General features: G+C 40.7%; 1 protein-coding gene across 2 annotated transcripts; it reads left to right on the forward strand.

Moving 5' to 3' along the window:
• The first annotated feature begins 253 nt into the window (after positions 1–253).
• Positions 254–18841, forward strand: SARAF (store-operated calcium entry associated regulatory factor). Of its 2 annotated transcripts, none has more exons than XM_047090912.1 (6): positions 254–474; positions 10025–10203; positions 12389–12806; positions 14673–14802; positions 15495–15589; positions 18052–18841. In XM_047090912.1, exons 1-6 carry the CDS (start codon positions 372–374, stop codon positions 18075–18077), a joined length of 951 nt encoding a protein of 316 aa, XP_046946868.1. In that variant the 5' UTR covers positions 254–371; the 3' UTR covers positions 18078–18841. The 2 variants fall into 2 exon arrangements, with proteins under 2 accessions (XP_046946868.1, XP_046946867.1); XM_047090911.1 differs by having other exon boundaries at positions 257–474; positions 15435–15589.
• Positions 18842–72089: the final 53248 nt, after the last annotated feature.

Consider the following 72089-nt stretch of genomic DNA (forward strand, 5'->3'; position numbering starts at 1 on the left):
ACCACTGCACTTTCGCGCGGAACCATTCTGAGCCGCAGATCAAACGCAACAGGGAGGGGCCCAAATTTCGGTTCCGCCCACAATATCCGGCGCCCCGCCCAGACCCCGCCCCCCGGATGGTCCGTCCTACCCTTGGCCCCGCCCCCAGCCACTTTAAGCTTTAGGGGCGGGGCCCGCGGCGTCCACTCGTGTTCCAACGCGCGACGCAGTGGCAGTGACGTAACACTTGCGCACGGACCTTCGCTGCGGCTCTGCAGACCTTCTCTTCGCCGCCGTCCGAGGTGCTGGGTGTTGTCGCGTAGCGGCAAGTTCCGCAATCAGGGTTCCGGCCCGCGAGCGCCTGGCAGCCGTCCGCTTTTTTCACCGGAGCCATGGCCGCAGCCGGCGGGCCAGAAGCTACTGGACGCTCTCTCCTTCTCAGCCTCCTCTTGCTTCTGCTGATCACTGGCCCTGCCCTCGCCTGGAACGACCCTGGTGAGTGCTGTCCTCACCCGCCCCTTTCTGTTGACTTCACCTAGCGTTCAGAGGCCCAGCGGGCGACCATTTCCGTTCGCCGCCGTTTGGGCCATTCTATTCTAATTTCTCATTTCCATCTTCTTTCCTAGTCGTCTGCGTCCTACCTGGCCTCTTTGCTTTTCCCAGAAGTCCTGTGGGACTGATGGGGACAGTTGGGGAGTGGGCGGGGCGGAACGACTCTATATTTAAAGATCTCCTTTCTCCCTTTCCTGGACTCCCAGAATTTGTCTACCTTCTCCTTCCTCGGACAACAGCCCTCATCTCTAAGACTTAACTGGAAAGCTCGATACTCACTTGCTCATTTTGCTTTGTTGTTACGACTGCCTGATGTAATCTTCGCTGCCTGTTGTCATGGCTGCCTGTTGCTGTGGCTGACAGTTGCTACAGCACCGGCAGTCTGTGAGTCACACTTAGTGGACAGGGATGTAAACCTTGCAGGTAGGTTAGCAGAATCACAGACATGTGAGCGGAACTCATGCTTCTTAATCTGACCACTACAGTGAAGTTTATTTTGTTACGTCAGCTTTTCCCATTGTTTTTCACCGAACACTAGAATTTAAAAAACATTATTTTTTGTGTCATGGTATATGATAAATACTTTCTGAGAAAGGACATTTTTTTAAAAATTACTATGTTATTAGAATTTTCTGAAGAATTTTTGTGGGATAAGTAATATTCCGGGTAATTTATACATAAACATACAGATTTCCATTTAATGATGCATGCTGTTAAATTGTAATTATGTAAGAAATAATTTTTAAACAGCTGAAACATCATTTTTGGTTTGGGGAATGAAGATGTTACAGCATTAAAAGTTTCAATATTGCATTTGTGACTTAGGCGATAGGAAATGCCTATGTTTCTTAAGCAACAGATTTATTTTTGTAATTTCCTATTTGATTCCTAAATGCTACAATGAGAGAGAAGGTGCTTGACTTTGAGTGTGGATGTTTGAATGTGGATGTTTTATTAGTAATAAAAGCCATGTTAGGTTTAAATGTCCATGTAATTTCCTTATGTATTTCTGGAAAGTTGTATATAAAGATCACACTTTGGTCAGAATTATAATTTAAAAACTGGATTGAAACATTAGTTGAACTTCAGTTCTTAAGTAAAAAAAAGTTTACAGATGAAGAATCCGGGGAATTAAAAAAAAAAAAAAAGGGACCAAATTTAAATTAATGGTGAACTGCTTCTTGGAAATCTTAGTCTACCTATTCTATACACTATTGTTCTGGAACAAAAAGCACCAAAATATTTTGGAGAGTAAACACAATTGATATTTATAAATTCTATTTTACCTTAAGTTTACTTTGAGGAATTGTTTTATGAAAGTATTTTATTGGGTTAAGTTTTATCAAGCCCTTTAGTAAAGCAATAATCACTCCCTCATTTTGTGTGTGTGTGTGTGTATATCTATATCTATATCTATATCTATATCTCTATCTCTATCTCTATCTCTATCTCTATCTCTATCTCTATCTCTATCTCTATCTCTATCTCTATATCTATATCTATATATTTGGCTTTGGATGCACTTAACTTTGTCTTTAGCTAACATAGAGCAGTAATTTGTCTGGAAAAAATTGTACACCCATTCTAAAGAGATTACCTAAGACTTTTCAAAATTCTTTATGGAATTATTTTATATTTAAGTCCCTTTTCTAGGCATTGGGAATATAGCAGTTAATAAAACTGAGTGTTTTTTTTTTTTTTATTTTTTTTTTTTCAACGTTTATTTATTTTTGGGACAGAGAGAGACAGAGCATGAACGGGGGAGGGGCAGAGAGAGAGGGAGACACAGAATCGGAAACAGGCTCCAGGCTCTGAGCTGTCAGCCCAGAGCCCGACGCGGGGCTCGAACTCACGGACCGCGAGATCGTGACCTGGCTGAAGTCGGACGCTTAACCGACTGCGCCACCCAGGCGCCCCAAAACTGAGTGTCTTGACCCCAAGGAGTTTACATGTATTGAGGAGAAATAGACAGTAAACAGACTGGTAAGTAGCTTGTCATATGGTGAAAAGTGGTATGGACAATGATAACACAGGGTAAGGAAGATAGGGTGTGCAGGTAGAAGTGGAATTTTTAAAATATGCATTGGTCAGGGAAGAAGCCACTGTTAAGGTGACATTTGATCAGAAACCTGAAGGGAGTGGAGGCATAAATGACCTGCTGTGAATTGTATTTTAAAGGCTCATTCTGTTCACTCTGTGGAGAACAGACTGTAGGAGGTCCGGGGAAGCTGGGAGGCCAGTGAAGAGGCTGCTGGTACAGTGAGTTCCAAGAGTAGTGATGGTTTGGCCAGAGGAGAGGCAGTGGAGTTGGTGAGACTGGTTGGATTCTCACCTATTTAGAAGGTGGAGCTGAGATGATATTCTGATGGGTTAGATGTAGGGGTGAGAGAAGGCAAGGTTTTTGCCTGAGTGGCTAGGAGTGTGGAGTTACTATTTCCTGAGATGTGGAAGATTGTGAGAGAAGCATGTTTGGGGGACTTTGGTTTTGTTCATCTTAAATTTGAGACCTGTAAGTGGATTTTGATGTGAGTCTGGACTTCAGGGAACTCCCTGTGACCGTTGACTGATACAACTAATGGAGGATGGGTATTAGCTTTTTGTACTTGGACCTTGTCCCAGTTCGGTGTGGTATAAGAAAATACCATGACTGGGTTGCTTAAACAACAAGCATTTATTTCTTGTTTTCTGGAGGCTGGGAAGTCGAAGATCAGGGTGCCAGCATGTTTGGTGTTTGGTTTCTTGGTTTGCAGATGGCTGTTTTGTTGTTATGGCAGAGAAAGAGAGGGCTGTGGTCTTTTTCTCTTCTTATAAGGGTCTAATCCTATCATGAGGGACTTCATCCTCAAGCCCTCATCTGAAACTAATCACTTCCCAAAGGCCCTGCCTTCAATATTGTGACATTGGGATTAGGGCTTCAACATAGGAATTTTTAGGGCCACAAAACCTAGTGAGCTTTAGGATGTCTAGGGAGGAAAGATGCTTTAGGGTTATGGTAATGATACCCCATGTGTATATAGCTCCTTAAACATCTCAAAAATATTTATTGTACCAGATCATCTGTTATGTGTCAGGTACTCTGCCGGATAATGATAGTAAATCATATCTAAGCTTCGCCGTCTATTTTAAGGTTGATAAATCTAAGATTCATGACCAATTTTAAAGTTGATATTCTTAATTTTACAAGTGAGGAAATTTCTGTACAGATAAATTAAGTGACTTGGCCAAAGTCATATAGCAAGTTGGTGATGGGAATTTAGTTTGGTGTTCTTTGCTTATCTCAACCCTGCTACAATAATTTCAAGTTATTGTTATTCCTGTTATTTATTTTATTTTATTTTTTTCTGTTAGTTTATCTTGTGACTTTTTAAAATTTAAAAAATTTTTTTATTTTGGAGACAGCACATGTGCCAGTAGGGGAGAAGGGCAGAGGGAAAGAGAGAGAATCTCAAGCAGGCTCCATGCTCAGCAAAGAGCCTGACACAGGGCTTGATCCCACTACCCTGGGATCATGACCTGGGTGGAAATCAAGAGACTGATGCTCAACCGATTGGGTCACCCAGGTGCCCCACCGTATGACTTTTTAAACCATTCAATAATTTCATTGTTATAGTTTTAATGTATGAGGTAATAGTTTGGGGTTAATATAGCACATAGGATATTTTATTTTAATATAATTCTTGGAAATTTTAGGTCTTTAGTCCATATGGAATTAAGTTTTTATACAGCTGTAGGTGGAGTTTCTTCTAGCTGCATAGTTATGTTGGTGTCATTTATTAAGGAAGGCCCCCCCTTTTTTTTTTTTTACTAAATTAAAAAGCCCACTTTATCTTATATTGAATTCCCATGTATATCTAGATTTATTTCTAAAAAAAATTTTTTTAATGTTTATTCATTTTTGAGGGAGACAGAGCGCGAGTGGAGGAGGGGCAGAGAGAGGCTGAGACACAGATCCAAAGCAGGCTCCAGGCTCTGAGCTGTCAGCATAGAGCCCAATGCGGGGCTCTAACTCACCAACCATGAGATCATGACCTGAGCTGAAGTCGGGCACTTAACCGACTGAGTCACCCAGGCACCCCTGTCTGGATTAATTTCTAGACTTTCTTTTGTTTTGTAGTTCCCTTGCCTGTTTCTGTTCCAATTCCATACTATCTTTTTTTTTTTTTGAGAGAGAGAGAGAGCGAGCACACATGCACGTGGTGGAGGGGCAGAAGGGGAGAGAGAGAATCTTAAGCAGGCTCCACACCTAGTGTGGAGCCTCAGGCAAAGCTCGATAGCACCACCCTGAAGAGTCTGAAGACTGAGCCACCCAGGTACCCCTTCATACTATCTTTTAAAAAAAAAATTTTTTTTTTTAATGTTTATTTATTTTTGAGAGAGATAGAGAGAGAGGGACAGAGCACAAGCAGGGGAGGGGCAGAGAGAGAGACACAGAAACTGAAGCAGGCTCCAGGCTCTGAGCTGTCAGCACAGAGCCTGACGCAGGGCCCGAACTCATGAACTGTGACATCATGACCTAAGCTGAAGTTGGACGCTTAACCGACTGAGCCACCCAGACGCCCCCATACTATCTTTTATTGTATTATTATTTTTAATAATATTATAAATTTAATATAAGTATATTAAATTAATACATAATTTAATATAAATATATTAAATATAATATAGATATAATATATATTTATTAAATAACATAATATAAATAATATAATATTAAATAATAGAAATATATAAATTTAATATAAATATATTAAATATAATATAATATATTAAATCAATATTTTTGATATTTATTAAATTAGTATTATTTAATATTAACATTAACATTAAAGTAATATTATTTATTAATATTTATATATATCATTAATATTAATATTAAATTAATATTATTTAACATTATTATTTTAATAATATTATAATTTTATAAATATATTAAGTTAATACATAATATAAATATATTAAATATAATATAAATATAATATATATTTATTAAATAATATACCAACAATATAATATTAAATAACAGAAATATAAATATATAAATTTAATATAAATATATTAAATATAATATAAATATAATATAAATTTATTAAATAATATAATATTAATACTATAATATTAAATACTATAAATATAAATATAAATTTAATAGAAATATATTAAATATAATATAAATATATTAAATTAATATATAAATTAATATAAATAATAACTTAATTTATTATATGTTATTATTTTATATTATATTATTTTATATACTTTTAAATGTTTATTTATTTATTTATTTATTTTTGAAAGAGAGAGAGGACACAAGCAGAGGAGGGGCAGAGAGAGATAGGGAGACACAGAATCTGAAGCAGCCTCCAGGCTCTGTGCTGTCTGTACAGGACCTGATACAGGGCTCGAACTCATGAACTGAGAGATCATGACCTGAGTTGAAGTCGGACACTTAACCAACTTAGCCATCCAGGCACCCCTATAGTAATTTTACAGTAAGTTTATTATCTGGTAAAGCAATTCTTTTTTAAACATTTTTTGGCTATTTATAGATGTTAGTTTTTTCATAGGACCTTTAACATATTTCTTCCCAGTTCCAAAAATCCCAATTGGGTTCCTGGTTGGAAGTGTATTAGGTCTTATTATATATGCATTTAAAAAAATATATAGATCACATATTGATCCTAAATTTATTTCCAGATATTTTATGTATGTATGTAGCTTGGCACTAATTTCAGATAGGCTTCTCATTTTCTTTTTTTTATTTAAAAATATATTTTTTTAATGTTTATTTTTGAGAGAGGGAGAGACAGTGTGAGTGGGGGAGAGGCAGAGAGAGAGGGAGACACAGAATCTGAAGCAGGCTCCAGGCTCTGAGCTGTCAGCACAGAGCCAGATGTGGGTCTCGAACCCACAAACCGTGAGATCATGACCTGAGCTGAAGTTGGACACTTAACTGACTGAGCCACCCAGGCACTCCTAGGCTTCCCATTTTCATTTCTAATTGAGTATTATACTTAAAGAAAAACCTGTTGACTTTTGGTAATTGATAAAATATCTAGCTGTTTTATCAAATTCTCTTATTACAACATGATTGTCTTTTGGGAAGTTTTCTTGGATTTTGTAGGTCCAGAAACTCTAAATAAAATGTTACTTGTTTTCCTGTGTGTACCAAGTGCGATAGACACTATTGGACGATTAATCAGAAGCTGTTGTCTACCTTCTCCTTGTCTACCTCCATGTAAATACTAGAAAAGCCAAATACTTATTTTACTAGAATTACTTGATACTAAGTCATTCTAGTCCGACTATTGGAGGAATTCTGGGAAGGACTATCTATTTATTTATATCTATCTCTATGTCTTTTAGTTTTTTAATGTTTTATTTATTTTTGAGAGAGAGGGAGAGAGAGACAGACAGACAGACAGACAGAGCATGAGCCAAGGAGGGGCAGAGAGATTGGGAAACACTGAATCCAAAACAGGCTCCAGGCTCTGAGCTGTCAGCACAGAGCCTGAAGAGGCCCGAACCACAAACTGGGTGGTCATGACCTGAGCTGAATGAAGTTGGACCCTTAACCAACTGAGCCACCCAGGCACCCCTGGGAAAGATATTTTAAATTTTGATGGCAAGTTAATCTATCTTTGTATATTCCTTGTTTCCTTTCAATTCCATATTTAAGGTTGAAATATTTCCATGTAATTTTAGGCATCATGACAGGCCACCACTAATTCTTCAATATACTCTTCCCCTTTTTAAAAAAGGAACTTTTCCCCACAAGGTAAAAATAACATTACCCCTGGCAAAATTAATATTAAATTTTTAATGTCAACTAATTATCTATTCCATGTTCAGATATCACATTTGTGCCCAAAATGTCTAAACTAGTTGGTTCAAACCAAGACCCAATCCAGGTCTGTGCATCACATTTGATTGTATTCTTCTTTAAGTCTTTTTAAATGTAGAAATCCTTTTTTTTATGCTGCTGCTTTGGTGAAGGGCTTGGGCCTATTGTCCTTTAGAATATCCTACCTTCTAGATTCTGTTTTTTCGTGGCATTGTTTTAGCTTACTTTTTTTCTTCCTTGTATTTCTTGTAGACTGAATGTTAATTCGTAAGGATTCATAAAATTCATGTTAAATACTTTCAGGGATTACATCATAGTAGATTCTTTAATATCAATTTGTTCTACCATTATTGATGCTAAGATTACTAGTGGATTAAAAGTGGCGTTATTTCTCCCTTGTGAAGTTATATTTTTCCAGAAAGCACTCTAGCACCATACCAATATCTGGTCTTTTAATGATTTTAAAACCAATAAATCCTTGTCTGAATCTGTTTCTTTAGGGGTTATAAAATGGTGTTTTTTTTTTTCTAATTCTGTCATTTCATCTGCATTTATTAGCTGTCATTCTTCAATAAGGTTGAGATTTCCATTATCACCTGAGGCTATTTCAGATTACAGTTCCTGGTGGAAAGTCAGAATAGAAATTTAATTTTTAATCTTTAATTACCAATTTTCAGGGGAAAGGAGGTAGGTAGAAACTTTTAGTGATAAATGAGTTTTTTGCATTCTTTTTGAGCATTATTATGGACTTTGGATTTTCATAGATTGAATATAACTTGATCAATTGCAGTCTTTATCTTGCTGGTCAGTCTTTTGCTTTTGGTGTCTTAATGATCATAAACATACTCTGTTGTGCTTTTGTACAGTATTTTTTTGTTGTATGTTTTATGGTGTAAGTTTTTAGCCATTGTTGGTTAACTTTTGTCCATGGTGTCCAATGATTAATTTTTCTAATCATGTGCCAATACTATACTGTTTATATTACTATAGATTTAATAATATATTTCAGTATATATAGTTTAAATTTCCTTTCTTGTTACTGGTTTTCAGCTGTCTTTTCATATTGATTTTATATGTTAATATGTATTTTATGTTATTATATTTCTTTTTTTTTAAAGTTTATCTATTTTGAGACAGAGCACATGCATGCATGCACTAGTGGGGAGGGGTGCAGAGAGAGAGAGTGAGAGAGAGAGAGAGAGAGAGATCCCAAGCAGACTCCGTACTGTCAGCACGGAGCCTGACTCAGGGCTGTGTCCCACTAACTGTGAGATAATGACCTGGGCAGAAATCAAAGAGTTGCATACCCAACCGACTGAGCTACCCAGGCGCCACTATGTCATTGTATTTCTAATTTTATTGCATTTTGGTGAGAGAGTGTGGCTGATAAATCTCAGCTTAGTCGCATTTATTAAGTTCTTTTTTTGGTAAATAAGTATAAATAAGATCTGTATCTGCTGATATGAGGGAATGTCCATGATGTCTGGTTAAGTGGAAAAACCATGTGAAGAATAATGTGGGCTGTATGTTTCAGTTTTTATAAAAATAAACTAACAAAAATCAAAACAACTCCTGTATCTGTGTCTGGGTAAGCAAGAAAAAAGTACTTACTAGGTTGTTAATCAGTTAAGAGAAAAAGAATTCTTCATGATCCTTTCTAAGCACATTTCCTTTCCTGGAGGTAGTTACTTTCCTGATTTTTGAATGATTACTTTTTTTTACTCCAGTTTTTCTACTCATGTATGTGGTAAAACCCTAAAAGTTTATGAAAAACTGACTAGCTCATTTCTTAGCGGTGTAAAAAAAAGGTCTCTGGCTTCAGGTTTCCTGAGATTTTAAGCGCCCTTCTGGAGAAATCACTGGGGAAAATCATGGGAAACATAGGACTCACTATAATTAAGGTATCTGTCGAAGACTGTAGTGGTCCGATATTGAACATTGGGCAGAAATATGGTCAGAAGGAGTAGGTTGTTCTCGGTCTTTTACTTCTAAGTTTCCCATGGTCTGTCTGTTGCACTCAGGAATAGGTTAAAGCCAGAATGCTTCTGTGGGGTGACATGAGTGTCCTCAACTGAGCCCAGTTAGCAGGACATGGTGGGGAAGAGGAGGAACTTGATCAGCTTGAGGTCAAGACAGACCAAATACAGATAAAAACCAAAGCCAGGTCCACCTGGACGTTGTTCCCTTAGGTTTAAAAGAGATGGTATGACAGCAGCAGGGAATTTTCCTGGCAGCCCTCCTGTCTGGCTTTTGAGCAGTACTCTTCCAGTGTGGACTTGCTGCCCTCTGCCTGGCCATGGTTGTCATATTGCTGTCTTCATTCCTCGTTCTCCTTGGGATTTCCTTTGTCCCTTTGTATGCCATTACTTTTTCTTTAGTCCTCTGGGTTTTATGTCTTTCTCTTTGTTTTATTTTTTTCTCTTGGTGGTGAATATCTTTCATTGTCTTACTGAGAATTGATACCTACAAGGTATATATTTTGAAACTTTTCAGATGTCTGAAAATTCCACCCTCTTGCTTGAGTGACAATCTAGAATTCTATACCCACGTACTTTCGAAAGTATTTCCTATGACATGAATTTTATTAGGATGACCCTTTCTGTGTTTGACAGGATATTTACTACCTGTTCATCTGTATTCTTCCTGTTTCAGACAGAATATTATTGCGGGATGTAAAAGCTCTTACCCTCTACCACGACCGCTATACCACTTCCCGTAGGCTGGATCCGATCCCACAGTTGAAATGTGTTGGAGGCACAGCTGGATGTGATTCTTATACCCCAAAAGTCATACAATGTCAGAACAAAGGTTGGGATGGTTATGATGTACAGGTAATATTTATTATGTTGATGGAAGTCTAGTTGGAATTTTTAGTCAAGTATTTATTGGGATATTATTCAGTATTTTGGGGAAGTTCGTGTAAAAAATCTCAAGTTAAATATATAAATAAAAATCAGTTATTTTCTGGAAGAACATCCTCCAAAGAAAACTGATTTTAAAGCCTGGAAATATTCATTGTAATTTTCATCCATAAATTTCTTCTAAGACATTAGTAAATGTCCAAAACTTTATACACTTGGGGTGGGGACAGAGAATCTCTGCTGGTTATCATTTTACTGTCATTCCTCAAAAAATACCAACCTACTTTTGAGAAATGACGTTAATATGATCAGGCATTGTAGACGATTAGGAATGTAAAATGGTGCAGATGCTTTAGAAAACTGCCAGGCACTCAAAAGGTTAAACATAGAGTTACCAAATGCCCCAATCATTCTACTTCTAGGTATATACTCAAAAGAATTAAAAACATGTATCCACACAAAAATGTGTACATAAATGTTTGTAGCAGTATTATTCATAATAGCCAAAAAGTAGAAATATCCTAAATGTCTGTCATTGATGAGTGAATAAACAAAATGTGGTATAGCCATACAATAGAATATTACTAAGCCATAAAAAAGAATAAAGTACAGATACATGCTACAATATACGTGGAAACTTGATGCTAGGTGAAAGAAGCCAGTTACATATTGTCTGATCAGACATTCATATGAAATGTCCAGGATAGGGAAATCCATAAAGACAGATTGGTAGTTGCCCAGGGTTGGAAAATTTGGGAGGAAATAAGGAGTGACTGCTAATGAATATGAGATTTCTTTTTGCAGTGTTGAAAATATGCTAAAATTGATTGTGGCGATGGTTGCACAACTACAAATGTACTAAAAACCATCAAAATGGGTGAATGTATAGTATATGAGTTGTATCTCAATAAAGGTGTTATAAAAAATAAAACAGCTTATCTGAAATTTGAGAGAGGAAGATAATTTGGCCAAAAACTTACAGAAAGGCAGAAAAACAAATCAGATCTATTTTAGTTTGTGTCTCTTTAAATGTTGTTAAAAGAAGCATATTACCTAATTAGCTCAATATATAATTATGGAATTTAAACTAAATTTAGACTTTTTTTTTAAGGTGGAAATATTTAAGGCTAGTGTGAACTCTTTTTGCATTTTTCTAAATATCTTAAAATTTAAGAGATGCGTTGCCTGACTGCCTCAGGTGGCAGAGCATGTGATTCTTGATCTTGGGGTTCTAGAACACAGGCTGGGCATAGAGATTGCTTAAAAAAGATGTTTAAAAAAATTTTTTTTAATGTTTATTTATTTTTGAGAGAGAAAGAGAGAGATAGAGTGCAAGCTGGGGAGGGGCAGAGAGAGAGAGGGAGACGCAGAATCTGAAGCAGGCTCCAGGCTCCGAGCTGTCAGCACAGAGCCCGATGCGGGGCTCGAACTCATGATCTGCAAGATCATGACCTGAGCCGGAGTCAGACGCTTAAGTGACTGAGCCATCCAAGCTCCCCTGTGTAGAAAGTTTTTTTCGCAAGGTTATGTACTATTTCTGATGCTATACGTAGTTACCAGATATTCATGGATGATGCTGATTTTTGAGCCCTAACCTTTAAAGAACCTCTATTTTTATTTTTTATTTTTAAAGTTTTTATTTATTTTGAGGGGGAGAGAGAGGGAATGAGCAGGGAAGGGGCAGAGAGAGAATCCCAAACAGGCTCTGCATGGGTCTCTGCACAGGATTTGAACCCACAAACTGCAAGATATGACCTGAGCTGGAATCCAAGAGTTGGGTGCTCAACTAACTAAGCCACCCAGGTGCCCCAAGAACCTCTATTTTTAAAGTAAACATCTTGAACTACAGTAGCAAAAGTTGACATTTAAAATTTTGCTTAACGTTGATAAATTGTGGTATACTTAATATGTACAAAAGAATTCCTCGTGTATATGTAAGGAATAAGGAATAGTAATAAAATGTACACTCAGGTACCTCCTACCTAGCTTTAAACCCTGTAGGTTGCCTACTCCCCAACACTGAAGTACTCATTGTTCTGAATTTTGTTTATCATTCCCCAACTTCATTTTGCCTTATTGAGACAACTGTATAACCCAAATAGTATTTATTAAAAAAAATGTGATTCTCATAATCTATTTCTGTTTTTCTTCACAGTGGGAATGTAAGACTGATTTAGATATTGCGTATAAATTTGGAAAAACTGTAGTGAGCTGTGAAGGCTATGAATCCTCTGAAGACCAATATGTACTAAGAGGTTCCTGTGGCTTGGAGTATAATTTAGATTACACAGAACTTGGCCTGAAGAAACTGAGAGAGTCTGGAAAAAACTATGGCTTTCACTCTTTCTCTGATTATTATAACAAGCTGTATTCCTCAGATTCCTGTGGCATCAGTGGATTGATTACCGTCATAGTACTACTTGCTATTGCTTTTGGAGTTTATAAATTGTTCCTTAGTGATGGTCAAGATTCTCCTCCCCCATATTCTGAGTATCCTCCGTATTCCCATCGTTACCAGAGATTCACCAACTCTGCAGGACCCCCTCCCGCAGGCTTTAAGTCTGACTTCACAGGTATGTTTCCCTAGGTAATGGCAATAAGTAGGGTAGATGTGAGGTAGTGAATCTCGTGCTGGTTTCTGAAATAGAAACATAGTGGCATTGGGAGACCAAAGCAGATTTGTGTTCTCATATTTTACTTTTTCAACTTCTTTTACCTATTTTTCTGCGTAAAGATAATTGCAACCACTATTTTAAGGTGGCATGGTTAAATTATAAATCATCTTAATCAGAAGAACTTGATCAGATTTGGCAATAAGCATTTACCTTGAACTCCATCTCATACCATACACAAAAATCTATTCATTAAATATAGATCTCAGTATAAAAGGTAAAACATAGGTTTCCAGAAAACATGAAAATATTTGTCACGACCATGGGATGGGCAAAAATGTCTTTGGAATACAAAAAGTTCCAGCCAGAAAGACAAGATGGATAAATTCGACTTTATTTAAATTGAGAACATTTAGCCATCAAAAGACAACATTAACAGAGTGAAAAGGCAAGCCACAGGCCGGGAGAAAATATTTGTAAAACATTATTTCCAACAAAGGGTGTGATCTAGAGAACTCTCCCACAAGTCTCAGGAAAGGCAGACAATCCAATTTTTAAAATGGACAAGAGAGTTGAACAGCCATTTTATAATAAAAGAAGATATCCAGATGTATAGTAACAATATGAAAAGGTGCCTAGCATCATTAGTCTTCAAGAAAATGCAAATTAAAACCACATTGAGTTCATTATTAACCACCGTGTAACCACCATAAGAGCTAACATTAAAAAGGCACAGTATCAAGTAATGGCAACTGCAACTTGATGGTAGGAGTTAAAATAGAAAACACTTTGGAAAACTGTCACTGTCTAAAATCAAACATTCACCTCCCCTGTGACCCAGCAGCTACATTCCTTGATACATACCTAAGGGAAATGCATGCATTTGTACAAAAAAAGATACGCACGGAATATTTATAACAGTTTTATTCACAATAGCCAAAAACTGGAAAAAGAATGTCCATAAACATAAGAATGGGACAAATTGTGGTTATTTTCACACAATGGAATACTGTAGATTGGTTTTAAAAAACAAAAACAAAAACAAAACCGGATGTGTGCAATAGTGGGGGTTGCCTCTCACAGACATAATGATGTGCCAGACACAGACGAGTACCTAGTAAATGATTACATTTAGAAGTTCAGGAATGGGTAAGACCAAAGTATAGTGAGAGAAGTCAGGGTAATACTATCTCTGATGTGGGTGGGTATCTATTGGGAATTGTCATGAGGGAGCCTTTTGGGGTGCTAGAGATGTTTTGTTGATGTGGGTTGTGGTTACATGCATGGGTACATATGTACAAATTTCTTATGCTATACAAGTGAGATTAGCACACTTTCCTCTATGTTATACATCAATTTAAAAAAAACTTCCTCTGAGCAGAGGATGCTTTTTTGGTTTAAGACCTGACTTCCCAATCAATACAAATATCTTTGCTGCCTCCACTTGGATTCCTGCATCAGGCACCCAAGTACAGCTATCACATGAAGCTTTCATAGATGTTCATAATGCAGAAAGGAAGGACCTCCGACAAGTGGGGTCGTCTTGCAGTAGCTGATCCTGAGCAGGGCAAATATGACTTTTCAGAAAGGGACCCTCCTCCCTTCTAAGATACATCTCTTTGTTCCACGTCTATGGGAAAGGCACTCCTTAGTTATAAATCGGTATTTTATGAATATACTTTTTGAATACAACTTGTTTATGAGTTGAGGGCTGAGTATTAGCAATAGACAGTACAGGTGAAGTAATTGAAATGTCATGTTATTTTTGGTGTTGTAGGTCATGTTTTGTTTACGTGAGGGTATATAATAAATCATCTTTATTTCTAGGACCACCTGGTGCAACTTCTGGTTTTGGCAGTGCTTTCACAGGACAACAAGGATATGACAATTCAGGACCTGGGTTCTGGACTGGCTTGGGAACTGGAGGAATACTAGGATATTTGTTTGGCAGCAATCGGTAGGCTTTGCATTGATCTCACTTGCTCTTGAATTCCACTTTTCTTTGGAAGCTTCTTTGTTTTACTTGCAGTTGGAGTGGATTTGGTTTTGTTGAGGAAAATAAATAATGGTGACATTACCGTATTAAATCAGAGTCTCTGCTATATGGGCTTTCATCAATACTGTATATGCTACTTTCTTTCATTGTGTCTTCTTCCAATGTCATCCTTTTAGATACTATGAGATAGGAAAAAGACTGTTTACTTAACATCTGAGAAAATGAGAAGATAGGAAAGAACATCGCGCTTGAGGAACAGTTTAGCAGTCAGGTTTGGTAGGGAATGATAGAAGCAAGGCTGGACAGGGCTTGGAGCCAGATTTTGGGATGTCTTCAGTATTATTGGTAGTTTAATTTTAGATTTTATCTGACTGTGAGTTCTGAAAGAGTCTCTTCTCCCTGTCACTCTCTGCCCCCCCCGCCCACCATGGCAATGACCATACAATATCAGAGAAACAAAATAGTATCTATTTCATGTTATACCAGAACACTGAGGAAAAACACTTGATAAAGACTTTTTTCCGAGAGTTTAGCAACAGAATATTTAAAACTGGTCACAAGAAAATGCCTGACACGCTTTTATGTCTTCATAGAGCAGCCACACCCTTTTCTGACTCGTGGTATTACCCATCTCCTCCTCCTTCGTCCTCCAGCATGTGGAATAGCCGTGCCTACTCGCCACTTCGTGGAGCCTCGGGTAGCTATTCGGCATATGCAAGCTCAGAGACGAGAACCAGAACAGCATCAGGTGAGAGCGAAAACATAGAGCTTCGTATCTTGTGGCAGTAGAGTGTAGAAGTAGTTTTGGAACTTAGGAAGATGATGAGCTGAGGGCACCTGGGGGGCTCACTCAGTTAAGTGTCCGACTCTTGATTTCAGCTCAGGTCCCGATCTCGTGGTTCGTGAATTCGAGCCCCGCATCGGGCTCTGCACTTATAGCACTGAGCCTGCTTGGGATTCCGTCTTTCCCTCTCTCTCTGCTCCCCACTGCTCCCTTCAAAAATAAATAAATAAGGGCGCCCGGGTGGCTCAGTTGGTTAAGCAGTTAAGTGTCTGACCTCGCCTCAGGTCATGATCTCACAGTTCGTGGGTTCGAGCCCTGTGTGGGGCGGGCTCTGTGCTGACAGCTTGGAGCCTAGAGCTGGCTTCAGATTCTGTGTCTCCCTCTTTCACTCTGCCCTTTCCCCTGCCTGTGCTCTGTCTCTTTCTCTCAAAAATAAATAAACATGAAAAAAATTTAAAAATAAATAAACTTAAAAAATACATTAAAAAAGATAACTGTGTATTAGTAATCATAGTTTTATTTGGCATACCCATCAGAAATATTAATAGCACAGTTAGCTGAGAGAGAATATAGTTTAGATTCATTCTTTCCTCTCACCTCTAAACATTCTTTAAAAATCAAGTAGGGATTTGGTTTAGACTCACTTCCAACATTAACCAACCAGGGCTTGACCTTCAACCTTTCTGAGCATTGGTTTCTACATGTGTTTAATTCTGTGACTTCTAGAGTTCTTCTTAAATTCTAAAATGAGATTTTCTATATACTGAATATTCAGCAAAACTCAATAAAAATGTATTAATTGAAGTATGGTGGTAATGTTTATTTCTATTGTTAAGAGGAAATTTTGTAAAAATCAAGGATACAATATAAAAAGTAAAAAAAAATAACTATTTGTTTTTAAACATCTAGCTAATTAGCAGAGAATGGGAGGTAATGGGTCATGAAGTAGATTGCTGTGGATTGGATTCATCTTCAGCAGGGGGAAGTTCTAGAAGAGAGATGAATTCTTGATATTGACAGAAAACTGCATTTAAATATGTTTTGAAGTGTAACAGTGAATTTCTCATAGTACTGGGGTGAATATAAATTGATACAATCACTTTGAAAAACCATGAGCATACTCTAGCCCCAGCAATTTCACTCTCAGATGTATAGTAACAGAAATGCACACATTCATACACTGAAAGATAAGTATGAGAATGCTCATAGCATCTTTAATCCTTTTTTCTTTCTTTTTTCTTTTTTTTTTGAGAAAGAGAGTGCGTATGTGTGTGCACATGCACTCAAGAAGGGGAAGGTCAGAGAGAGAGGAAGAGAGAGAATCTTTAGCAGGTTCCATGCCTAGCATGGAGCTAGATCTCGTGATTGTGAGATCATGACCTGAGCTGAAATCCAGAGTTGGATTTCATAACCAACTGAGCCACTCAGGCACCCTGCATATTTACTCCTAGTAGCCTCCAAGTGGAAGAAACCCACGTATCCAAGAGCAGTGAACTGGTTTAATAAATGGAGTTATGTCCATACAATGGAATGCTGTGTAACAGGGTGAGTGAATAAACAGCTGTATGCAATAATGTGGATAGCTCTTCCAAATATAAAAAGAAAAGAAAGAAGCCAGACACAAAGGACTGTATATAAATATGATTACAGCATTCATATTTTATAAATATACATGTTTAAAAACAAGCAAAGCTAACCTAGGGAGTTAGATGTTAAGGTGGTAGTTATTTTTGGGGAGAAAAAAGGGGAGGTAGTGATTGGGAGGATATATAAAAATATAGCTTACATAGGCCAAAACACAATAATAGAACACTCATTCTTATTGGAAACAAAAATTGTAAAAAAAACCCATAAATATCAACTAGAAGTGTATGGGACTTATATGAAGAAAATCATCAAACATTAAATAATCTTAAGGAAAACCTGAAAAAAAATGGACTTTCCAGGTGGGAACACTTGTCATCTGTAACCCGTTAGCGTGTGTGCGTGTACCTGTGTGTGGGGGTAATGAAGTTAACGTTTACTATTGAGAGCCTGAAACTTGCCCCCACATTATTTCTGTTTGTCGCCAGCGTGGTGATAGGTGGCAGGGCGTGGCTGGCTCCATAGGCTTCTCTGCTTTTTGGCTTAGGTTTTAAGTATTGCCCATACCACGTTGCCTTAAATGCTCACGTTGCCTTAATCATGGAACACATCTTCTTTTGTTTCCCTACTACAAGTGATTTGCAGCAGCCTTGATGTCTGGATGACCAACTAGGAGGGCTGTTATGGGGGGCGAAGCATTGTCTGCATAGCCCTGCTCCCCACTCCCTCCCTCCCATCTCTCTTACTCATTTGTTAACAATAGATGTGTTACTGTTGTAATTTGATAAACAATGCCAGTGCAGTTTTGAAAATGAATATAAATTTTACTCTTCTCATTTTAGGATATGGTGGTACCAGAAGACGATAAGAAAGTAAAAAGTTGAAGTCAAACGTTGGATGCAAAATTTCTGACTTTTCATCAGTTTCTTAAAAAAAAAAAAGTGCTACCTGCTAACAACTGGGGAAAGGAGAATATGCAAAAGTTCTGTAGTTTTTTTTGTCCTGTATTGCTTTTTGTGTTCTGTTACTTGATATATGAGAAAATGCTTATGTAGAGAACTGTATGCTAGTGTAATATGCAGTTGTGTTTTATGGTTTCTGAGAGTGATGATTACCATGGAAAGCTGAAAATGTATTTAATTTCTAAAACCTGTGATGCCATTAAGACTGAGGCTTTCTTACCATTAGATCCTGCATACATAAAACGTCAATCTTAGGTGGTTTTAGTATATGCGTCATTACTTTATACAAACGATAATAATCTATTTGATATTTACTGTTTGGTGTTTGCTCTGATAACATTTAAACCAAGCTTTGGACTACCAATTATACTTATCTGTGTTCTGATCACTTTTGAGCTCAGGAGCTTTGAACCCTTCAGTGGTGGTGGGGTTCTAATAAGTGAGAATGGCCTTTTTTGGGAAAAGGTAGAAAATGAGTATCTAGAAAGTTGTTGTGAATGATGATGTGCTGACAAAAGTGCTTGAAACCTCCATATTCATTCCTTAGGAAGTAAAGTTTAAATGTTTCAGCAAAGGTCTTTTAGTAGCAGAAGCATGCCGTTCTCTGTGAATCTCCAATATTGTAGCAGTCTGTTTCAGTCTTACATTAAAATGACAGGAAAAGTAAAAACAAAGGGTTTAATTCTTATTCTTTCTACCAGCCTTGACACAAATTGGTATTAACTTTTTTTGTATCCTTCTTCCCAAAGGAAAAGGGGTCTCCCTAATTTCCCCTGGGAGTCTTGCCTTAGCTTCCAGTCACTTGGTGTTTTCAAAAAAGGAATTCAGACATGGTGTGGAAGGAGGCCTCTGCTAAAAAAATGACTTAAAAAAAAAAAGAAATCTCCAAGTCTCTCAACTCTCAAAGATTGCACCATTTGCCTCAGTTAAACTCTGCAACCCGAGAGTCCCATTTTTACCTCTTAGGAATCATTTAAAAACAAACCTGTGTTTATTCTTTAAAATGTGATTTAGGGGCCAGTTGAAAGAGTATTGTGAATAGAACTGCCCTCTCATCAGTAAAACTTGGTAGAAATCTTAATTTATGTCACATGAGAAACAGTTTTTATTTAAGTATATTGCGCTAAATCCTCACCCCATTTCCTCTCAGTAAAGGGAGATGGAATAAAAGAAAATCCAGCTTATTGCCTTTTTCCCCAGTTGCTAAGTGTTTGGGTTTTAATTTACCTTTTGCTACAGGGGTCTATAATCTTGAATCCAGGTATGTTTTACTTGGAGAGCAAAGTAAAAAGAAAGTTGTTAATTTAAAACTGCTGTGGATTGTCCCAGTGATAGTGATCTGCATATTAAATTTCCTTTTTTTTGAACAAAGTGATTTAAAAACAATTTTTTTAATGTTTATTTTTGAGAGAGAGACAGGATGCAAGCAGGGGAGGGGCAGAGAGAGAGGGAGACACAGAATCCGAAGCAGGCTCCAGGTTCTGAGCAATTCCCGTGAGATCGCGACCCAAGTTAAAGTTGGATGCTGATTGAGCCACCCAGGCGCCATGATTTTTTTTTTTTTTAATTGAAATACAGTTGCCACACAATGTTATGTTAGTTTCAGGCCCAATTTCAATTTTTGGATACATTTTTCAGGTCATTGGAATTTTAAGAAAATGATGAGTGAATATAGAGTTGACTAAATTGGTGACTTTAGATTACTCTCAGCACGAGGGATGTTCTTTTTATTATTATTATTAAAAAAAAGTCCTTTTTAAGTTTATTTTGAGAGAGCAGAGGAGGGGCAGAGAGGGAGAGAGAATCTCAGGCAGGCTCGTGCTGTCAGCGCGGAGCCCGATGCAAGGTTGAACTCATGAACCATGAGATCATGACCTGAGCTAAAATCAAGAGTCAGACACTTAACAAACTGAGCCACCCAGGCGCCCCACGAGGGGTGGTTTTCTTTGAGGCTCTTTCAAAGACTGCTTGGAGGGAAAGAGGGGAAAGAAACTGGGCATATAGGGCTCAAGATCCTCAGCCCCCAACCCCCACTAGGGTGCTTCTCCTTTATTGTTGTATGTTTACACATCTTTGTTATTTGTGGAAAAGATTCTGAGGTATCACCACCAAATCTAAGACAGAATAAAAGACAGTACAACTAACTGGGTCTCTTTAGTGTGTTGATGGCCCACAGTAGGGGATGGCACCAAGGGAAAGGTACTGAAGTTGGGAGCTTGGTGGACCTGCTTGGGTGGGCATGAAAAGGAGAAAGGAGAGGTGAAAGGGGGCTTTACAGTTTTCCTCACATGAGGGTTCAGCAGAACTTCAGATGTTAGGACAGGATTTCTGGTATTTTAACCAGTTAAGTGTGTTTCTGTAGTTTCATGAATGCTTCTCTCTGAAACTCCTGATCTTTTAGATTCTGACGCCTATCCTCCAAGACTGGGTTAAACTTATCTACTGTTCTTCCATAATACATTGTATATACACTTTTACCATTGATTTTAGTACATTTCATTGTAATGATCTCAAGTGTAGATCTTTCTACTACTCTGAGCTCTTTAGGAAAGAGGGCCAAAAATTACTTCTTCCTGCCCCTTGCAGCTAGGGCATGGTCATGTGACTAAATTCTGTCAATATTTCTGTCCTATGTTCCCTCCAGGTCTTTGGAGAGAATGGCACAAAGACCTCAGGACAATTAACAGACTATTCCCAGCAGTGATAGGGTAGTTCAAGATTTCATGGAGGTATTGGTGGGTGAGTGGTGCTACTTCCCAGGGACCCTATTAACTGGATGATTGCTGTGGTATGTCTTGGCTGGTTTGTGCGCTGCCTGGATGCCCATGTCTGAAAACCTGCCTCTTCCTAAGCCTGGTTTTCCAGCCTTCCCATGGGTTTTTTGAGCTATTTAATATAAATGCTAATAAGTTCCTTTTCTGCCCAATTTAGTAGAGTCATTTTCTGTTTGCTACTAAGGACCTTGTGTGTATGGTGAATCTCCTAAGATTCTTTAACTGTAAGCAACAGATACTGGCTAATTGTAATAAAACATTGTGGTTGACTCCCAACTCCTGTTCCTCCCTGTTGATTTGTTCTCTAAACCAGTGGTTCTTGAACTTGAAGAAGCATCAGAATCACTAGAGGGCTTTAAATACAGATTGCTTGGCCCTACCCTCAGAGTGTCTGATTTAGAAGGTGTGAAGATGAGTTTTATGTGTCACCTTGGCTAGGTTATAATTATCACTTACTCAAACACTATTCAAGGTGTTGCTGTGGGGATACTTTGTCGATGTGATTAACATGTACAATCAGTTGATTTTTAAGTAAAGGAGATTATCCTTGGGGATATGGGTGGGCCTGGTCCAATCTGTTGAAAGGCCTTGGGAGCAGAACTAAGATTTCCTGAAAGAAGAAATTCTTCCTGTGGATAGCAGTTCAGCTCAAGAGGTAACATCCTCCCTTCCTGATGGCTTACTCTATGGACTTTGGACTTGCTTAACTAGCCCTAACAATCGTGTTAGCCAATTTCTTCTAATACATCTCTTCCATATACATCTGCTGCTGGTTCTGTTTCTCTGATTGAACCCAGAAGTGATTCTAAACAAACAGAACCTTGAGGATGAGTTTTGAAAATTGGTTCTGGGTTTTCTGGAATATGGTCTCTAATCTGATTAATTGAAAGACATTAATGACTGTTTCCAGTGTTCAAGAGGGTACTAGTAGTCCATGGAATGTTGTGGCAATGGAGACACACAAAGTACCACATTTTGGTAGCACATAAAAAGCAAGATTCTGGATGACCATCCCTTAGGACATTTTAGTCTAACGAGGAGTGTAAGGGGACTGGCTGGTTGCTCCTAACTGAGCTGGACAAAGTAGAAAAAGAAAAAGATGAGCTCAGTGCTTCAAATTCCTAGCTGAAGCTTCACATTAATGACCTGAAAGCTTTCTTTTTGTATTTGCTCTGAAAGAAACCATTACGTCCTTAGCTACAGGGCTGAGATTTCTGAAAACCAAACCCAGAATCTTACCCTGCAAGTGGGTGAATTACAACACAAATGACTTCCCAACCTCAAGGAATGTCTGCTGTTACAGTGAGAGCATTGAGTGGGAAAGAATGGGAGGCTGAATAGTGGAATGGGGACGTATGGGAAGATCCCAGTAAAGTTGGGGCCATTGAACCCCTAAGGTCTGCTGTTTCTTTCTTACCAGCAGAAGTAGCTCTTCAACTCTTGTCTGAGAACATTAATCCTACTTTGTCTGAAACACCTGATATGGCCTCTCTAGAGTTGTTCCTTGCAAGGCATTACCGCTTCTCCTCAGGATTCCATCACCCTACTTTGCTTCTAGAACCCACAAGTAGACTCCTGTCCCAGCAGTTACCAAAGGGTAAAGTACAAAGTATAATCCATGAGGTGAATTACACGCCAAAAGAACTGCATAATTTTTCCAATCTATACAGATGGAAATCTGGGGTCTATGTGGGAATGGATCTTAAGCTTGTAAGATAATTGTAGATAAATATAAAGTTGAATCAGGCCAAATTTATTGATATGGGCCCACTAAACAGATTCTGGATTTAGTATTTTAGTTCAAGGGATTTGAAAGGGCTCTAACAGCTTGGTTAGTTGGCTGAAACATGGACTCAAAAACGGCCCACACTAAAGTCAGACTGCCACAACTGCTTTGGTAGGTATATTGTAGAGGAAGGGATCTGAAGGCTTAATGGGATTGGAATGTTAGGGTAGATTTATATCATGTTAAGACCTACTCACCCACCCTGGGAGAGTCCAGAGGAAGACACCTTTCAGAATTTTACTTTAGAAATGAATTTGGGTGTGGGGCCCCAGCATCCTTGAGCACAGTGGTAGCTCTTTATAGGTCAGAAAATACAGTGAGAACTGCTTCCATCAAACTGGGGTCCCTAAATGCAATGAGGTTAATGTGATCCCAGGATAGGAGGGGCCAAGTGGCGACACTTAGTTGCCAAAGACAACATGGCCTGGTTATGGTAATAAACAACAGAGTCAGAGTAACATTTACCTTAACTCACAGAGACCTAGGGTGTTGGTGTTGATTATGGCGTACCTAGAAAAGAAAAGGTGAGTGGTCTACTAAATCCTTGCTTGATCTGTGTAAATGGAAGAGTTCTAGATTGAGCAGAAGCCTACCTCTGGTACACTGCCAAAACTTATATTAATCTTTTCCCCAAGGACTTGTTTCCCCTGAAGGACCTATGGCTATTTACTAGGGAGGCTGTACACTGGGGAAAGGGAAACAATCATCCTTTGGGGGTTACTGGATACTGTCTTTGAGTTGACACTAATTGTAGGAGGTCCAAAATGCTACTCTGGTCCACCAGCCAGAGCAGGGGTCCATGAAGGTCAGGTGATTAATGGAGTTTTAGCTTAGATCTCTGTCTCAGTGAGTCCCGTGGGTCCCCAAATGTATGAATCCTATGATCATTTCCCCAGCTCTGGAATGCATAGCTGGAACAGACCTACTCAGTAACTGGCAGTCTTCACATTGGTTCCCTGACCTGTGGCGTGAGGAGTGTTACGGTAAGAAAGACGCACATGGAAGCTACAGAACTGCCTCTACCTACAAAATGGAAAACCGGTGATGGCTGCAATACGGACACTGGATTAAAGGGGCCAAGAGGATGTGTGGGGACCCCTCCTGGAAGGAAAAACATCTAAGTTAGAAATGCCAGTGGCTAGGAATAGAGGGGAAATGAGGAAATGAAATGGGCACAGAAAGCCCGTAGAATAATGAGTTTGATGTGTGTTATGAGTTGAATTGTGTTTCCCCAAATTTCATTTATTGAAACCCTAACTCCCAGTACCTCAGAATGTGGCCTTAATTGGAAATAGGGTTGTTGCAGATGTAATTAGTTAAATTAAGATGAGGTTATACTGGATTAGGTGAGCCTCTAGTCCAATATGACTTGTGTCATCATAAAAAGGAGAAAGTTGGGCACAGTGTTGTATACACGGGAAGAATGCCATGTGATGACTGCAGTTATGGTGCCATAAGCCAAGGAACACCAGAGATTGCCAGCAAAGCACCAGAAGCCAGGAGAGAGGCCTGGGACTGATTCTTCTCTGGTGCCTTCGGAGGGGGCATGGCCCTGCCCATACCTTGATCTCAGGCTTGTAGCCTGTAGAACTAGTAGAACTATGAGACAAATTCCTATTGTTTAAGGAAAAAAAAAAAAAGAAAAGTAAACCAAAGAAAAACCACATTTCTGGATGGACTGCAGAGCTTAGTGCCACCATCAAGGACTTGAAGGATTCAGGGCTGGGAATTCCTATCACATTCCTATTCAACTCTCATACTGGCCTGTGCAGAAAACAGATGGCTCTTGGAGAATAATAGTGAATTATCATATTTTTAATTAGGTGGTGACTCCAGTTGCAACTGCTGTTCCAGGTGTGTGGTTTTTTGTTTTTTGTTTTTTTAATTATGTTTAAATCCAAGTTAGTTAACATATAGTGTAATAATGGTTTCAGGAGTAGAATTTAGTGATTCGTCCCTTACATATAACACCCAGTGCTCATCCCAACAAGTGCCCTCCTTAGTACCCATCACCCATTTAGCCCATCCCCCCACCCAACTCCCCTCCAGCAACCCTCAGTTTGTTCTCTGTATTTAAGAGTCTCTTATGGTTTGCCTCCCTCTCTGTTTTTCAGATGTGCTTTCATTACTTGAGTACATTAATACATTTCCTGGTACCTAATATGCAGCACTTGATCTGGCAAATACTTTTCCTTGATACCTTGATAGTGACCACCAGAAGCAATTTGCATGGCCAGCAAGACACTTCCACTGTCCTACCTCCAAAGTATATCAACTCTCCAGCCCCATGTCATAAACCTTTCCCTTCCACAAGACACCACATTAGTCCATGAGAATGATGATATTATGCTGATTGGACCTGGTAAGTAAGAAGTAGCAACGATTCTAGACATTTTAGTAAGAGATGTGGGTGTCAGAGGGTGGGAAATAAATCTGACAGTGAAATTTCTGGAGGTCCATTGGTGGGCACAGCTGTTGGTTGGTTTCTCTCATTTGATTGTTGGCTGTATGAGGGCAGGAGTTATTTTGGGGGATATTCCTGTTTTGTTCATGGCTATATCTTCAGTGACTAGAATAGTAGATAGAATCCTAGCAGGAAATAGATGGATTTAATAAAGGGATTATTTACAAAGTTGTGGGCAAATGTAGGGAAACCACAAGAGTGGTATAACACAACAGGGTAAGTAACAATTGGACTGTTGCCCTCCTAGGGCTGAAGAACTTTTGAGTAAAGAGTACAAAGAGGCTCAGTGCCCCTTGTCATCACTGAGTAGCGGCAACCCAATTTTTCCTTGGGAGTTTGGATGAATTACCCAAGTCAATATAGTGATCGTTTTCTTTGCCTGTTTGTTCAGTAGCATAAGGAGTCCAAACCGGCCAGAGTTCAGCTCCAGGTATCCAATTCACCACGATAGTGTTTCCTGGTAGAAGCATTCCTTCCTCAGGCACCAGAGCTCCCAGATCCCTGGATTAGTACCATCTTGTGAACTTTCTCAGATTTGCTCTCCTGTCCTCTTTTACTTGGTTGGTGTCTCACCCACAGCAGGTGATTCCACTTTGAGACGGGAATGAAGCCCATTACTGCTAGGTATGGAATATGGCTTCCTGAATGGCTGCAAAGGGCCAGTTCATGGAACTCAGAAGTTCAGAGAATTAGCTCGATGGTGGACGGTCCTTTCTGAACAGACAGACAGACACACCTACACGTACACACACACAAAGCATTTTTTTGGTCTAATACAAATGTTCACAAAAGAGCAACCTGGGCAGTGGAGGCTCTTACATGACATTTTCTGTGGCTATTACTCAGCCTCTTTCTTCAGCAAGCCTTATTCTTGCTCAAACGGTTTATGAACAAAATGGTGGTGGGGGTGAAGGGTATGTACAGACTTAGTGACAGAGGCTTTCGCTCACCAAAATTCATCTGGCTACAGCCGCTGCTGAGTGCCCGCTCTCCAAAAGCAGAGACCAGCACTGAGCTCTGGATATGGTACCGTTTCCTGGGGGACCAGCCAGCCACCTGGTGGCATATTGATTACATTAGACCACCTGTCATGGTTTGTTGTCATTGGAATAGGCATTTACTCTGGGTTTGGGCTCGCCTTTGCCACCCAAAATGCTTCTTGGAAAAACCACAATACGTGGGCTTACAGAACGCTGTATTAAATATCACAGCAGACCACCCTGCGTTGTTTCTAAGGAACTCGTTTTATAGTGAATGAAGGGCAACAATGGAACTAATAGAGGCCTCTGTCCTCTCCTGGATCCAGAAGTAGTACATCCCCATGATCTTGTTAGCTCAATGATGCCTTCAGGCAAATGTCTTTTCATATTTTGTTCAGCATTGCTAGTTTCCCTGCGTGATAAGATTGCTCCAAATCGTCTATTGCTCAATTACTGGGAAGGGGCCTCCCCCTACTTTACATATCTGAAGACAGCTCTATCTTTGACCAAGGTAAAATCCCAAACACGTTCAATTATGTTTTACTTTACCTAATTTTTAGGTTCCACTGCCATGTGCTCATCATTCTAGGTCTGATAATATTTTTTCCCCCAGCACAGTCTTTTCTAGTTTTCTTATAATACCAGAGGAGAAAGACAACACTTTTTCTCTTGACCTTAAAGTGTTCACTATTAAGAATGCTTATTAAGCTAAATTATTCACTTTATTTTATTTAAAATTTTAAAAACGTATTATTATTTTTAAGGTTTATTTTTGGGAGAGAGAGAGAGAAAAAGAGTGCATGAGCTGGGGGGGGACAGAGAGAGGGGGAGACAGAGGACGCAAAGTGGGCTCCTTGTTGACAGCAGAGAGCCCCATGCGGGGCTTGAACTCAGGAATTGTGAGATCATGACCTGAGCTGAAGTCGGCTGCTTAACTGACTGAGCCACCCAGGCGCCCCTATTTTTATTTTTTTGAGAGAGAGACAGAGAGAGAGAGCCAGCTGGGGAGGGACAGAGGGAGAGGGAGAGAATCCATAGTCTGTATGGAGCCCAACACAGGGCATGATCCCACAACTGTGAGATCATGACCCGAGCCAAAATTGAGTCAGTCACTTAACTGAGCCACCCAGGTGCCCCTAAGCTAAATTATTTAAATAAATTTATATTTATTTAGATTAAATTAATTTGCAATGAATAATTTTAGATTATAATCATTGTGTATATATATATATATACTATATATATGTATATAGAATATATATAGTGTATATACATATATATAGTATATACACATATACATATATTATATATATTATATACATATATAATATAATACATAAATAACATATTATATTTTATTATTATGTTTATACATATAATAAATATATAATACATTATATATAAATATATATAAATATATAAAAAAATATATATATATAAAGAAACAAAAAGTAGAGGCACCTGGAGGGCTCAGTTGGTTGAGTGTCTGACTCTTGATTTTATCTCAGGTCATGATCCCAGGGTCATGGGACTGAACCACGTATAGGACTGTGCGCAGAGCATGGAGCTTGCTTAAGATTCTCCCTCTCTCTCTCTCTCTCTCCCTCTGCCCTTCCCCTGTTCTCTCTCTCTTAAAAAAAAAAAGAAATAAAAGTAATACAAATTCTTTGTAAAACATTCAGTTTAGAAGGATATAAAGAGAAAAGCAAAAGAAGTCTGCATCTGCCCTTCCTCCCCTCCGGTCCTGTCAATGTGGCCTCTCTACTCAGAAGTAAGCTGGGTTTTGTTATTGTTCTAGAAATAATACATGACACCAACAATTTTCCCCCTTAAATAATAGATCTATTTTCTTTTAACAGCTGCATGGTATTCCATCATATGGATATAGCATAATTTAATCTGTTCATTATTTTTATTTTTATTTTTTTTCATGTTTATTTATTTTTGAAGGAGAGATAGAGCATGAGCAGGGGTGGGGAGTAGAGAGAGCAGGAGACACAGAATCTGAGCAATCTCCAGGCTCTGAGCTGTCACCACAGAGCCCAATGTGGGGCTTTAACCCACGGACTGGGAGATCATGACCTGAGCCGAAGTCGGATGCCCAGCCGACTGAGCCACTCAGATGCCTCTGTCCATTCCTTTATTTTTAAATGTTTACCATGTCTTAAAATTTTTTTCTATTTTCAACAATGCAATAATGAACATACAGAGATATCTTTAGCAAAATGTTTAACTGTCACTCTGTAAAGAGAGGGTGGACCCCCACTCAAACAACAGAATCACTTGTTATTGTAGTTTAGATCATATATATATATATATATATATATATATATATATTTACACATACATACATATGTATATGTTTAGATTTGTAAGACATGTTTCTAGAGTGATACTAACCATGCTTAAATGCGGGATCCAGACTGAACTTAGGAATTGGGTATAAGAGGAGCTGCTATTTATTTTTTTTTTTAATTTTTTTTAACATTTATTTATTTTTGAGACAGGGAGAGACAGCATGAACGGGGCAGGGTCAGAAAGAGAGGGAGACACAGAATCTGAAACAGGCTCCAGGCTCTGAGCTGTCAGCACAGAGCCTGATGTGGGGCTCGAACTCACGGACCACGAGATCATGACCTGAGCCACCCAGGCGCCCCGAGGAGCTGCTATTTAAACATGGCTTTCCATCTTTCTGCATGGGTGGATAAAGTGAGTCACTCTGAAGCAGATCTTCTTTGTTCTAGGATTCTCTTTGTGGCTTTTCTTAAGTAAATAAATATAGGGTAAGTAGGCAGGCCATTGCTCTTGAGGAAGCATATAATAGGACTTCACAAAGTGGCTTGATGAAAGCTACTTCTTTTAGTATTTCTTAATATGTAGAGACCAAAGGTTGCTTAAGAGGAACTAATTTTCTTGGAGACCAAGGTGACTATTGAAAAATAATGTAGCAATATTTTTGCCCCTCTCTTTTGGAATTCCTCACGAATTGTAACTCCTAGATGATTAGAGATAGGTCTTATTACCGAGGTAGAGAAGAATGAATTTAGACTGGGGAATCTGGCTTACTATGAAATTCTAGATGGTCTTGGGGGAAATCTGGTTCTGAGTTAACTTAGTGGCTATATCTGGAGCTAGAATTGCTCAGATCTTACAACAGGACACAATGAGTGTACTTTGGAATGAATGACTAAAGGTGTGGGTCTAAACCAGAGAGCTGTAAACTGGGAAGTCTAGGAGTAGGGCACCACTTTGGCCTCCACAGGAATAGGGACTGAAAAGGACAGTGGAAAAGAATACATCAGACTGGACGGTTTTCAGAATGTGGCAATAACAGTAGCTGATAATCTGGGCAGCTGGTGTATGGATCAGATTCTCCAGATTGCTCTCCAGAAGCATTTAAGAAATACGTTCAGCCACTCTGGACAATGTCCTTGGGATTCTTGAATAAGTGGGGTTGGAGGGAAGAAACAAGGTCTCTTAAAAGGTATTATGCCTCCAGCTAATCTAAAATATCAGAGGGGCACCTGGCTGACTCAGTCGGTAGAGCATGTGACTCTTGATCTCGGGGTCGTGAGTTTGAACTCCACATTGGGCATAGAGATTACTTTAAAAAATCTAAAATATTGAGTTTCTGGCCCAGTTGAATTAGGAAAAAATAAGAGATGCGACCATATCTGTTCCTCAAGTGGATTAAATAAATCATGTACAAAGTTCAGGGGATATATTACTTCCTTGATGTGAATGAACATTTTATTATTTTAGCCTTTTTGGTAGCTACATCTCTCTCCTACTTCATATTCAGCTTATGGAAAGGATAAGAAAAAATGCCATTCTGTTTCACATGAACTGCAGGCAAGAGATTTGCCATGATTCTGCACTTACGCAATTGACTTAAAAAACAAAACCCAAAAACTAAATTCAGGAATTTCTAGTTAGATTCATTAAACTTCATAATCTTTTTTTTTTGAAATGGAAGACAAAACATTTGTGTCATGGATGTCACTACAAATACTACTAATTTGTATACTTACACTCACTAGTTCTGGTACTTTAACCAATCAAAGGGTTTCAGGATTCTTGCTTTCTGGAAAATTATGGAGAGCTTTGCAAAGCAATACCAGATTTTATCTTCCCTCAGACAGAGTTGCTCAAGGTGTCTCCTAATCAAAAAAGTTGTTATAAAGTAGCCTATCGGGGCACCTGGGTGGCTCAGTCGGTTAAGCGGCCGACTTCAGCTCAGGTCATGATCTCGGGGTCTGTGAGTTCAAGCCCCGCGTCGGGCTCTGTGCTGACAGCTCAGAGCCTGGAGCCTGTTTCAGATTCTGTATCTCCCTCTCTCTGACCCTACCCCGTTCATGCTCTGTCTCTCTCTGTCTCAAAAAAAAAAAAAAAAAATAAGCGTTAAAAAAAAAAATTAAAAAAAAAAAAAAGTAGCCTGTCATGGCAACAAAGAGAGCCCATAATTTCAAAATGTGTATTTCTCATCGACATTGGTTGCCACTTTCTGGCTTTTTCTAAATTCATTTTTTTCTTTCATCACTAGAGGGCAATAATGCTCCATTAATCAAAGTATAGTGGGCAGTGAAATCTTAGTTAGTTTCTCTTATTTGTAATATTCAGCGGGTTGTTTATGCTGTTATAGACCTATTAGATAGATTATTTATTTCCTCCCAGACTGTTACCAGAATATAAGGGTTGCTTATATTAGAGCTGTTTCTCATACATGATGTCTCTGACGTACTGTTAGAACCAATGCGGTCTGCTGTCGTTTGGTCTCACATTTTCACTTATATAGGACTTAACTCTTTTCTCTGTGTAAAAATATATCCCGATTCTGATGATTTTTAATCTTTTCCACTATTGCCACGCAGGTTTAAGCTACCATTCTCTGCCACCTCAATGAGGCCTATGCTAACTACTTGTATCAGTCAGGCTAGGCCGTTCTGCCGTGACAATCCCAGAATCTTACTTGCTTAATCAACACATAGCTAACACTAAGCGTCTTATGTAGGTTGGGAGGGCTTCTGCTCGTTACAGTTACTCAGGGATTCTGGCTGATAAGCTTCCACTTGGCATGTTCTGCAAATGCAGCATATGGAAGGGCACATGGGGAATCACACACTGTTCTTAGAGCTTCTGTTTAGAAATGCCACGTGCCATTTTTGCTCTTCATTGGCCAAAGTGAATCACGTGGCTACACTTAATGTTAATACGGTAGGGAAGTACAATCCTAGCATAGGCTGGAAATGAAAGACCAAGTATATTTGGTGATCAGTAATAATAAAGCCAAACTGCTCTATTTAAAATTTGCACATCCTGGAGTGCCTTGGGTGGCTCAGTGGGTTTGACTCCAGCTCAGGTCATGATATCAGTTTGTGGGTTCAAGCCCCACCTTGGGCTCTGCACTGACAGCTCAGATTCTGTGTCTTCCTCTTTCTCTCTGCCCCTCCCCTGCTTGTGCTCTCCCTCAAATATAAATAAATAAACATTAAAAAAAATAAAATTTCTGCTGGTGCAGCCACTCTGGAAAACAGTATGGAGGTTCCTCAAAAAACTAAAAATAGAACTACCCTACGACCCAGAAATTGCACTACTAGGCATTTATCCACAGGATGCGGATGTGCTGTTTCGAAGGGACACACACACCCCCCATGTTTATAGCAGTACTATCAACAATAGCCAAAGTATGGAAACAGCCCAAATGTCCATTGATGGATGAATGGATAAAGATGTGGTATACATATACAATGGAGTATTACTTGGCTATCAAAACGAATGAAATCTTGCCATTTGCAACTACGTGGATGGAACTGGAGGGTATTATGCTAAGTGAAATGAGTCAGAGAAAGACAAATATCATATGACTTCACTCATATGAAGACCTTAAGAGACAAAACAGATGAACATAAGGGAAGGGAAACAAAAATAACATAAAAACAGGGAGGGGGACAAAACATAAGACACTCATAAATATGGAGAACAAACTGAGGGTTACTGGAGGGATTGTGGGAGGGGGATGGGCTAAATGGGTAAGGGGCATTAAGGAATTTACTCCTGAAATCACTGTTGCTCTATATGCTAATTTGGATGTAAGTTAAAAAAAAATAAAAATAAAACAAGTTAATAAAAAAATCAAATTTCTACATCCCTATTTTTGGTCTAGGATTTTGCACCTTCCTTACCTTGTTGCATGTTTCCTAATAGCGTGTATCATTTTCTAACTTATTAGAAAATTTTCCTTCTTAGCTAAGTAGAAGTTATGCATTCAGTTTCTATTACCTTTAACTTTCATCTTGATTTCAGAAAGTCTGAAATTGGGGCACCTGGCTGCCTCAATCAGAAGAGCATATGACTTTTGATCTTGGGGTTGTATTTGTTTGTTTGTTTGTTTATTTATTTATTTAAATTTACATCCAAATTATTGGCAACTGTAAATGGGATCGATTCCTTGATTTCTCTTTCTGTCACTTCATTGTTGGTGTATAGAAATGCAACCGATTTCTGTGCGTTGATTTTATACCCTGAAAATTTGCTGAATTCATGAATCAATTCTAGCAGTTTTTTTGTGGAATCTTTTGGGTTTTCCATATAGAGTATCGTGTCATCTGCAAAGAGTGGAAGTGTGACCTCCTCCTGGCCAATTTGGATGCCTTTTATTTCTTTGTGTTGTCTGATTGCAGAGGCTAAGACTTCCAATACTGTTGAATAACAGTGGCGAGAGTGGACATCCCTGTCTCGTTCCTGACCTTAGGGGGAAAGCTCTCAGTTTTTCCCCATTGAAGATGATATTAGTGCGGGGTCGTTCATATATGGCTTTTATGATCTCAAGGTATGCTCCTTCTATCCCTACTTTCTTGAGGGTTTTTATCAAGAAAGGATGCTGTATTTTGTCAAATGCTTTCTCTGCATCTATTGAGAGGATCCTATCATTCTTGTCCTTTCTTTTATGATGAATCACGTTAGTTATTTTGTGGATATTGAACCAGCCCTGCATCCCAGGTATAAATCCCGCTTGGTCGTGATGAATAATTTTTTTAATGTATTGTTGGATCTGGTTGGCTAATATCTTGTTGAGGATTTTTGCATCCATGTTCACTAGGGAAATTGGTCTATAGTTCTCCTTTTTAGTGGGGTCTCTGTCTGGTTTTGGGATCAAGGTAATGCTGGCTTCATAGAAAGAGTTTGGAAGTTTTCCTTCTGTTTCTATTTTTTGGAACAGTTTCAAGAGAATAGGTGTTAACTCTTTCTTAAATGTTTGGTAGAATTCCCCTGGAAAGCCATCTGGCTCTGGACTCTTGTTTTTTGGCAGATTTTTGATTACTAATTCGATTTCCTTACTGGTGATCGGTCTGTTCAAATTGTCTGTTTCTCCCTGCTTCAGTTTTGGTAGTGTACATGTTTCTCGGAATTTGCCCATTTCTTCCAGATTGCCCATTTTATTGGCATATAATTGCTCATAATATTCTCTTATTATTGTTTTTATTTCTGCTGTGTTGGTTGTGATCTCTCCTCTTTCATTCTTGATTTTATTTCTTTGGGTCCTTTCCTTTTTCTTTTTGATTAAACTGGCTAGTGGTTTATCAATTTTGTTAATTCTTCCAAAGAACCAGCTTCTGGTTTCATTGATCTGTTCTACTGTTTTTTTTTTGGTTTCAATAGCATTAATTTCTGCTCTAATCCTTATCATTTCCTGTCTTCTGCTGGTTTTGGGTTTTATTTGCTGTTCTTTTTCTGGCTCCTTAAGGCGTAAGGTTAGGTTGTGTATCTGAGATCTTTCTTCCTTCTTTAGGAAGGCCTGGATTGCTATATACTTTCCTCTTATGACCGCCTTTGCTGCATCCCAGAGGTTTTGTGTTGTGGTGTTATCATTTTCATTGACTTTCATATACTTTTTATTTTCCTCTTTAATTGCTTGGTTAGCCCATTCATTCTTCAGTAGGATGTGCTTCAGTCTCCAAGTATTTGTTACCTTTCCAAATTTTTTCTTGTGGTTGATTTTGAGTTTCATAGCATTGTGGTCTGAAAATATGCACGGTATGATCTCAATCTTTTTGTACTTGCTGAGGGCTGATTTGTGTCCCAGTATATGGTCTATTCTGGGTCTATTCCAATCCATGTGCATTGGAGAAGAATGTATATCCTGCCACTTTAGGATGAAATGTTCTGAATATATTTGTGAAGTCCATCTGGTCCAGTGTGTCATTCAAAGCCATTGTTTCCTTGTTGATTTTTTGATTAGATGATCTGTCCATTGATGTGAATGGGGTGTTGAAGTCTCCTACTATTATGGTATTACAATCAATGAGTTTCTTTATGTTTGTGATTAATTGATTTATATATTTGGGTGCTCCCACATTTGGTGCATAAATGTTTACAATTGTTAGGTCTTCTTGGTGGATAGACCCTTGATTATGATATAATGCCCTTCTGCATCTCTTGATACAGTCTTTATTTCAAAGTCTAGATTGTGTGATGTAAGTATGAGAAAGCTACTCCAGCTTTCCTCTGTTGACCATTAGCATGATACATGGTTCTCCATCCCCTTATTTTCAATCTGAAGGTGTCTTTAGGTCTAAAGTGGGTCTCTTGTAAACAGCATATAGATGCATCTTGTTTTCTTATCCATTCTCTTACCCATGTCTTTTGATTGTAGCATTGAGTCCATTGACGTTTAGAGTGAGTACTGAAAGGTATGAATTCATTGCCATTATGATGCTTGTAGAGTTGGAGTCTGGTGGTGTTCTCTGGTCCTTTCCAATCTTTGTTGTTTTTGGTATATATATTTTCATCTTTTCTCCCCTCAGAGAGTCCCCTTTAAAATTTCTTGCAGGGCTGGTTTAGTGGTCACAAACTCCTTTAATTTTTGTTTGTCTGGGAAACTTTTTATCTCTCCTATTTTGAATGACAGGTCTGCTGGATAAAGAATTCTTGGCTGCATATTTTTCTGATTCAGCACATTGAATATATCCTGCCACTCCTTTCTGGCCTGCCAAGTTTCTGTGGATAGGTCTGCTGCAAACCTGATCTATCTTCCCTTGTAGGTTAAGGACTTTTTTTCCCTTGCTGCTTTCATGATTCTCTCCTTGACTGAGTATTTTGTGAATTTGACTATGATATGCCTTGTTGATGGTCGGTTTTTGTTGAATCTAATGGGGGTCCTCTGTGCTTCCTGGATTTTGATGTCTGTGTCTTTCCCCAGGTTAGGAAAGTTTTCTGCTATGATTTGCTCACATAACCCTTCTACCCCTACTTCTCTCTCTTCCTCTTCTGGGACCGCGATGATTCTGATGTTGTTCCTTTTTAGAGTCACTGATTTCTCTTAGTCTTAAATTGTGCTCTTTTGCCTTAATCTCCCTCTTTTTTTCTGCTTCGTTATTCTCTATCAGTTTGTCCTCTATTTCACTGATTCTCTGTTCTGCCTCATCCATCCTTGCTGCCGCAGCATCTATCCGTGATTGCAGCTCAGTCATAGCATTTTTTATTTCATTCTGGCTATTTTTTACTTCTTTTATCTCTGCAGAAAGGGATTCTATTTTCTTTTTTTCTTATTATTATTTTTTTTATTTATTTTTGGGACAGAGAGAGACAGAGCATGAATGGGGGAGGGGCAGAGAGAGAGGGAGACACAGAATCTGAAACAGGCTTCAGGCTCCGAGCCATCAGCCCAGAGCCTGACGCGGGGCTCGAACTCACGGACCGCGAGATCGTGACCTGGCTGAAGTCGGACGCCTAACCGACTGCGCCACCCAGGCGCCCCAAGGGATTCTATTTTCGACTCCAGCTAGTATTCTTATTATCATGATTTTAAATTCTAGTTCAGACACCTTGCTTGTATCTGTGTTGGTTAAATCCCTGGCTGTCGTTCCTTCGTGCTCTTTCTTTTGGGGTGAATTCCTTTGTTTTGTCATTTTGAAGGGAGAAAAGGAATTAATGAGGTAGAAAAATTGAAATTAATATTTTTAACATTTATTATTGAGAGACAGAGAGACACAGATTGTGAGCAGGGCAGGGGGCAGAGAGAAAGGGAGACACAGAATCCGAAGCAGGCTCCAGGCTCTGAGCTGTCAGCACAGAACCCGATGCGGGGCTCGAACTCACAAACTGTGAGATCATGACCTGAGCTGAAGTCTGTCGCCTAACCAACTGAGCCACCCAGGTGCCCCGAAAAATTGAAATTAAAAAAAAATTAAAATTAAAAAATATTAAAATTAAGAATTAAAGACACATCCACACACAAAAATTGAATAGATGATGCTAGATTCTAGGTATGTTTTGGTCTGGGTGTTGAAAGTGGTTTGACAGATTAGAGAAAAAAAAAGGGGGAGGGAAGAAAAAAAATTGTTCAAGAAGTTGAAAAAATGAATACACTGAAGTAGACTAAAATGAGATGGTGGGTAAAATAGAATTTGAAAAAATACACACAAAAGTAAAGAATATAGTAGAGAAAAATTAAAGACAAATATTTTTTTTTTTCAACGTTTTTTATTTATTTTTGGGACAGAGAGAGACAGAGCATGAACGGGGGAGGGGCAGAGAGAGAGGGAGACACAGAATCAGAAACAGGCTCCAGGCTCCGAGCCATCAGCCCAGAGCCATCAGCCCAGAGCCTGACGCGGGGCTCGAACTCACGGACCGTGAGGTCGTGACCTGGCTGAAGTCGGACGCTTAACCAACTGCGCCACCCAGGCGCCCCAAAGACAAATATTTTTAATAAAAATTAAAAATACATATGATTTTTCTTTTTCTGTATTTAAGGAAAAAGAAAAGAAATGAAAAAGAGAAAAAATTAAAAAAAGAAATCGTTTAAAAATTTGAAAAAGTAAATACACTGTAGTAGACTAAAATAAAATGATGGAAGTAAAATAGAATTTGAAAAAATTTACATAAAAGCAAAAAATATAGTAAAAATTAAATAAAAATATTTTTAATAGAAATTGAAATAAAAATGAAGTTTTTCTCTTTCTGCATTTAAGAAAAAGAAAAAAAAAGAGAAAAAAAGAAAGAAAAAAGGAAATTGAAAACTTGAAAAGGTGAGTACACTGAAGTAGACTAAAATAAAACGATGGAAGTAAAATAGAACTTGAAAAAATTTACACAAAAGTAAAAACTATAGTAATAAAAATTAAAGAAAAATAGTCTTAATAAAAATTGAAAATAAAAATGAATTTTTTCTCTTTCTGTATTGAAGAAAAAGAAAAATGTAAAAGAGAAAAAGAAAAAAAAAAGAAAGAAAATTGAATAGATGGACTTGCTAACAGACTGAAGTAGGTCTGAAATTGCTTCGTTTTCCCCTAGAAGTCAGTGTATGTAGCGCTTTATAGTCCATAAACTAGGCCGGCGGTGAGACTTGTGTTCTTGAAGAGCGAAGTTGGCCCAGTTGGGCGGGGCTCGGTGTAATGGCTCTGCTCTCCACTAGATGGCGCTGCTAGCCTACTGGGGTGGAGTGTTTCAGAGCTCAAAGGTGCGTATGCGCGTACGCACATGGGCGGGAGCGGTGGAAAATGGCACCACCCAGCCACCCAGTCTATTCTCCCGGATCAGCAGTCGCGCACAGGTCCTCCGTCTTCAGCTCTCGTCCACTCCCTGCTTTTCCACTCTCCGTGACCAGGCCCCAGGCAGTACCTCTCTCCCGAGTTTTGCCTCAGATGCGGCTGTTTTCCCCGGCCCCTTACTTCCGAAGGACTGCGGCTTTGACCCGTTCCGCCCCTCTGCGGGAGGGTCTCACGGAGTAATGGCCGAATGAGCAATGGCCAAACGTCGGCTGCACCCAGGAACACTTGCTGGACCCTGCTGCTGCCGGTGCCCCGAGACTGGCCAGGTGCCAGCCCGTCCCAGAAAAAGTTCGTGAGACAGTGTTGCTGCAGCGTTTCAGGGATGATGGAAAATCACAACACACACCTGGCACCAGGCTTCACCCTTAAAGACCTTGTTCCAGCACCAGCGAATGTGGCTGCCTTCCGGGGTCTGCTGGGACCCGGTGGCTTCAAGTCTTTACCAAGTGTCCTTCCAGCAGTGGAACCGCTTTTCCCCGTGTGGCCCGAGAACCTCCCGGACCCCACTCTGTTCCTGGGGATTCGCCCTTCCCACCAGAGCACCGCCAGGTATGGAGCTGCGGAGTTGCAGCCTTTGCCCTCCCCTTGTTTACAGTCTTAATGGAATTTAAACCCTCTCCTTTCTCCTTTCTCCCTTTTTAGTTTAGCACCTGTGGCTGTTTCTAATTTTCTACATTTTCTCCAGCTGCTTTTGGGAAGGGGTGCTTTTCCCGTATTCCCCCCCCCAAGTCTCTGTCCTCTCTCTGCTTGCAAAAGCACCTCCCTTCCTGTTCCTTCTTGCTCCCCAAGTTCACCTCGCTGCACCACATACCTGCTGAATTCTGTGGTTCAGGTTGTGCAGATTGTTGTGTTAATCCTCCAATCAGTTTTCTAGGTGTGTAGGATGGTTTAGTTTTGGTCTGGCTATATTTCATGGATGTGAGAGACACAAAAAACTTCCGTGCTGTTCCACCATCTTGGCTCCTCCCCCCCTTTTTTTAATGCTTATTTATTTTGAAAGAGAGAGAGAGAATCTGAAAGAGCAGACCTAGGCCAGCTGACTAGTGACTATGTCCCCGACATGGCCGCAGAAAGAAGTTCCCGCTCAAACCTCAGACCACGCCTCCTCCTCTTGAGTAACTTATGTTTTCTAAGAAAGCAGGCTACCAATTGATGCATTCTTCCGAAGTCTGAGGTGGGAGGAAGGGGAGTGTGAGAGGCGTGGAAAGTGTGAGTAGAAGAGGGAGGGCTTCTCTCAGGTAGGGGCCAGAGGCAGGAGCCCTCAACCCTGTCCAGGCTTAGAATGACCTGAGAGCATTTTACCCCCCCCCCCCCCCAACCAATTAATCAGAGTCTCTGGGGATGGTGTTTGGTGCTAGGTATTTATATAGCACAGCAAGGCTGACAGCCAATGGTTCATAGGTGACCAGTGAGAAACGTTCTGTATACACTGAAGCCAAACATGTTAGAGATCCTCAGACACAGTGGTTCTTAAACTTCAGGTGCATCAGAATCTCCTGGAAGACTTGTTCAAACACAGATTGCTGAGCCCCACCCCCGGAGTTTCTGATTCAGTAGGTCTGTGACCATCAGGCCCAACATTTGCATTTTTAACAAGTTCCAGGTGACACTGATAATTGCTGATCTGGGACCACACTTTGGCAGCCAATCGGCTGAGTCCACGACCCTTCCCCAGCCAATCAGCTAAGGCCATGATCCCTATAAAACCTTTGTGCTTTTGAAACTCGCTCTTTCTCTCTCTGGTATCTCACCGCTGCATCGGTGCAGGTAGGGGATTGAGCTCGAGCTAGCTCGAATAAAGGCTCTTTGCTTTTGCATCGGACTCGGCTCCCTGGTGGTCTTTGGGGATCACGAATTCTGGGCATAACAAATCCTAAGCAGGTTCTATGCTGTCAATGAAGAGCCCAACATGGGGCTGGATCCCATGCACCGTGAGATCAAGTCTGAGCTGAAATCAAGAGTTGGGACGCCCAACTGACTGAGCCACCCACGTGCCCCATGGGGTTGTGAGTTTGAGCCCTATGTTGGGTGTAGAGATTACGTAAATAAATAACTTTTTTAAAAAGTTTGAAATTAATCAATATTATCAACCTCCTCCAGAACTATGTATATAAAGAATCTTAAGTCACTCCTAATAATGTTATACTTAGTTAGTATTCTAGTTCTACAATGTCTTGTTCCTCTGAGAATTTGTCACTGATTGTTGTTTTATGTGGTAGATTACTTAGTCAAGTTTCTCCAGAGAAACAGAAACAGTAAGATATGTATATATAAATACATGATATAAATATACACATACATATAATGTATATATATGTGTGTATATATATATATGTCTGTATATATGTGTCTATATCTATGTATCTTTTATTATTGCATATATTTTGAGGACACAGATTTCTCATAGCTTCCAGTTTTGGGGCTTAAGGATTTTTTTTTTCCTGCTTGAAATATTGAGGAAATGAGGAATTGGCTCCTTATGAAGAATTGGCTCACACAATTATGAGAAATTGGCCCACACAGTTATGGACGCTGAGAAGTCCCAAGATCTGTCTGCAAGCTGAAGACCCAGGAAAGCCAATCTGAATCTGAAAGCCTGAGAGCCAAGAGAGCAGATGGCTTAGATCTCAGTCTGAGGGCTGGAAAAGATGAGATGGGATGTCCCAACTCAAGCAAGCAAGCAGGAAGCAAAAAGGGGCAAATTCCTGTTTCCTTTACTCTGTTGTATTCAGGCCTTCAATGGATTGGGTGATGCCTACCCGCACTGGGGAAGGCAGTCTATCTTCAAAGGATAATCTCATCCAGAAACACCCTCACAGACACACCCAGAAATAGTGATTAATCTGGGCACCCCATGGCCAGTGATGTTGATGCATAAAATTAACCACCATATATGTCAATGCTGTTTAGATTTATCCACATTTGACCACATGTTTCTTTTTTTTAAGTTTTTTAATTTATTTTGAGAGTGAGAGCATGAGCAAAAGTAAGTGCACGAGTAAGGGAGGAGCAGAGAGAGAGAGAGGGAGAGAATCACAAGCAGGTTCTGCTCTATCATCACAGAGCCCAACGAGATCTAGAGTCAGATGCTCAACCTGTTGAGCCACCCAGGTGCCCCCACATTTTGCATTTTACTTCTTTCCTCTAGCTGCTTTTCCTTTTTTCTAAATTATATCCTTTGGAATTCCTTTCTGTTAGTCAAAGTTTCGCAGAGGTCAGCTCTCTCATTCTTTGCCTTAAACTGTCTTCCATTTGCTCTTACTCTTTTTGAAAAAAAGTTTTTTTTGATGTTTATTTATTTTTGAGCGAGAGAGAGAGAGAGAGAGAGAGCACAAGCAGGGGACGGGCAGAGAGAGACACATACAGAAACCAAAGCAGACTCCAGGCTCTGAGCTGTCAACACAGAGCCCGATGTGGGGCTCAAACTTGGGAGATCATGACCTGAGCTGAAGTTGGATGCTTAACTGACTGAGCCACCCAGGCACCCCCATTTACCCTCACTCTTTATGGATAATTTAGCTTCTTTATATGTATGGAATTCTAGGTGACAATTATTTATTTCACTTTGGAGATATTTTATGCTTTTGTTTCTATTGTTGAGAAATCTGCTCTTTGTCATTCTTTTGTAGGTATTCTTTTTCTTGGTGTTTAAAATATTTTGTCTTGGTGTTTTGCAATTTATAATGTGATGAGGTATTGAGATTTATTTCTGTATTAACTGCTTGGTACTTTTTGTGTGTTCCTGATTCTGAGGATTTCATGTGTTTCATTAATTCTAGAAAATTCTTAGCCATCTCTCTGAATATTTTCTCTCACATCTCTTTTTTTCTCAAATTCCTATTAGACATATGTAAATCTTCTCATTTTAACCTCTGTGTCTCTTAAACTCTCTTTAATATTGTATGTCTTCTATCTCTATTACAGTTTGAGTAATTTTCTTAGCTCTGTATTCAATTTCCTTCTTCATCTGTGTCTGCTGCCTAATTTGACTAATGGGTTTTTAGTTTCAGCGATTACATTTTCATTTCTAGAAGTTTTTTCCATAGTCTTCTGTTATGTTTTGATTCCTTTCTGAAATGTCATTAATGATTTTATAGTCTTCATTTGATAAATTATTCAATTATCTGAAGTTCTGAGGGCCTAATTTCCCTCCACTTGCACTTTGTTTATTACATACTCGTTACCTCTGTTGTCTCTTGCTCATGTTGGATTATTAAGTACTCAGTTGTGTTATTTTATATTATGAGTTAATCTTTAGAAGGGTTTTTTTGTGGGAATAGTGGTGAGTGTGGTGAGGGAGCATAAGTCATGCTGAGGGCAAAGTACAAGCCAGCATACCTACCTCCCCTCCCCCAGGAGGGATATGGTGTGATATTCCTTGGACACTCCCAGCTACCCAAAACCAGGAAAGGACAACAACACAAATGGTTAAACTGATAGAGGCTCCATCAGTTTGCAAATATCTTAGTAAATTATTAGAAAAAGGCAATCTTGTCAATAGTGTAATATCTAGAAACCTATAGACTCAGTTTTCTAGATCCCCAACATCACCCTCCCCTCCATAGTGTTGTGGGGAACAAGGCAAGAAGGAAATGGCAGATAAAATTGAATTTCCTTCTTATCTTCAGCCCATTGACAAATACTTGATGCAGGCAGAGTAAAACATTTCTCCAGGAACTCCCTGATGTCTTAATGTTAAGATAGCTAGAGGGAAAAACAACCTTAGCTTGACAATAGCTAGGCCTCCAGTATCCTGGGAGTCTTCTTTATCATATGAAAATCCCTTTGGAAACTTCCCCTGGACTTTACCTCCCCAATTCCATACTATATAACCAGTCACTCTTCACAACCCTAGTGAAGCTCTTTTTGCTCACCGGTCCTGTTCCTGTGCTTTAATAAAATCATTTTTTTGGTACCAAAGACAACTTCAAGAATTCTTTCTTGGCCGTCAGCTCTGAACCCCCCATCACCTCAAAATCTTGTCAAGTGTGTGTCCCTTTTGTGTAGTTTTCTCCTGCCAGGTGCTCCAGTGATGTCATCTAATCATCCTAGGAGTGATTTATGTGTTAATTTTGGCTTGAGAATTTCTGGATTCTCATAACATTGATCCATAATTGAGTTTCCAATGAGGAAACTCCTTTTGTCTCCCCCTACTTAAAATCTAGGCCAAAAGAGGCAAGCTTCCTCACCATCTCCTTATGCTGGTAGAGAGAGATTTTCTAGTCCACCCTGAATTGTGTTTTATGTGGGACAGGGGAGGGAGAGTAGGTGGGGCTCAGTTTCAACTCCCTATTTGAGAGTCTCAAAACCTTTTACTCACCAAGTGCACATTAAAACCCAATTCTCTAGATTAGTCAAAGTGGAAATAAAGCCCATCAATCCAGATTAGCTGTCACATCAGCTCAATCATATAATACTCTGGTTTTTAGCAACCTCTTCCTTTCTGGCCTTTGGGAATTTCTATTACTTTCCTATGAGCTTAGCTATGCATTCAAAAAGATATTTCATCTGGCGTTCCTCTTTGTTAATGGTGGGAGGTGTTTTCAGAATATTGAGTCTGTCCTACTAATAAAACTAGAAAATTTCAGTATTCTATTAATCTATCAAAGGACTCCATATCACTCATCACAGACTGATTTGCGTCAAGAGCACACATTCACACGGATGCATGGTACATACCACACATGTACTTCTGCATGTGCTCTCTCTCTCTTCTGTTTTTTTATTCTCTTAACCCTATGGAAAGCTCAGCAGATTATTAATCATAAGCAATACAGCATAACTGAGCTTATCAAATCTGCATATCCTGAACTTAAGAAGTCTGTTGCCAAATAGACTCACTATTAGTATCTATGTGTAACTTTATGCTTTAGAGGGTCTAAGTGAAATAGAAGTTTGAATGGTGAGAAAACTATATGGAATCATTGCGAGCTTTTTACTTTACTTCCCCATTTATCATCAACAGAAACTTTATGGGAAGTACATGCAGTGGTTAATTCCTGTGCAGTGAAAGCCCGTGTTTGAATCTAGCCTTTGCCAGTCTATGACATTGAGCAACTTACTTGACCTCTTTCTGCTTCAGCTTTCACATCTGTGAGATGTGAGTGTTCAATGTGAGCACTGAGTGAGCGAGTATATATATCAGCATAGTGCTTAGCATACAGAAAGATCTCAATAATATGTTGGTTATTACAATTATTATTATTATTTATCTTTATGCTTGAAAAAACTCAAGCCCCTTCAAAAAAACTCTGAGAGCCTGTGTATTAGGCTGAACTATATGAAATTGCCATGGTTGTAGGCCAAAAAGCATCAAAGATTGGTAATTTCATAAGGTTTGTTTCAGAGTACGAATCTGATTTGAAGTCGTTAGAGGAAGAAATGTCAGCAGGAAGAAATTTTGACAACAGAAATACAGATGAGGGCTCCTTCTCTGGGGACATACAGAAAAGTCCCCAGGTGTTGAATTGTGTGCATTTGAATTTCCCATTGGCTGGGCATTTCTTCAATTTTCATTTAGTTACTCAATTTTAACTTTGCCTAATTTAGATAAAGTTTTACCAGAAAGTTGCAAGAAAGCTACATATTTCAGTGTATTGAATGGGTCTATGTATCTGAAATAAAAGATCCCATTTTGGAAGCCATAGTTAAGAGAAGTAGCTGGCCAGCTTGTTAGTTAGTTGGCTAGGCACCTCGTTAGAGCTCCTAAGGTGTCCTGCTGAGTGATTAGGAGAAAGAATTGAGAGTGAATTTACATACTTCTAGATCTGATCTTCTTGTTAACTGTGGATGGCTGATTAGTAACTGTGGAGAAAATAAAGGTCCTGTTGGGTGGCCCACAGGGAGTAATGCATAATTAGAAACAGCATCCCTTGCCAAACAGAGAGCTGATGCTGTAGGCTTGATGAATAACCTCCTGACACTAGGAGTTGGAATTTAGCCTAATTCCTGTCACTTTCTCCTGTAATTTGACTGTGTGATTCACTGACAAGAGAAACAGCTCTGCGGAGGTAAACCCACAGGAGAGCCTCTCAAATGCTGTCTGACTCCTTTTAAATTCACTCCTCTCTTAGAGATCAGTGATTATGTAACCTCTCCGACTCCGTTTTTATGACTAAAGTAAATTAGAAAATTAGCGACAATTAAATTGGCTATGGGAGAGGCTTGAAATATATGGCCTGTCAAGACATAGTATATTCTGTAACACTTAATATGATCTCAAGACTTGGGCTCTTCTACTTCCTTGGCTGGCAGGATTTTGTTTTGTTCCCACCCTAAAACTGAATGGCAGCTGAATGTTGACTCAAAGCATAAAGGGGGTGTTACCACCACTCCAAGCCTGTCAGAACTTTTAGATGATAGTTTCTCTTGTTATTAAAAAAAAATATATAAGTAATCCGTGATAACTTCTGTAATAAAGATAAGTGAAAGAGAAAAATGAAACCAGATCACCCATGATCACTCAGAAATCGCCGTATTAACACCTGGGTATAGAGTAAGACTCAGAGTGGAAAGAAGAATGAGTCCAGGGAAGATACGGAGAAATAGGCATTTCATGGAGGAAAAGGCACTTTCTTAGTGTAATAGAAGGAAAACGATGATAGTACTTGCAAATGGGAGATTGGTGGCTGAAACATGAGACTTGGCATGGTGGGTTCTGTATTCTTCATGAAGTATGAGGAATGGTCACAAGCTGAGGGGCAGAAGGGAAGGAGGAAGTCAGAGTTTGGAGTGGAGAGGTATGCAATAGTAATGGAAAATGGGAGAGGGCTTTCGTAGAGAATATTAGGAATATTTCTGGCATGGTTGTGTAAATCTGACATTGTTCACTATGAATTTGACTTGTTACCATTCTGCCTAGTTGGGTATTTTTCTCCAGCAATAACTAATGTTCCAGGTTGAGGCACAGAGAAGGTAGGTGATATTGGATCCATGCATAGTTAGGGTTTAATTTGGAAGGAGAAGGTCAAGAAATTGAAGGTATTTGCAAGACAGCAAATGTGGCGGTAGGCACTGGTATTGAAGTTGGATGAGGAGGGTTGTGCTGGGTACAATGAAAGTAGAGATGTCAACGTGTTGGGGACATTGATGACAACTGGGAGGGGAGGAACTTGAGAAAGTGATGTGAAAGGAAATGTTAGCATAGGAGATTGGGATTTTTCAATTAGTGCTGTTTCCTCCCCCCCTCCCTGCCTTCCTTCCTTTCTTCCTTTCTTCCTGGGAAGCTCAGTGGAAGAGAAGGTATCTTCAGCTGGGGTGATTGGAAATGCTCAACTGAGGTAAGACTTGAGTTGGCCTTGGAAAGATTTGTATGTGCAAAGAGGCTGAAAGTTATGTGGATCTATAATTTTGCTGAATTGCACAAAATGGAAATTCACAACACTTCTATTTCCTTGCAACGAATAGCTTTCCTCAGTCATTGCTGATGCCATTTAATTAAAGATGAACTAGTATGTTATGTCAGGGAGGCTAGTGTGTGTGTGTGTGTGTGTGTGTGTGTGTGTGTGTGTGTGTGTGTATGTGTACAGACTCTCAACATTTTAACTCCATGACTTTATTTTGTCATTTTATCAGGTGTTATGCCTTTAGGGGACTGAGTCATTCTAGGCAAATCTAAGAGAATGATTGATAAATTATAAATTCCTACTAGTTAAGTTTCAAGACAAGAAAGTTCCTGAGGGCTGATGAGCACATTCTTCCCAGCAGGAGTCTATTTACCTTTCTTCTCTCTCACAGTCTCTCTATCTGGGCATTTATTTATGTTTTGCAATATTTCTTGAGGGCTTACTGTGTTCCAAGGCTCATGACATGTTCTTTACTTTCATTAGCTCATTGAAGCCTCCCAACAAGTCAATGAGGCAGGCTTTATTATCCCCATTTTTTACATAGGAAACTGAGACTCAGAGGGATTAAGTTTTGTGCTCTCACTCACCTAGCTGGTGGAGCTGGGCATCCCGTTGAATCTATGGACTGACCACAGCTTCCATAACAATACTGTGGTACACAGAGACACACAGACACACGCATACACACACTTTAAAAATTGAGGTAAAATTCACCTAACAAATTCACCATTTTAACCATTTTCAGGTATACAGTTCAGTGGCTTTAAGTACATTCACAAGGAGGTGCAAGCATCATTACTAATTCTGAACAGTTTCATCACTCCAGAAAAACCCCCCTACGCATTAAGGAGTCACTTCCCACTTTCCTTTCCCATCAGCCTCTGGCAACCCCTAACTGGCTTTCTGTCTCTGTGGGTTTTCCTATTCTGGACATTTCATATAAATGGAATCATATAATATGTGGTCTTTTGTGTCTGGCTTCTTTCATTAGTTTTCAGGGCTCATCATGTTGTAGCCTGTATCAGTACTTCATACCTTCTTATGCCTGAATAATATTCCAATGTATGGATATACTACATTTTGTTTATCCGTTCATTAATCAATGACATTTGAGCTGTTTCAATTTTGTTTCCAACTTTTGGCTATTATGAATAATGCTGCTATGAGCATTCATGTACAGTTTTTATTTCAATATACGTTTATTTTTGTTTTTAAAAAAATTTTAAATGTTCATTTATGTTTGAGATAGCATGAGTGGGGGAGGGGCAGAGAAAGAGGGAGACACAGAATCCAAAGAAGGCTCCAGGCTCTGAGGTGTTAGCACAGAGCCCAATGCAGGGCTTAAACTCAAGAACTGTGAGATCATGACCTGAGCTGAAGTCTGATGCCTAACCGACTGAGCCACCGAGGCACCCCAACCTACATTTTTTTTTAAAGTTTATTTATTTTGAGAGAGAGCACTAGTGGGGAGGGTCAGAGAGAGGGAGAGAGAGAAAATTCCAAGCAGGCTCTGCACTGTCAGTACAGAGCCCAACGGAGGGCTCAAACCCATGAACCATGAGATCATGACCTGAGTCAAAGTCAAGAGTCAGATGTTTAACCAACTGAGCTACCCAGGTGCCCCTGAACATACATTTTTAATTCTCTTAGGTATATACTTAGGAGTAGAATTGCTGGGTAGAGTGGTAATTCGATGTCTCACTTTTTGAAGAACTGCCAAACTTACCCCAGTGGCTGCCCCATTTTATATTACTACCAGCAGTATATAAGGGGTCCACTTTCTCTGCATTGTTGCCAAAACTTGCCATTTTCCATTTTAAAAAATTTACAGCTATCTTAATGGGTATAAATAGTATCTCATTGTGGTTTTGATTTGCATTTCCTGAGTAATGATACTGGAGTTTTCATTTCATTATTGTATTTTATTTTTTAACTCCAAAGTTTTTATTTGGCTCCTTTTTATAATTTCTGGCTGTTTATTGATATTTTCTATCTGGTAAGATATCATTCTCATGGTTTCCTTTACATCTTGTACATTGTTTCCTTTGCTGATTTAAGTATATTTAAAATAGTTAATGAAAAGTTTTTGTCTAGTAAGCCCAATGCCTGTCCTCAGGGACAGTTTCTATTAATTTCCTTATTTCCTGTTTTTTGACTTAAAAAATGTTCATTTTGAGAGACAGAGTGAGTGAGTGGAGGAGGGACAAAGAGAGGGAGAGAGAGAATCCCAAGAAGGCTCCACACTGTCAGCGTGGAGCCTCACATGGGGCTCGATCTCATGACTCTGAGATCATGACCTGAGCTGAAATCAAGAGTTGGAGGCTCAACCAACTGAGCCACCCAAGCGCCCTCTATTTTTTTGACTTCTTTTCATGCCTTGTAATTTGTACTGAAAGCTGAACATTTTGTTTTTTGTTTTTGTTTTCTTTTTTAAGCTGAACATTTGGAATGTTAGAACATGGCAATTTCATTTGTCAGATTCTCCCCCACTATTCTCCCTATTCTCCCCTAGGGTACTTTGTTGCTGCTTGTTGTAGTTGTTGTTTGTGCAGTGACTTTCCTGAACTAATTTTATAGAGTCTGTATTCTTCATCATGCATGGTTACTGAAATCTCTGCTCTGTTAGTTTAGTGGTCAGTCAGTGATTCTACACAGATGTCTTTAAATGCCTAGAACCTGAACAAAAGTCTCTTATTCTTTGGACATGGGCTCTGTGTGTGTTGGGCATGCCTTCAACGCTCAGCCAGTAGTTTACAACTCTGCTTTAGCCTTCATCTCCTGCCTGTGCAGAGCCTGAACATCAGCCAGAGGTGAGAGCTTGGAGCTTTCTCAGGTCTTTTTTGAGCGTGTGTTCAGTCCTGAGCATGTGTATGGCCTTTTAGATTCTTAGGAGTATATGGGACCTTTTCAAAGCCCTTATTTCTCCAAAGCATTTTATATCCTAGCCTTTGCTCCCAAGATTTTCAGTTTGTCTATTGTTCATTCAAAATTTCATCATTTGCTCTAGGTGGCATCAGCTAATATGTTTTCATTTCAATGTTTTTAACAAACACTGCGCCCTCCCCCCCACCCCAACTCTCCCCCCTCTAAATAGCTGTCTCAGCCCTGGGAAAGTTCTCACTGCTGTGAAATAGTGGCAAGCCCTTTGATCTAGTCCTTCGGGGCACCACCAGACTGGTCAAAATAAACAACCACAATCTTTAAGAATAAGATCTGCCCTCCTCCCTCCAGTACTAGGTGCCTGCACTGGGAATGTGGGCTGTTGTCTTTAAGGCTGTTGCCCAGCTGGGGTAGAGGATGTGGCCGGGGTAAGTTACAAACACCACAATGCATTCTTTCCAGGATTCAGCTGTTTTTTCCTTGATTAAACACCCCCTATTTGCGATATACTGATTAAATTCCAGCATTCTGAAAAAGTGGATTCTGACAAATTTTGCCAGTTTCTTCATTGCTTTTATGGAGAGATGGGCTTTTAGATTTCCCTTCTTTGCCATTTTTACTGATGTTCAGTAATTGAATCCTTTGGTATATTGCCTCTTTCATGAAACTAGATTAATATCAGATGTTTACTTGATCTGTAAAGTCAGAGTCAGGATTCGGATGACTTGGGGGATTCTGTCACTGAATTGTGGGAGCTTGGCCATTCCTTTATTATACATTTCCCCAGCCCAGGAAGGAACCGCTATTCCTTAAAAACAAGATGGGCACATTCTTAACGTTCCACTCCTTTTCCAAATGTTCTGCAGATTACAACTCAACCAATGATGAATGTGCATCATTAGTATGTGATGAATACTCCAGTTATCTTTGTATGATGCCCTTCTATGGGCCAGGGAAGAAATATTTTTGCACACTCCAAGACTGGGGCATTTCAGTTGATAACTACTATCATCCATTTTTTTTTGTTATAGTTTGCTAGATGAGTTTTCAGAATACGACGTTTTCTGACTCTGTTTTAAATTTTGTGTGCTGGTAGTTTCAACTCAGCTTCTTTCTTCTTTCTCTCAGCATTTTACTTTGGAAAAATGCCAATATATTATAAAACAAAATGTTTTAAAATCATATGACCCCCTCAGCTTCAGTGGTTATGTCTACTTTGGCCAATGGTGCTTCATCTGTTACCACCCTCAAGATTACTTAGCCATCACATTTCATCTGGAAATATTTCAGTGGATGTCACTAAAGGACAAGGACTCATTTTAGAAAACAAAACCCCCAACATGGGGTGGTGGTCTTTTAAAGTGCAGGTACCCGGGGCGCCTGGGTGGCTTAGTCGGTTAGGTGTTCGACTTTGGCTCAGGTTATGATCACATGGTTCATGAGTTCGAGCCCTGCTTTGGGGTCTGTGCTGATGACACTGAGCCTGGAGCCTGCTTCAGATCCTCTGTCTCCCTCTCTCTGCCCCTCCCACACTTGTGCTCTGTCTCTCTCAAAAATAAATAAACATTAAAAAAAAAAAAGAGAGAACCCTGAGGTCTAGCTTTACACTTTGCTGGTTTTGTGAGCTCTAATCCTCCAGTCAGCATCTTTGAGCCTCAGCTACCTCATTTGTTAAAAGGGAATGATGTAGGGTGTCTGGATGGTTCAGTCAGTTGAGCGTCTGACTCTTGATTTCATATCAGGTATGATCTCATGGTTCTTGGGATCCAGACCCATGGTGGGCTCCATGCTGCACAGAGCCTGCTTGGGATTCTGTCTCTCCTCTCTCGGTTCCTCCCTTGCTAGCGATCTCTCTCTCTCAAAATAAATGAACAAACAAATAAAGGAATAAAACAAGTAAAATAATAAATAAATACTTAAAAAATGGAATGATGATGCTTCTCTTGGAATGGGGGGTGTAGAGAGAGAGAGAGAGAGACCTAATGTAAAGCACTGCACAGTGTCTGACAGGTAGTAAGTCCTTAGTAGGTGGCCACTATAATAATATGAATTGTTTTTAGCTGACTCTGAGCGAGGAAAACTCTAATAGCATAAAATCTAGAGCCAGGAGAAGGGGAACCTGAAGTAGCAAACTACATTAAGAGAGGAAAAAGCTGAGAAGTAGGCATCTGAGAAGATATTTGGGTTACTTGGATCCCATGTAGATGCCATCTGAATTGGGTGAGGGCGTTCCCAGATTCCTCCCTTTGCTGTTTTATCATAGTAGCAGCATCTATTTTATTGCCTGCATTCTCCTGGGGAAGTTTCCCACTAATATCTAGGTAGTTCTGCTCAGTTATGATCTTTCCATGATCTTGTGAAAACTTTTTTCAGAGACCACTTCCTTCAAAGATCAAGATGGATTCGGACTTAAATCACCGAGACCTAGGGGTGTATATAAGCTTTACACCGGTAAATTTGTAATTTTTCATCTGTGTGGATTTTTACCTCAATTTCCAAATCAAGCAGGAAAATTGGGCCTTTAAAGCTGGGAGCCTAGTATTCAGCCAGAGAAGCTCTTCCTTTCTGCATGCCTGGGAAGCTGATCAGAACTTCAGTCCCCTCTGTTTCACTCTGCTTGTTAAAGATGGCAAAACAAGAACGTAGAATAAATGATTCACCTCAGTCATTCATGAGGAGAGTTGGGATGAAATCTCTCAGCCTCTGAATTCACTGAATTGGAACGAAGATCCATTTCTGTCTCTGTGCTTCCTTTGGCAGTGGGGTATACAGAGCCGTGCCAGCTGGGACGTTTCCCATCTTCCTTCTCTATCTCCCTTTGGCATTTGGACAAAAATCCTTGTACGTATACAACTATTTAGCTCTGGGAGTGATTTTATGGGCTATGTGTTTATCCTGGAATTTAGTTTGCAGGGTAGATACCAATGGTATGCATATGATTATCCAATGATCAATTCATTTAACAAAGTGTCTGTGTGACAGGTATTAAGCTAGGTGCTGGTGTGAGAACCAAGTATGAAAACATCACCTTAATTTGAATTGAAATAGAGGTGGAAGGCAGTAGGTTTTTTCCTGGTTGCTTAAATAGTCTAGGAGATTGTGTGGATTCAATAGTACAGACATGTCTGAACTTGGACTCTCTAAATGATTGTATCTATACCCTTCATAGGCCTAATTGCTGCTACCTGTTGGCTGGTTTTCAACATATGGATATCAACATGCCTTCCTGGACCACAGTAAATAAACAAGACACTGTTACTCTTGATGAAGAGTTCTTGAGAAGTGGTTTTACATGTAGATTACTGGGACTCTCAGATACAACGGATGGCAGGGTGTCATCATAGACTGAGTTTTTACGTTGGACAAGGGATGAATCACTCTGATCTCATCACTGGAATTTACTTTTTACCTTTCTTAAATTTAGCTCTACAAAAATTTCCTTTTCATCAACTATGGGTTCTGTTTCAATAACAAGTTCTTGCAGTCCTTCAATAACAACAAGTCTCTGCATTGTGAGAAGGTCTTGTAGTTAGACTTTCTTTGCTGATGCATGCAAGGAAAGCTTCAACATTGCTATTCTTTGAAAAGTGTGGTAGAGATTTCTAGTACTAAGTAATCTCCAGGTTTCTTCCCCCTGTGGACATGTGAGAGGAATCCTTTTCCTTGCCCCTTGCATGTGACTAGTTCTGGCCAATGGGATATGAGTAAAAGCAATGTGTGATTTTCCAGCTGAAGCATTTATCTGTTAGTGTGAGACACTCTATTGCTAAGATATGTGTCTAGGAGCAGACTTTATGGGTTGTGTTGCTGTGTATGTCTTCAACTTTATTATATAATGTCTGTTTTGCTTGCAATAATTTATACTTTGGCCAAGGTGATAAGAAAGAACCCCATTTATCCACATCATTACTCAATTTGTAAATAATTAACAAAATTTTGCAGTCTATTGGCTATACAGTGGTCTGTTTTTGGTATGAAATTGCATTTCCACGATTACTAGTGAAATTGACAATCCTTTCATATATTTACTGGCCATTTGGGCTTCATTTTCTTTGGACCGTTCCTTTCTGTAGGGATCATGCCTCATTTATAATTTCTTTAAGTATTCTCTCTACATCTTGGTAACTGTGCACATTCAGAATCTTGCTTTCACAAGAATGACGTCAGAAAACTTGCAGCTAGTGTTCAGCATATAACCTAGATTCTTCCAATCGGATGGGCCCATCTAAGGCTTAATTTACAAGGGAGAAATGTGAGTGGTATCTTTAGGGTAACAGTAGCTCCTGTATCAATCTCATTCTCGGCACTGAAACAATAATACATTTACTTCTCACTTATTATCAAAGTCTGATGTGGGAGTTCCTGGTGGAGCAGCCTTCCATGTGGTCTCTCAGGGACTTAGGCAGTGGAAGAGGTGAGAGAGGACGATCTAAGGAGGTTTTTACAGACTTTTCCTGGAGACAGTACCCTTCTTGTCTACCTACATTCTATTGGCCAGAATTCAGGCACATGCCACACCTAACAGCAACAGAAATATAATCTAGTCATGAGTTTTGGTGAATGCACAGTAGTTCTGCTCCATGGTGCAATGATCTTTTGATTAGTATGGTGACAGTTGGCTGGTTGCTTGGGGGAAAACGATAGTGGAGTTTTTTAAATCTCAGAGCAGTGTGGCAATGGTACTTCAACAGAAGACTCCACAACGTAGTTGTGTGTTCTTCCTGCTCATGTAGCTTCAGCACTTGGCCTTCTGTCCCTCCTAGGAATTCTGCTGGCTGTCTACTGTCCTTCAGCAAGTCCCTTGACTGCTTGGACTAGCCTGAGTGGATTTCATGAATTGTAGGTAAGAATCCTGAGTGTTGTAGTTTCTTACTGTCTTTTGCTTATTTGTATTTATCTTTGAGATGGGGACTCAGAGAGTATCTCTACTGAAATAAGTAATAGAGTTTACTTCTTTCTGCACAGTAGCCTGTATGACTTACTTGTGTTAATAACAAACCTATGGCCACATGTGTGCAAAAGCTTGTTCACAATGGACCCATTTTGTAAGTTTCAAGCCCAAAGACACCTAAACTAAACTAAATAAGAACCTCCCTAAATTAAATGAGAACAAGGTAAATATTTCTAATTCTTTTTTTCTTTTTCATAATTCTTCTGAAGTTGAGGTAGGACCGTCTCATTTGGAATCTCATCATTGCCACTAATGACGAGAGGTGGTGTTGAGAGGGCAATCCTAACCCTTGATGGGGTGCTGGCCCCTCTGCTTCCCTCCCTGTTGGGAGTCCTTCAGGCTGGGTAGGGAGGCTGTGACAAATAGCTGGGAATCTGGTTGTGTGATCTTAGAAATCAACCAGGTAGAGAATCAAGACAGACTAAGAGATCATGATTAATCCTTTATAGATTCATGGCTAATGGGAGAGGCAAGAATTGAGAAGTTTTAGGGTAGTGTGCAAATCCCCTGATAATTGAGCCTCTTCAAATACCAGTTTCTCCACTTTTTGGTTCATATTGGACTTAAATGATATCCAAGGCGACCAGTTTAATAATGCCACTATCTAATTCTTTCAGTTTAAAATTAGCTAGGTCTCAACTTCATCATACGTAAAAATGAAGGGTTTCTTCCAGTTGCCATTTGATTTGATTTCATTAGCAGATTTTCACTGATTATTATTTTTAGTTGCTTTCAATATTCTCCACCAGATGGCTCTAGTCTCTCAATGCAAACTCCTATCCACAGTCTCCTTTTGAGCCAGACTTGTTTTTGTGGGTTATTCTTCTCTACATGCTCAGCATGCTCAACTTCTACTCTTCTCCAAGTTAAAAAAAAAAATAAAAAAAATTGTTTATTTTGAGAGAGATAGAGGGAGAGAGTGCACGTGCCTGTGCACACGAGTTGAGGAGGGGCAGTCGGAGAGAGAAAAATCCCAAGTAGGTTCCTGGCTGTCAGGATGGAGCCCATTGTTGAACTGTTAGATCATGATCAGAGCTGAAACCAAGAGTCGGACACTTAAACAACTGAGCCACCCAGGCGACCCTCTTCTCCAAGTTTTTAAACAAAACCACTTAATAGGTTTGAAAGCAGCTTCTTCTTCCTATATTCCATAGCACATTTCTCTCCTTGCTTAAACCGTAGATCAAGACTTAAAGAATAATCTGATAGATACCAAGCTATTCTCTACCATAATCCCTACAGTGGGTTGTAGCCAAGCCTATTGGGCCACACCTGAAGCTGGCCCATGGGTACTGTTGGAAATAGAGTGCAGATATAGGCAACCAGGCAGCCAAAGTGTCCCCATATGGCTTAGGAAGCTCCTATGAAAGTCAGTGACTTATTCTGGATTCTTCTATCTTGGTGGATTCCTTATTCTACTTGACCTGATGAAACCACTCAATCCTGGGGCCTCACACAGAGTGTGAGGAATTAGGAAGGCAACAGAAAGTGTTCTACTCATCTGTACCTTTATTCTTGTGTATATTCTTTTCATTGCTTGTCAGTTGGGTAGCAAACAGATGTGAAAGCAACCTTAAGGCCAGTCTGAATCATCTTTCTGCAAATTGTTGAATTCAGATCCAGCTCAATCTCTAATTCAATTCCGTTTCCTAAAAATAATCCTGACATCATAGATACATCTGTATATATATATGTGTAATAAGTGATTGGAAAATTGAGTTTTATGCTGGTATGGACTCAGTTTGGAACAATGAAAAGACTCTCATTTTTCCATCCCTGGGTTATGCTGTTTTTGAAAATCCAGATCCATTAGGGGTAAGGTTAGTTGGCAGAAGAATGTTGGAGAGTAGAAGAGAAGGAAGAGGTTGGAGACTTGGAATATGCACTTATTCATTCAGCAGATATTTGTCACTGACATGCACCAGCCACTTTTCTAGATATTGGGTAGATAGTAGCAAGTAGGCTTGGCAAGGATCCTCCTTGTATAAAATTGAGGGACGCAGAAAACCGACACATACTCAGTAAATCCATTGGTTTCAGAGAGTCATCAGTGCTATGAAGAAGACATATGATAGGGCTGTGGGACACAGGAATGAGGTGTGATTTGAGCTGAGGGACTGGAAGCTTGAGAGGCAGTGGCTAAGCTCCCCCAGGGCTAGAAAGAGGACTGTGAGTTCCACAAACAGGGAAGAGCCGAACTTATCTGAATTCAGCATCTCAGCAATGGAAAGACCTACAAAGTCAATGGCTGCTAGACTGTCTGAATACTGGTTATTAAGGGATTCTCCCTCATGGTTGAACTCAGCATGGAGGAGCGAATAAAACTGCCTACACTTGAATACATGTAGTATGTATATCCTGGATTGGGAGCCAAGCAGTGTATATCACCTTGGGGTGATGATCAGGAACTTCTGATTATTTGGATCCTATAAGCTTCATATAATAGACACTAGACTTTTCATCACCTTTGGAAAGTAAGCTCTCATTAGATTTAATTTAACTAAAAAAAAAGGCATTTCTTATATCCCCAACATATATAAGTTGGTTCTTATAGCCCCAGAACCAACTACACATGTGTTACCTATAATTGCCTGCCTTGTTTTTCCTATGAGAACATCAGTGCCTTGAGGTCAGGCACTTGACCTCGTACACAGAAAGTTCTGGTGACTTGAAATCTAACATTCGGTAGCCATTTCAACAACAACAGCAAAAAGCTTTTTTAAAAAGTTTATTTATTTATTTTGAGAAAGAGAGAGAGAGAGGCAGAGAGAGAGGGAGAGAGAGAATCCCAGGCAGGTTCCACGCTGCCAGTGCAGAGCCAGACATGGGGTTCGAACACATGAACCATGAGATCGTGACCTGGGCTGAAATCAAGAGTCAGACACTTAACCAACTGAGCCACCCAGGTGCCCCCCAAATCTTTTTTTTTAAATTTAATTAAATATACTGATGAGTGTGGAGAGAGCTGTGTGGGCATCATTTGGCTTGTCCAGGCAGGGACAAGTAAATGGTTAGATCTGGAGGGGTGCATAAACCTCCTTTTGGCTGTTGCCATTGCTTGGGGATGCTCCTTTTCCTCAAGGCCTCTGTGACCTGGGCCTGTCCTGTACTTCATGTGTCTGTGACCTGGAAGGAGCTACAGGCAGTGAGGTGTAGGCAGAGGCTTCTGTGACCCAGAAAACGCCGGCCCCTAGTTCTTGTGGGCTGAGTGACACATCCTGGACAGTTATACCGAAGGGGCTGGATCCCGCACCAGGAAGCAGGCTCCTGTGAGGTGCTGGCTCATGAAGGGCCAGAAGGTGCCAAGAAACCTGCAAGGAAAGTGACGTTGCATCTGCTGTGGGCGCATGATGCATCTGCCAGAGTCCACGCCTGCCACCTGTTTCTGTGCGCTCCACTGACTGGGGCGGGGGGTGGGGACCTGGGGAAGCAAATGCAAATGCGAGTTTATGAGGCGACTAGGTTGCCAGGAGCCAGCCCACTGAGCTCCTTCTCTCTTTCTCTCGAACATCTTGGCTTCAACGGAAGGCGCTGTGTCAAAATAGTAGATTCTGTGCCGGTCCCGTGATGGCACGCCAGGTTTTTGAGTGGGCAGGTGTTGTTAGCTGTTGGAGCTAGTTGCTAAGGTTTGAACCCAAACCGGGAAAAGGTGGGAGTGGAGCAGGCAGAGTGGGAGAGGGAGAGCAGCTGCAGGGGGAGGAGGTGAGTCAGCGGAAAGAGCCTCCTCCTTCCTTGCCTGCCCACACCTCTGGCACTGGAACCCGGAGGCCAACCTCCCGTCCTGCCCCTGCCAGCGCTTGACAGCCCGGACCTACCCTGGGTTTGCCTGGGCTGCTGAGATGTTCTTCCGTGTGCTTAGGCACTTGGCCCTGCCACAGCTTGGAGGTGTAGATGGAGCATTCCCGAACCCCCCCTTTTCTGGGAGCTCCTCCTTCCCTACAATCTGTATAAAGGAAACCTCAAACCAAAGCTTAGCTGGCTCCCTTGCTTGGACAGAGCCTTCCCTTTGCCTTTTAGCTCTGGGCTCCGTGTAGGGAACATAGCGACCCCATGAGCGCCTGTTTCCTACTTGATGTCCTCTGTCTCCTTGAGAAGTGATTGTCACTCACTGGGAGTCATTTAGCCCCCTTTCCACCGGAGAACAAGTTTTAGTGGGCCCCCAGCAGAGCTAAAAATATTGTCATAACAAGGCTGTGCGTGGGGTCCGCTCTCATTTCTGTAATGCTCTTTCCAAAAGAACGAAAATTGGAGAGACCAAGTTTGGACTGCAGGGAGCATGGGGGTTTCTCCTATCTGAATTCTAGAGGGGGTGGCATTAGCTCTGTGACCTTGAATCTCTGGGTGTCTGTTTCTCTGGTTGTAAAATGACCAGGTTTGTAAAAGGTGAAATGATGACCATGATGGCTTCCATTTTTGAATTGCATGGCTCTTTCCTAGCAAGTGGGGCCGCACTAGCTCACATGGAGCTTGCTGTCCATGACTTAGGAGAGGTCACCAAGTTTGCTGCTGTGGGTGTGGCCCTAGCACGTCTGGCCTGGGGATTGTGTTTCTGGCCCCAGAGGCTGAGGAGATTGACCAAGATGACAAAAGCCAGAGGTATCCTCTACCTCTAATGTCAACTGAAATATTCATATAAATCCCCCTGAAACGACTCATTATTTTCTTCCCTTTTCAGAGGTCTTTGAGTTAGAGAAAAATAATTTGGGCAATTTGCTGGGTTTTTTTTTTCATTATTATAGTAAAAAACATTGAGAACCCATTTTGATCTAGAAATACAGACAGAAAACAGATCATGGTTTTCTTTTAACAATGTTTTTCCTCTTAGTGTTACAGAGCTGGATCCTGCTGGTGAAAGGCCGAAGGTCCTGGGGAGATGTGGTGGTGGTGGTGGTGGGGTGGTACTGAAGTTTTCAGGTTTTAAGGCTTGAGGAAGTTCAAAATATTCAAATTTTGGGGCATCTGGGTGGCTCAGTCGGTTAAGCATCCGACTTTGGCTCAGGTCATGATCTTGTAGTTCATGAGTTCCAGCCCCGTGGCGGGCTCTGTGCTGACTGCTTGGAACCCGGAGCCTGCTTCAGATTCTGTCTCCCCCTCTCTCTCTGCCCCTCCCCTGCTCACACACACTCTCTCTTTCAAAAATAAACATTAAAAAAATTAAAAAAAAATTCAAGTTTTCACAGTACCAAGTACAGTAGCTTCCCACAATTCCCAATTCAACCCACAGCAACAAAATTTAGTAGTCCCTCAAAAGAAGAGGTGAATATATTTTTTGCCTGATGTTCACAGAGGTACACAATAGATTTTTTGTTTATCTGGATTGAAGTCAAGGAGTGTGTTTGAGATTTGAATGAGTGTCACTTCACCAGTCTTTGATTTTCCTTTTCGACATCGAGTAGTTGGTTTTGCTGAGTGGTAACTGGTGTGGTAATGGAACTGGCTAGTAAAGAAAACAGATATATATATTTTTAAATGCTTGATGTTCATTTATTTATTTTGAGAGAGAGAGAGAGAGAGAGAATCTTAAACAGGTTCCACACTGCAGAGCCTGACTAGGAGATCAGTCTCACAACCACGAGATCATGACTTGAGCCGAAATCAAGAGTTGGATGTTTAAGTGACTGAGCCACCCAATGGCCCCCCAAAACAGATAGTTTTAAATAATTTTAGCCATGAGGCGCCTGGGTGGCTCAGTCGGTTAAGTATCTGACTTTGGTTCAGGTCATGATATTGTGGTTCATGGACTCAAACCCGAGTCCAGCTCTGCACTGACAGCTCGGAGCCTGCTCGGGATTCTCTCTCTCTCCCCCTCTGTCTGGCCACTCCTCCCGACTTATGCTTTCTCTCTTTCTCAAAATAAATTCATAAACTTAAAAAAAATTGTAGTTGTAATTTGATTATTGCAAGGAAAATGCTAAGTAATTTGTGATACCTATTGTGGTACATCTCTGCGCTGTATCTTTTTGGCCTCCTAGCATCAAAATGACCTCATGATCTTTAAAAGAACGCAAGCCTACTCCAGGCCTACTAAGTAGATTTTTTTTTTTTTATGGTTTGGATTTGCTTTTTATTTTATTTTTTTATTTTTTTTTTTAAACATTTATTTATTTTTGAGACAGAGAGAGAGAGCATGAACAGGGGAGGGTCAGAGAAAGAGGGAGACACAGAATCTGAAACAGGCTCCAGGCTCTGAGCTGTCAGCACAGAGCCCGACACGGGGCTCGAACCCACGGACTGCGAGATCATGACCTGAGCTGAAGTCAGACGCTTAACCGACTGAGCCACCCAGGCGCCCCTATTTTTATTTTTTTCTAAATAGAAGTTTTAAAATAAGTTTTTTCAGGTGATGTGTACTAAAGAAACACTGATGGACTCTGCTGTGAAGTTGTGCACTGTTAAATGTCATTATGCTATTTATTTTATCTCGATTTTCTGTGTGCTACACCTGCCGATTTAACTTGACTGGATGACTTTTGGAAGGCGACTTCATCTCATGTCATGTTTAGCACGTATTAGTCCATTCATCAGTGAGATTTAAATCAAAATGTGTAATTTGTGACACGAAGGTTTTGCACACTCAGGGATTTTGGGGTCAGCTACTGGTTCTGGGAAGGAGGATATGAGGAGGGGAAGGAGAGGTCAGGCTTGATGGCTCTAGATCATTTACACATTGTGCTTCTTTTCTTGGAGCGCATCTGGTACACGGGATTCCTCTTCTCCAAGCACTGTGGGTCGTAGGTGTTTTGACACCAGATAAAGGGTCTGTTCGGTGAGGAAATCCTTGAACTCTCAGATGCTGTGTGGGACCCTAAGAGGGTGGCAGTCATGCGCTGTCGGGACATCAAAGGGGAGACACCACGGCTGCACAGGGAAACTGTAAGTCAGATGGAGAGGCAAAGCTTGTGGCCTCCAAAGGAGCAGCGGACTCAGCAGCTTTAGCCACCGCACTGTTCCCTAGTCCACTGGCAGAATGAGACCCTAATTACTCACAACATGAGAGTAACTGGTTTGAGACTGACAATGGAAGCTACCTCCCAAGTGGATGGTGGAAAGTTAAAGATGACCGAGTGGCAATTCCTGAGGTCCTGGCTCCAGCTTTCGTCAAGCATTTCCATCAGAAAACCCATATGGGCCGGACAGCTCTCCAGACTATGTGGAGCCGACGTTTCTCCATCCCCCGACTCTCCAGCGTAGCCTGAGCAGTATGCGAGGAATGTGTGATGTGTGTCTGGAACAACCCACATCAGGGGCCCAAGGCCGCCCTTGGGGTACAGGGTGTCCGGGGAGCCCCGGTTCAAAATATGATGGTGGACTTCACTGCAGTCCCCCAGGGCTCGGGGCTGTGAATAGCTGTTGGTCTTTGCACTTTCTTGGGCTGGGTGGCAGCCTTCCCTACTCGCACAAGAAAAGGTACATGAAGTGGCCCGACTTCTTGTAAAAGAAATCACTTCTTGACTTGGGATCCCTCTCACTCTGGGATCAGATAACGGGCCAGTGTTCATGGCTGAGGTGGTGTGGCTGGGGGAAAGGGGTTAAAGGTTACCTAGAAGTTACACATGGCACACCGACCCCAGAGCTCTGGAAAGGTGGAACGAATGAAGGAACCTGAAGCTGCAATTAAGTAAACTATGTCAGGAAGCCCGCCTACACCGGGACCAGGTATTGCCAATCACCTTGTTAAGAATCAGGTGTAGCCCCACTAAGCAGATGGGGTTCTTCCCTTATGAAATTCTTTATGGGCGCCCTCCCCCCATTATCAAGGGCATAAGGGTGGGATCCAAATGAGATAGGCAGTCTAACTCTAAGGCAACAGATGTGGGCCCTCGGCTCTACCCTAACCACTGTATACCACTGGGTTAGGGAGTGATTACCTGTGAGTCTGACCACAGGTGCTCACCCTTTAAACCAGGGGATGCTGTATGGGTGAAGGAATGGAATGTCCAACCCCTAAAACCCCTCTGGAGGGGTCCGTTCACTGTCATTTTGTCCATCCCTACTGCAGTAATGGTAGCTAAGGGGGTCCCTGGATTCACCACAGCAGAGTGAAGCCGGCATCTCGAAACTGGGAGTGCATTCCTGATCCATCAACGTCGTGCAAGCTGACCATACAGAAGAAGCAGTCTGCAACTCCAGAGGCTCTGGGAGACTGCAGCCCTGCTTTAGTCACTCTGGAAGCTGACTAATCCACGCATGGCAGAAGCTTGAGGAATCGATGGTCCGCTGGAACAAATCGACTGTCCGTATTTTCTATATGTTTCCTTACTGTGATGCACTGTCACCCCTTGTGTCTCACTGTTGTGATTCTTGCTCTACTTTTTGCCACAGGGTTGGCAGAGGCCACTCTGGCCGGATGGCAGTGTGGTGAGAGGTTTCTGCTAGCACTCACCTTCCTTTTATGGATAGGATGCTTCGTTGGTCTTGGTTGCTTCTAATCTGGACCCTTTCGGTAGCCCTAGATTCCTCATCTCGTGACCCATGTATTCGTATAACCAGGTCAGGCCAGGGAGTCACTTGGACCTTACTATACCATATCCACTTCTCTTGTCAAGGAAAAGTCCTGGGGACCAGCAGACACAATAAGAACACCTATTCTATCTGCCAACAGGAGAGTCAAAACGCTTTGACCCACAGTACTCCCCAGTGAAGATTGATTAGAAGTCCAATCCTACCAAGAGTTGGGGAGAGGGGGGGCTTTGTCAGATGGACAGAAATTACCCAAAACGACTGGTGTCAACACTGTTTGACATATATGCAGTTATAGGTATTGGCCCAGAGGCATCTGTCATATGAGAAAAGTGGGCACTTGTCATAGAGGACCCAAGGACTCTTGATACACCATGCAGAGGCTTAGATTGGGAGTGGGAATACCGACTCAATGACAAATACATGTGTGAGGAAAACTGTTTACGTGCCTATACACCTGAGTTTTTATGCCTCAGCTGGAGCTATTTCACGGGCTACTTGGAAAAAAGAAGGCACAACAGTGCTCCTTCAGAAGGGGGCTGCTACATCGGGGTGTCAATCAAAGGCCTGTTACCCTGTTAATTTTGTCATAGTTAACCCAGGAGATTCCAAATGGCAATGAGGCACCAGAATTGGCATGCAGATCCATGGGTGAGGCAGAGACCCAGGGACTCTGTGCTACATTTCAATTTTTTAAAAATATTTATTTTTGAGACAGAGACAGAGCATGAATGGGGGAGGGTCAGAGAGAGAGGGAGACACAGAATCTGAAACAGGCTCCAGGCTCTGAGCTGTCAGCACAGAGCCCGACGCGGGGCTCGAACTCACGGACCACGAGATCCTGACCTGAGCCGAAGTCGGACGCTTAACCGACTGAGCCACCCAGGCGCCCCAGGACTGTGCTACATTTCAAGAGAGTCACTACTGTCCATCCAACCACATCCCTTCCACTCCTTCTGTGAAGAAATAAGAAGTAGCTCCCTCCTGGGTCCATGGGTTTGAGTCCTGCGTTGGGCTCTGTGCTGATGGCTTAGAGCCTAGAGCCTGCTTCGGAGTCTGTGTCTCCCTCTCTCTCTGCCCCTCCCTGACTAGTTCTCTCTCTCTCTCTCTCTCTCTCTCAAAAATAAATAAACATTAAAAAAAAAAAAAACAACAAGTAGCTCCCCTCCCATTTCAGTCATAGCAAGTAACTTGTTTCTAGCCCTAGAAGAGACTATAGCCCAGATTCTTAAGGTCTCTTCTTGCTATGTATGTGGGGGAACCACCATTGGGGATCAATGGCCATGGGAGGCTAGAGGATTAGATGCCTGCGAACCTTATAATGGAACAGAAAACCCTAGTCCTACTATCAGGGTTTGGGTTGTCAAAACCTCAATTATTGGGAAAAACTGCCTTGCCCAGTGGGGAAGAAAGTTCACCATCTCTTTTGGGAGCTTAATGTGCCTAGGCCAGAGATTTTTAACTCAACCACCCAGGAAACCCAATGGTGGGGGTTCCCATATCTTCTTGAGCCAAATCCCCACCCCTTTTCTAACTTCTCTTTTCTCTGAGAGGACTGGGACGATGTCAATGCAGCCATCAAATGGCAGGCTTTAAGTGGACTATACTGGATATGTGGAAGGACAGCCTATACAGTACTTCCCTCAGGCTGGTCAGGGTCATGTGTACTGGGAACTCTTTGTCCATCTTTCTTCCTGATCCCACCTGCCAGAGGGGAACATTTGGGAGTCCAAGCATATGGGGACAGGGAGACTCAAAGGAAACGACGTGTCCTACAAATTGGCAATTGGAAAGATGATGAATGGCCTCCTGAGCATATAATCCAATCTGTGGCCCTGCCACCTGGGCAGACGATGGGTCCTGGGGCTGCCGCATTCCCATTTACATGCTAAACCGCATAATCAGACTGCAAGCAGTTGTAGAAATTATAACCGATGAAACTGCCAGAGCTCTTAACTTACTAGCCAAGCAGCAAACCAAACTGTGCAATACTGTCTGTCAAAATCGCTTGGCCTTAGATTACTTGCTTGCTTCTGAGGGAGGAGTTTGTAGAACTGAGCAACCGCTGCCACCAGGTAGGTGATGAAGGAAAAGTCATAGAGGAGATCACAGATCGAATGAGAAAGGTCGCTCATGTCCCAGTCCAGACCTGGAAATGTTGGAACCCCGGGGGAAGTATTTAGAGGACAGTTTTCAACTCTTGGGGGATTCAAAACCCTCATAGGTATTATCCTCTTAATTCTGGGAGTTTGTTTAATCCTATCTTGCCTAGCTCCCCTGGTTATACAGTCTGTCTCCAGCCTCATTGAGATAATGGTCAAAAGGAAAACAGCCACTGATATGATGATGTTATGGAAATGTAAACCTCTAAACCAAGATGATGCTCTCTGACCCAAAATAGGGGGTCCAAGCATCAAAGGGGGGGATATGATAGAGCTCAACTCAAAGGAATGTGGTGAAAACCTCAAAACAAGGGAGGGCAACTTGGCTATGTGCGCATTCACGACCTTCCTCACAAGTCTGTAACACAGACCGCCCATTCAGAAAGCAGGTTACCATATATGGGAGACAAAGGAGCAAAAATTGTACAAAAGGCAACACCCTGCTACACTGGCCGCTCAGCCTTTTCGGTCTTAGCCCACTGAGCCCCTGGAGGCACAAATAAAGCTGCTTCCTGAAAAGAAAAACCTCGGTGTCCCCACTTTGTGTGTGTGACTGGCTGCTTCAAAATGGCCTCCTTGTGTTTGGTGGAGGTCCAAGGGGAAGGAAGGTGTAGGACTTCTTCCAGTTTTCTCCTCCACCTCCGATTTTTCTGTTAAACCTAGTTCATGTTATGGATGAGTAGAAACCATGAAAATTATATGAGGCAATTTTATGTGCTATATAAAAATAGATTATCTAGATATTATATATTATAAATGTCTATATTATATTCTATAGTTTCCTATTTATTTTTTTATTTAAATTTTTTAAAATATTTTTTTGAGAGAGAGAGTGCAAGTGGGGGAGGGGCAGAGAGAGAGGGAGACACAGAATTTGAAACAGGCTCCAGGCTCCAAGATGTCAGCACAGAATCCGACGTGGGGCTCAAACTCACAGACTGCGGGATCATGACCTGAGCTGAAGTCGGACGTTCACTGGACTGAGCCACCCAGGCACCCTGTTTCCTACTTATATAAATAGAAATAATATGTTAATACACTACATATTTATGTCTACATATAATAGATATTATATAAAATTATTTTTCTAGAATTAATAACATTATAGCATGTATTATATAATTACATAATATCTATATATTATATATGCGAGTCTATCTATAAATCTACCTACCTACCTATCCCCAGAGTTTCTTTTTTTTTTTTTTTAATGTTTATTTTTGAGAGAGAGAGAGAGACAGAGCATGAGTGTGGAGGGGGCAGAGAGAAAGGGAGACAAAGAATCCAAAGCAGGCTCCAGGCTCTGTGCTGAGAGCACAAGGTCAGACGCGGGGCTTGAACTCATGAACTGCAAGATCACGACCCAAGCTGAAGTCAGAGGCTTAACAGACTGAACCAGGCGCCCCTCTCCAAACAGCTTTAATTCCTTACTACCGTCTGTTTTACCCTTTCCGTGACTAAGAGATGGCCAGAGGGCAGAAATAGTATTCCTACTTCATAAATAGGAAAGTGTAGGTTAGAGAATCCAGGAGATTTCTTCCAAACATTGCAACATGTGAATGGTAGAAACAGGAGTAAGACCTTGTGTGTGTTCCATAGTTGTTTGTGACTATATGGCCTCTCAGTCTCCTGCCGTGGCGGCCTTAGTCATGCTGGGCTTGCCCTTCAGGTATCAGATTGACATGTTTTGTTGGCTTGTCTCAAAGATGAGGCCTACCATTGAGGTCACTGTAAGTAGCTTCTGAGAGGTAAGGATGTCAGAGGTGGAGCTGAAAATTGATGGGAGTATCAGCAACCCAAGATACTTGGAGAGATTTTATGGTGTTACGAACGTGGAGATGATGTTTGCTTTTGACATCTGCTAACATTCCCTTCCTTGCTCCTCTCTGTCTCCTAGAAGCCTGTCTTCTCAGGTTCCCAATGCCTCGCTGCTGTCCCCTGGCTATTTACCCTTCCCTTCACCCCTCTCCTGCTGCTATGGAAGTAGCTATTCAAGAGATGCCTTTCTTCTAAAAGGTCGATTCTTGGTCTACATTAGCCATTAAAATCATAGTATACATTGGATCAAACCTCTAAGCATCTGATGCACTGATGTTTGGGCACTGATTTTTTTTTTTTTAAGTTTATTTACTTGTTTTGAGAGATATAGAGACAGTGCAAGTGGGGGAGGAGCAGAGAGAGGGAGAGAGAGAGAGAATTCCAAACAAGATCTGCACTGACAGCACAGAGACTGACTTGGGTCTCAAACTCACAAAACTGTGAGATCATGACCTGAGCCAAAACCAGAGTCAGATGCTTAGCTGACTGAGCCATCCAAGTGCCCCTGGGCACTGATGTTTCTAAAGTCAACACATATGCTGCTATACATTTACTCTCTGTTTCCCCTTCCCTATTCCATCTGAATAATGGTAAAGTCAAGAAGAGGAAGGCATTGACAGCTAATTTTCTCCCAATATTTGTTCTCTCCTTCTGTAGTAATAGAACTCCTGATTTTTTGGTTAGCATGTGGCTGTCTGGAATAAACACTGCATTTGGCCTTGGATATGGCCTTGTGACTAAATTCTAGCCAAAGGAATGTTGATGGAAATATTGTACAGTAGATTTTGAGACCCTTTCTTCATCTTCTTGCCTGGAAGGAAGAGGCTGCCATCTTGGACCATGAGGTCAAGCAATGAGCTAGAAGGAGCCTGGCTTCCTGTCACTGTGAAGCAATCTAATGAAATTTGGGTTGCTTGCCTGGATTTGTTGCCTCTGTTAACATTTTTTTTTTTTTCAATGTTTATTTTTGGGACAGAGAGAGACAGAGCATGAACGGGGGAGGGGCAGAGAGAGAGGGAGACACAGAATCGGAAACAGGCTCCAGGCTCTGAGCCATCAGCCCAGAGCCTGACGCGGGGCTCGAACTCACGGACTGCGAGATCGTGACCTGGCTGAAGTCGGACGCTTAACCGACTGCGCCACCCAGGCGCCCCTCTGTTAACATTTTTTAAAACTTTTGTGTATATCTTTGTTGATTACTCCAATCTAATTTCTAACAAATAGAGTGCAATCTGACAGCCGCCTGTATAGATTGCTTCTAACCCAGGCCAATTACATAGGGCCCTGGGAGAATGATCTTCCACCATTTCCCAGACTTTGGTTCCTTCTAGGCTGATGGTATGTAGAACAGAGAGAGGATGTGGATGGGTAATTACATGATTTATTCCCTGATTGACCAGTAGCAGGAGCAATAAGTCAGAAATCTCACTTCTGCCTTTAGTTCACGAATCAGAGCCTTCATGTTCATTCTTTACCCAAAGTACAAGTTCCCCCCAACTCTTCTTTTGACCTTCCCACTCCAAGATGGGGCCAGTTAGTCTGCATGTGGCCAATTACTGTTTTCTTCTTTGGAATGTGTTCTTTTCTTACCATAAAACCACTTCCAAAAGGAGGGAGATGCACCACCAGGTCAATTAGCAGTGGGCATATGGGGCTCAGACTTGGATATTATTCTGACTTCTGAAGGCACAGATGCAAAGCATCCCACAGTTCTGCTTTTTATCTTTTCCTTTTCCTCACCCCCTGTCTCTTGCTACAAGGTCTGGCTGTTCTGTTCAAATTTCTTTTAAATTTACTAATTTAACCCAATTTATTTCTGCTGGCTACCTTGATGCCTTTTTCTTTTCCTATGAAAAGGATTCCCTTCTAAACTCTCCCTCTGATTAACATTGATGTTTCAGCTTGGGGCCACCTGCTCCCCCATTTACCCCTTCTACCCCATTGCTATCCACTTTCTAGGTGAGCCATTTAAAATGAGCTTTAGCACCCCAGTGTGCTCTCAGTGGTGTATTTAAGGGCAATGAAAACAGCTTTGAAAAGATATAGGCCCTTGCATAATACTCGAGTATGCCCAGAAATACCCCCATCTGTTATTCCCTATTTTCAAAGGTTTAGATGTCAGAAGAAGGAAAGAGGTCAAGGAGAGGAAGCTGGAATTGGAGGGTATGAGAAGCAGCCTAGAACTCTGAAGAGTGGTTCTGAAGTAGAATAGTGGAGTTTATTCCAACAAAAGAAAATAAAGCTCTATTTCCCCCTAAGTATAACTCACATGGAATATTTTTAATGTTTATTTTTTTATTTTAGAGAGAGAGAGAGAGAGAGAGCGAGCAGGGGAGGAGCAGAGAGAGAGAGGGAGACAAGAATCTGAAGTAGTTTCCAAGCTCTGAGCTGTCAGCACGGAGTTCATTGTAGGGCTCGAACCCATGAACTGCGAGATCATGACCTGAGCTGAAGTCGATCGCTTAACCGACTGAGCCCCCCAGGCGCCCCTCCCATGGAATTTTATACACGAAAATAAAGGGAACTCCAGCCCACTCTGCAGTGATAGTTGCATAGTGCATTTGCTGCAACTGTTAACGTTTTTCACAGGCAAGTGAAATGCATATTCTTACATGCTGAACTACTCACATTTCTCCAGGGGTTTCTTTGTTAGTATGTTTATCTTTGTGAAGGCTTTTTGTTCACTTTGATTGTGAATAAGCTCCATTTTTCCCCTATCTTTCTACTCTTAAATTGATTTGCATATGAGTTTCAGCCAGGAAAACATCTATGAAAACATTAATGTTATTTGCCAAGATTGATTTCTTGGTCCCTGAACCACAGTCTGACCTGCATCAAGGACATACTTTACATTTTTTTTGTTCTGCCTTTGAATGGTTTAGCTGTTTCTGAAACATTCCCCAGGCTGGCTCTCTGTCCCCATTTCATGTTTCTAGAGATATGTGGATATCTGTGTCATTTGTTTTAGATTGTATGACCATGAGCATGACTCGTGATTTCACATCTGTCCTATGGCCATTCCAGTGGCTTAAACAGAACCCTCAGGGAAAGACCTGTGTGGAATTTTTATCTTTGTCACATCCTGAACAAGGTGCTACTAATGCTCTCCAAAAGGCTCATCGTAAAGCTGCCTTTTAGACAATGGCCTTGTTTTGGCTACTGCTTCTCTGCTTTTGAAACTACTTTTGGGTCATGCAGGAAATTTCAGAGAGCACAGGAACTTCTCTGAGTGGTGAGCCAGGACTAAGCTCAAGTCCGCTTGACCCCAGTGTTTTTGATCTCTCAGCTTAGTTGTTGTAGAAAATTCTGAACCACAGGAACTTTTTTTTTTTTTTAAAGTTTTATTTATTTAAGTAATCTGCACACCTAAAGGGGGATCGAACTCACAACCTGAGATAGAATCACATGCTCTTCCAACTGAGCCAGCCAGGTGCCCCTGAACCACAGGAACTTTACAGCGAAAATTAACAATTTCCTCAATACGAAGCCCTTCAGATTTACCTCTGATCTATGTACCTACACCAGCGATTAAACTGCTGTTAAGAGATGTGAATGTATAATTTTGTGTTCTAATATTTTCCTTAAGATTTTTATTCTAATTTATTTGTATCAACATTACATTCATCCTGATGTTCATATAATTCATATAATGTGGCTTTATTGATAAGCCATTTTGTTTTTAGTTATGCTTTTTAAATTGTTTTACGGTTTTAGTTTCAATTAATGGGTCTTTTGGCCTTTAGAAACAAAAGCCTTGAAATGATCGTTTGGCCTCAAGCAACAAGCTGAGAGTTAACAACTTAGCCTTGCCTGCTGAAGGATCTTGTAGACCTGAAAAATTTATTCTAAGCTAGAGAGCTGTTAACAAGCAGTTAAAAAGCAGTTTAAGACATTAAAAGCAAACAACAGAACAAAAAAACTAGCAATCATTCCTTAAGTCAACACAGCTATGTTGAGTTCAGGTTTCATTATTTCATATTCAAATCCAGTAATAGTACATACCCACACAATATACACATTTTACAACTTGTAATTATCCTGTACATGCAATTTATAATCAGCTCTTTTCATTTCACATCAAACCCATAGAGGTTTTAAAGTCATTATTCTAAGTGGGTAATAGAATAGTGAGAAGCTATTGCAAATAAAGTTGTGGTCCGCACTTCTGTCTATATAATTAAAAAAAATCCTGTTGCGTTATTTCCTGGAGTCAGGATCAAAAGGTAATATATTTCATGATGCCTAATGTTATTGCTACTTTCCTTTCCAGAGGACAGTGATGTCAGCAAAGTATGAGTTCATGTTTTTCCACCGTTTTGACAGTACTGGATGTTACCATCAGAACATTTTCCGAGTTTGGCTTACTAAACGTAGAATGATAACTCTACTCAGCGTTTAAACATGGTAACTACTGCTGTTGGATAGTGAATTAAATGGCCCAAGTTTCCCTTAAAAAAATCTTTCATTCACTCTGAATAATTTGTAAAAAGAGCACATAGCTTTTCTCTGTGTGACCTAGGCTGGTAACAGTAATGCAACCCAAAATTAAGATATTGCGACATGAATATCCACTGTGTAGCAATGAATACCTTCATAGTTTTTTGTTTGTTTGTTTGTTTGTTTTAAATTGAAACAGCGTAGTTGACATATAATATTATACTAGTTTCAGGTGTACTTTCATACTGTTTTTATTCCGGTCAGGTTGTGGGGGAGTAAAGCCTCCGATTGAACACAAGAGGGCGCTCGTGGCTGCTGAATAGCCCTGCCTAATCTTCGCATTCGTTTTTCTTCAGCATCCTCTCAGGCAAACTGGCAAGGGCACCAGGGCACGCGGCCTAGTAAATGCTGCTTCATTTCCCCGGCTTGAAAGTCTCAGGCTCTTGGATATGTAAGGGGATGTTTACTCTTTGGAGATTTGTTTGCTTTTTCTTCTGGTAATGCACGACTTGGTTGGTTTTAAGAACAAAGATATTAAGAGTTTTCAGTGGAGGATACGCTGATGCTCAAATAAAATCCCAGGTGGAGTTTGCTCAAACAAAGCCTCTGCAGAGGGATCTGGGCTTAGAACCCACTCAGCAAGGATGGTTCTAGCGCATGCGAATTGAACTCAGACGTTGGCGTTCGGAGGTCTTAACTGGTGCTTTGGAATGGAATGGGAACTGGTCTGGGAGGGGACCAAAGGAAGGCTAAGGAGGCAACGAAGGAATAGACGCGTGGCCCCCTGGGATGGATGGAAACGAGGGAAAAGGAAATAGCTTTGAGCTCCTGGCTTGCATTGATCATCCTACAGGAAGAGAGGAAGCAACGTGGCCCTTAATTATTTTGCTTCTATCAAAATAATGAGAACTGTTTTTTTCCCCTGAAAATAGGTAGCCTCTTTGTGTGAGGAGCTCAGAAGACGTGATCTCATTAGCCCTATGGGCAGCTGTGTGAGGATAACTCTCTTAGTGCCACCTGGTTTCCTGGGCAGGAGTCGAGTCCTCAAGAGGGGAGGGCAGTGGGGCTGGAGGGAAGAGGGGTCGTGTTTGTATCCTGTGTAGCCCCGTGACCGTGATTCTAGGGGGTCTTACTGGACTGCCATACCAGGCTGGGGAAAGGCTCAGGAGCACCACCTTCCCCTACAACTCAGGCCTTTTCCAGAGACTTCCTCTTACAGTGTTCTGTCTCAATTTTTCTTGGACTGGTCTTCCAATAAATTCAGGTTTCTCCTATGTTAAAAACAAACAAAACCCCTCAAATCACTCTT

Source organism: Lynx rufus, unplaced genomic scaffold, assembly GCF_022079265.1.
Source record: "Lynx rufus isolate CCGP_SWC_20201006 ecotype Redwood Valley unplaced genomic scaffold, mLynRuf1.p SCAF_3, whole genome shotgun sequence".
NCBI classification, from domain to species: Eukaryota; Metazoa; Chordata; class Mammalia; order Carnivora; family Felidae; genus Lynx; species Lynx rufus.

Coding starts and splice junctions, on each gene's coding strand:
- SARAF (XM_047090911.1), top strand. CDS start 372: ATGGCCGCAGCCGGCGGGCCAGAAGCTACTGGACGCTCTCTCCTTCTC. Junction 475..10,024: donor CCTCGCCTGGAACGACCCTG/GTGAGTGCTGTC, acceptor TTCCTGTTTCAG/ACAGAATATTATTGCGGGAT. Junction 12,807..14,672: donor CTTTAAGTCTGACTTCACAG/GTATGTTTCCCT, acceptor CTTTATTTCTAG/GACCACCTGGTGCAACTTCT.